A 72,089-nucleotide genomic window follows, 5' to 3' on the forward strand; every position below is an offset into this window, starting at 1 on the left:
GGATTAAGCGCAGAATGAGTTTATTCAGGGTTTTAACATGTATTATAGAGTTTAAACAAAAAGGCCCAGGATCCGGGAAAAAGGATTTTGAGTAGGGTTTTATAGTGTTTACACGATAAGAGAGATGGGCTGGGGTAAAGATGGAATGAGAAGGGGAATATGAAGAAGTTTCAGGAGGAAAACAGAGAACGAGAGGTTAAGAGGGTATAAGGAAACTTGAAGGAGCAGGAGGGGAACGACTGCTGCGGACTGCTTTCTCGGCACAAATCCACCATCAAACCTGAAAATGACCCGCAATCACTGAAAATTGTAGCAAAGCTAACAGTATGAAAAAAATCCCTTTGGATTAATGAATGTTGGGGTGACCTTTTAGCGAGATATGGATATATATTTTTCTAATGAAAATGATCATTTTATTGCAAATATTTGGATTATATCACTGTTTTCTTTAAATCGGATCAATAACACCAGAAAAATCTTAGAGAAATATTTAATAAGGGTGTCACTACTACATATAGGACTAAATTCCAATGACATAGTCTGATGGTATGGTCTGTACTGATGTAAATTACAAGAAAAATGTCATTTTCAATTTTTTTTTTGTAAAAGTACCCGTGTTAGTTGGAATTACGATGATCGATGAATAGGTCATCAATATTTTGACACTATATTTATATGGCATCTGCCTTCTGATGCAAGCAATGCAAACATTATGTTATCATTTGTTTGAATGGCCGTCTTTCAATTTGGCCAGTTAACTAACATCAGAATACCAACAATCAATAAATATATAAATATCCCGCATGTAAGAGGTGTTGCAACATCTTTGCTATAAGTACAATAATTCTAAAAGGTTATAAGGTGTTTTGCACGAGCGGAAACCATATTTTGTTTTATATATTAATGGCATAGGGAAAACATATTTTGTTTTATAAAATAATATTAATGGTGAATAAACATTGATATTAGATTACATAATATATATTAGAAATTCCCTCTTAATATCCTATAATATACATTAATAGGGCATAGGGAAAATATATTTTGTTTTATATACATCAATTGCATTATAAAAATACAATATTAGATCTAGTTACATGACCACTTAGTTTTATAACATAATCACCACATAATTTTTTTGTGTCTGTGAAGAATGTAAAAAAAAAATAGATGGGGATCTAATTGGCTAGGGGTCAATGATGGGAAATGTTATTGCCTTTGCACTCTTTGCAGGTGCACAAGTACGCGAAGAGTTTCATATGTTACAATTGATAGACATTGTAGGAAGAATGGGCACATTGAAGGGGAGAAGGAATATCATCATGTGGTAAGAAATTTATGAATCAAGATATATATTTCCTTTATATTAATCGTATTTTTAATTTTCTTTATTATTATTATAATTATTATTTTATTTTATTTTTACAGACTAATTTCACGTGATTTTTTATAATGATTATAAAGTCAAGATGGCTCCTTGGGTACTGTGATCTGAATGCACCAAGTAGTAGTACTAGAAATGATGTTCTACAAATTGAGGAACATGGAGTGAATATTGAAGATCAAGATAATGATCATATGGAAAAATATGACAATAATAACATAATTCAAGATGATGGGAAAAATGAATTGATCCAAGACTTATTCGACGATGAGAACGATGATGTTATTTTTGATGAACCTATGCTAGAGAAGGTAGGGACACCACTTTATGAAGGCTCAAGAGTAAATATTCTCTCTGCTACATTATTGTTGGTGAACTTAAAGGTTTTGAATGGTTTATCAAACATTTGCATGAAAAAGATCCCAAGGTATAATATAATATGTTTCATCACATGGAAGGTTGATTCTTTTCCTTTTTTTTAGTGTTAATTAATGTGTACAATAAGAATGCAATATTTATGATTAATATTCTTTACAATAACTAGTGATTTTTTATGTTGTACTAGATTGTTAGGTGAATTTATGTTACCATCATCAAATAAGTTACCTCGCACATACGAGATTTATATGCCATTATGAAAGAAATTGGAATGGAGTATAAAGATATATATGCATGTCCTAATGATCATCATATATATTTTGGACAACATGCATAAAAAATAAATAATTCACAATGTTACAGTAGTATATATCGAAGCAATCAACTAACAAAAAGAGTACCTCAAAAGGTTCTTCGTCATATTCCCATAATTCCACGTTTATAGTGATTGTTCAAGTGTGAAAGCATAGCACAATTTATGGATTACCATGCATGGAAGAGAAGTGGAGATGGTTTTCTTTGAATGCCTGTAGATGGTTATGCATTTAGGGAAATTGAGGAAAAATGGCTGCATTTTAAAGATGAACCTTATAGTGTTAGAATTTCATTGGCAGCTGACGATGTTAATCCATTTGGAGAGCTTAGGTATGTTTACTCAGTGTGGCCAATTTTTGTTATCAACAATAACCTTCCTCCTTCGATGTCAATAAAGAGGGAGCACATTATGTTGATAATGTTTGTTCCAGGTATTTGTTTACACTAATTTTTCGAATATTGTAACATTTTCAATTGCCTTGTTTGTTGCATATTATGTTATATTTATTTATTTACTTATATGTACATTATGTGATCATTTTTTAAAGACATGAATGTATATATCGAGCCTCTTATCAACGAGTTAATGAAATTATGGGCCAAAATCACTATGTATGACCTCTGTAAACCAATAGGAGAGAGACAAATTCAATTCCATGGAATACTTGTATGGACAATTCATGATGCCCCAGGACTAACACATTTTTATGGCATGCAAAGTTCCATTGCACTTTAATAGTATAAAATTATTTCAATTATATCATATCATGCATGTTTTTTAAATAATCCCTTTGTTTATAATTGACATTAATCCATCTCTTGCAATCCTTCAAACAAAGGGTAAATTTGCATGTCCAATTTGTGGTCCTAAGATGAAATATCATCGTTCAACAAGTTTAGGAAAGGAGGTGTTTGATGAGTATAGGCACTTCCTCTCTAAGAACCATAGGTATTGTGCTACTAAAGATCATATTTTCAATGGGAAAGAAGAGACTGGATTAAAACCACGAAGAATGACACCTCACCTATGGAAGTTGGAATATAACAAAAATCGTCATGAAGGACATGATGGGCTTCCACGAGGAATGAAAAGTTATCTCACTCAATTCATGAGGTTTCCCTACTATGAGAACCTAAGAATAACTCATTTATTTGATACAATTCATATCGGGAAGAATGTGACAAATTTTGTATGGAAGATCATAGATGGTAGGAAGGATAAAGAAAAAATCCTCAAAATTTGTAATGACATTGTGGAAGCCAATCATGCAATGAAAAGTGGGATACAATCAAATAACGATGGAGACTGAAACAACCTTCCATGGTTATTAATAGAGAATCAAAGCAATTATCTAAAAGAGGTCATTCGAAGAATTGAATTTCCCACAGGCTTTTCTTCAATCATAAATAATATCTTAACATAGAAAGGTGAATTGGTGGGGTAAAAACACATGATTGACAAACCTTCATTAAGGTAATTATTTTGGTATATATACATAGATATGGTTTCTTTCCCCTACTTTGGAATAAACAAATAATGATTCATTTTAATTATTACAATATGTTCTACCTCTATCTCTCCTAGATGACATCGACGACAATGTCAAACAAGTTATATATGATCTTGGAAAATACATGAGGTAAGTAGCGATTTATATGCCGAATGTTTTTTCAATTAATTGTTCAACTTAATGACATGTGTTTTACTTGTAATGTAATATATTATGTTTTGTTGAAACATGTTATTTTCTTGCATCATTTGTAGATAGTTTTCATTAAAAGAAATACATAAAGAAGATATAAAACATTGGAAGAGAGAAATTCATTGGCTAATGTGTGAAATGAAAAATTATCTACCTCTGGCATTTTTCAATGCACAAGAACACTACCTCATACACCAAGTTGAGGAGATTGAATTATGTGGACCTGTATAGACAAGGTCAATGTGGATGGTGGAGAGGCACTTGAAATCATTGAAGCCTTTGGTTAGACAAAGAGCATGTCTTGAGGGTTCTATCAATGGAGGGATATATGGCATATTAATCTATGGTGTATATTAGTTAGTATCTTCCTATATTAACAACAAATATATGCATGGATCACATTTGGGATGTGAACTCCATAAAATTTTTTGAAGGGGAGCACTTATTGGGGAAAGGTAGAATGACCAAAGTGAGAGGTAATTAAATATTTAATGTGGAGATTTATAGTACATACATACATGCATGCATTCATGCATGCATACATACATACAATACACACACACACATATTCATTTTTGTGTATTTCATACTTATTTAGTTTTTGTTCTTTCATCAATTATTAATATTGACCATGGTAACTAATATTTATTGGTGAATTATGATTTTCAGATACAATTGCTCGAGATTGGGATGCACTACATTTATATATCGCAAACAATATTGATTGGATGAAGCCATGGATTGAAATATGTGAACAATGTTATGGTACATTATCATGGGGAGGGGTGTTTGCATTGGTTGAAGAAGCTCATCATGCCAGAGATGAAAATCTTACGCAGGTGGAAATTGAATTAGCAAATGGTTTGAAAGATAGACATGTAAGCACGCATTTTCACCCTGCAATAATTTATTAAGTTATTTTGTAAATATATAATGTGAATGCACGTGCATTTTTTTCTAGATATTTTCCATGTTATATGATTATGTTTATTAATTGATAATGCCTTTTTTTTATGTGTTTGGCATATTGCAGTTGAAACACCACAAGTCTATGTGGTGTAATGGATGTAAATTTCACATCAAAAAGTTGGATGAAAAGAGGAAAACCTCTGATTGTGGGATAACTGCAACATTCCAAGTCAATAACGTTTTCTCCAGAAGTGACACACATCCACAAGTCTCTAAAAATCAATATTATGGGTCTTTGGATGACATAATTGAGTGTGACTTGAATTCCTTCAAATTGGTTCTATTTGAGGTGAAATGGTATAGGCTACAAATAAATGAACATGATCTTGATAGAACTATTATTCAACATGATAATGGATTTACCATGGTTAATACAAGGTCATTTGAGCCATTATTGGATCACCATGTTCTTCCAATCCAATGCGATTAGGTCTTTTACTTAGAGGTTCCAGGTAGAGCGGGTTGGTCATATGTTGTTAGATATGATCCAAGAGGAAGGAAAATAGCGTATAATGTAGCGGAAGAATATGATAATGTTGAAGAGGATGATGATGTAGAGGAGTAGTTACTTTATTGTGTCAGATCACGAAGATGCCGAAGAAGTTCAAGGATATGTTTGAGACACTGTCCTTGATAAATATGATATGGATGATGTACTGTCAGATAAAGAACTTGAAGAAGTTGAACCAAATGATGACATTGATGATGATACTGAAATGGCTAATTATTTCAACACCATTTTTGAACCGGATGACATAAATGTTGAGTTTGATGAAGAAGAATATTAATGGCATTGAAATGTACAAGGTATGCATTTATATGTTTTCAATTGATTTTATCTCCTACATTTAACTTAAATTTTTGTTTTCTTAGTAATTTCTATATATGCTTTATTCTTACTATGTTTCTTTCAAAAAAATTATAGTAGATAAATTAGGTATTGGGAATATTAAGAGCGATGTTGGTGGGGGGGGGGGGGGGTGGGCAAGGGGGGAGGGGCCATATGAGCTTCCACCTTCATGTGGTTGGACTTGTTCTATATAGAATATTATATTATTCTTGAAACCAAGAGAAACTCATTATTTGCACCGATCTCAAGCTTGTTGTCATGGCCAATACATGACATAATTTATTATATCTTTCTTACACTCCCGCTTCCAATATCAAAGTATATGAGTCCCCATGAATGAAAAAATGATGGTTAGGAACCAATTATATAAACCTATCTCAATCTTATTGTTACCAATTGTCGAACTACCCCATTTGAGGACCAATCCACTGCTTGAAATTTACTAATAATTAGTGGCCAAAATGATGCTCTAATTAATTGACTCTGCACATAGTGACTTGTGAATGGGGCCAACATTGATTTTTTTTTCAATTTGTGTTCGTACACATTGAAATATGACATGTATATTGTAGATGCATGCATTAATGGTATATGAGTGTTACAATACTCAAATACAACTCAAAAAAATAATTTGACAATCAAGTGAGATCACCTAGATTTAGGGAAATTTTGATTTGTTGTGTTTCGTAATCTAAGCATTTTGAATCCTCCTATGTGAACCAAAATTGATAGTTCATTTGGCTTCCTTTGGCTAGGCTACCTCTTCACCTAGGCTATATTATATATAATATATATGACTAATTATATATAATATATTATATTTTATCTTCCATCGAGGCTTCTTTCGTGCCATAATTTTCTTTCACCCTCTGTTCTCATTCCCTCATGACAAAACCATCGATCCACGATTTGAACCACCACAAAGTCATGGCCAAACTTCCCCTACAGTTCTTCATCAGTGTAAATCCCACCCGTTTGAGCATTGATACATTGATTTCCTAGGGTTGCATCAGAGGAGACATTGACCTGATAGGATCACATCAGAGGAGAAATTGATCTGCTAGGGAAATAATGAAAGGCTAAGAAACAAAGTAAAACAATGGTAATGTGGTTTCATCATGCTTCAAAATTATTTAGTTTGGCTTCGAAAATCCTATTCAGGTCCTCCTTCTCGTGTAACCAGTTTATGTTCTTATTTCATTATTTTTATTAGCTTTTATGTTTCACATTTCATGTCTCTTTTATAATGATTGTTGGTGATATTTTTTGAGTTCTTTAGATATATAGAAATAGGGTTGTTTTAGCTTGAGAGGTACATCTAGAGCACCTTCATTTTAGTACAACAATTCCCTTCTTTTCGCACCTTGGACTCCATGCACCCAAGACACAAAACAAGGCACTTGTATGCTTTCTCTTCAGCCACAAGTTTAACCTTTTAACTCTAAATTTGGTAGGAAACGGGGCTGAGTTTCACCCTTGAAATATATAAATATATTCAAAGGGTCTACTACTACCCAAGACAATGCCTAGCCATTAGAGCCAACATACTCATGAGCGCTAATTTGTTTTGTCTTTGAGTTGCCATGCAATTTTGTTGGTTAGATTTACAGTTGTAGATATATTAAGCCACAAATTTGTATGAAGGAGTCTTTCCCAAGGTTGCACAATGTAAATATTACATTTGAGACCATTCATTGGGTGGCTGTAACACAAACCTTGGAAATTAATGAGGTTGCTCACTAATTGTTTTTCTAAATGCCTATACTAAGATCTCTTTGTTTTATGCCACAACCTTACTTAAGTTTAATGTTGTTGTCTTGTATTCACATTAGCAAGTAGGGTATGCTTTGAAATAATAATTTTTTGGTTTGTAAACATTATGGGTTGATGTATAATTGCTTCATTTGCTACTAGCATTTATTTGATATAGTTTGGCTACGTGCAAAATGTTTGAAGAAACTATTGACTAAATTTCTACACATATGTAACAACCTTCACTTCTTGTCATGGCATGTTAGTTACAAGCTCATATATGAAGATTGGAGGTATTATTTGTGACCTAGAAAAAGAAGGAAAACAAGATACATGCATCTATTTCAGATCTGCCTTGTAACTCTGAATTTGAGTTCTATTTGAGTATGTCACCAAAGTGAATTTTTTGAGTGAACTCTATCATAGGGATGCCAAGGTTGATGGTATTTATTGTCACAAGGATTCACTGCCTTTCCATAGGGTTAATGTCATAGAATTTTTCTCCAATATTATTATCATAGAGATGTGCTATTGTGTATACGTCAAAACTCAGATCTGCTTCTAAATGATCTTTACCATGGACAAAGAACTTAGGTTTGAGACCTATGGAGCTTTAACCTTTACAATTTTTTTTAGTTGCATCATAAGTATTCTTGTGACCCTAACTAGGGAAAGATATTTGGCTGCCCTATAGCCTAGCTTTGAAGCCATGTTGGAAATTCAATTGCAAGAATGAAATTATAATACAAGATAATTACTTGTGAGGATTCTTATCCTTTTAGCCTTTATTCAATCTTCATCAAGAAATTATACTTCAACATTTCAATCATCCAAGTACAAGAACATAACGCACAAGATGCCACATGTCTGTCCTTAAGGCTACCCACATGATGCCATATTTATGCTCACAATACTTTCCATAAGATTCTACTTGTCTGTTCTCAAAAGGACCTAAATTTGGCCTATAATATAGCCTCAGAACCATAGGAAAGGAGTGCCTTAGACCTTCATTTTAGCCTTAGAAACATTGTGCCTCAGATCTTCGATTTTTTCTCCAAACTTCACATCTTTTATAGAGATAGAGTGCCTCAGATTCGTATTAGCCTCAAAAGTATTATTCTCAGATCTTCGCTTGGATCAAATTATTGATTGGCTCTTTGGAGGAGGACTAATATTATATATATATATATATATATTCTATCCATGCAAAAGGGTGCCTTTCTTGGGCAGGAAAACTTGACAGTTAGGGTTTGACCAAAAAGAGGGAAGGTCATGAAGAACATGCCTTTTAAAACTTTATTTTGACTAGAAATAAAGGGCAGGCAATCCATTCTTTTAATAAAATTATTTTTAACCAACAATAATTTTACAAATGACATAAATACATTATGAAGATTGATACTAGTTACAATTTCAATAGTTTACCCCTAGCACTAGTTTCCAATATCATACATAGCAGAAGAGGAGTATAAGAGAGTGTTGGAAATAATACTGAGAGGGGGGGTGAATCAGTATTATCAAGTTCTTTTAATAAATCTTCCTTATTTATACTTTGAATTATTTTTGCATGTCAGTACCATAAAATAATGAGCATGAACAAAGAAAACAGATAGTCACACCAAAGAACACCGGATGTAAGGTGGAAACCCAATGTGGGTGAAAACCACCTGCTGCAATATGTCTCTATCTTCTTTCAAATTAGAAACTCCTTTTACAATGGTTTTGTACTGGTGTAGTCCTTTACCAGTACGCAGGCTGCAACCTGCAGAGAGCTACAACTCTCTCTCGTTTTCCAGTCTCTCCTGGAAGGGAGCTACAACCCCCTACTTCTTTCAAGGACCACTTTTCATAAATTTTCAAACTGGATCCAAGAATATCAAATAATCATCAAGTACAAGTAAATCACCCAGTCAACTGCAGTAACTAGATCAATAGTAACAGTAAACTAAACCCAGAACACCTTATCAACAGAGGAAAGTCAGTCAAATAAATGCCTTAATACAGATACGCAGTTTTTCTTTCTCTGGCCTGCGTGGCTCCGCACTTCACCTTTTGCTCCCCTGCGTATACCCGCAGAGAGCCTTCTGCTGCACCGCGTACCCACGCACTGTTTCTTCAATCACGCCGCGTACTGCTACTGTAGCCACGCACCCACAGATGCTATCGCGCCGCGTACTTCTACTGTAGCCACGCACCCACAGATGCTATCGCGCTGCGTACTTACGCACCTGCGACTTCTGAAGCGCCGCGTACTTTCACTGTGCCTACGCACCTAAACTTCTGTCGTGCTGCGTACCCACGCACTGCGCCTTCTTCTGCTCTGCGTACCCACGCACTGCTCCTTCTTCTGCTCTGCGTACCCACACACTTGCACCGTTAATCACCTACGTACCTCTGATTAGGGCCGAATTGGCAGTCCACCAGTGTGCCACAGATAGTCAGATGCCCAGATCTGATCATGCACCCAAGAGATCACGCTTCATAGATTCACTTTCAACCTCACTTTTATATAGATCAAGCTTTTAAACCGATAACCCAATATTTCAGATCTTAAGATGTTCAATTTGCAAAAGATACCTTGGCCAAGTGATCTCCTTCCCTATTTATAGTTAAATTAGATCCTATACCATGGGCCAAAACCATAGAAACAAGAACGGCGGGCTTAATACCACGGGCCAAACATAAGAAACCCCACATGAGCGCGCTTCTCTACCTTGAAGTGAGTGAACTGGGGGTACGCACTTTCTGAACGGGTGACCTGCGTGTGTGGCCGCAGTCCCTTCACGGCGTACCTGCGTGTACACACCTTTTGAACTATTCTCCTGCGTACCTCTTAATTTCCAACATTTTGAGAGCCTGATCAGAGCATTGCCACTTGAGGGTGTTGCCATCAAGTACAACATCTGTATCATAGAGCCATACCAGAATCATAATGCCAACAACTGTATCATAGAGCCATACCAGAATCATAATGCCAACAATCTCCCCCTTTGGACTTGATGGTGTTACACTAAAAAATGTCACCATGACCACTTACAGTTAGTATGGCTCAAATCAACAGTCATGCTACCCTCTTAGGCAAGTCTTATGCCTCTGTTATCCATCTCAAACTCAAAGAAGAGAGAAAGTCTTGTCAAAATGTGTTTATCTCTGGGGTCGCAGGTTCTCTCTAGCCTTACCTGCGGGGACGCTCACAATGTTCACAAAAGTTGCGTCCATGGACGCTCTGTATGTTAAGGGACAGGTGCATCCTTCTGTAAAAGGAAAAATGCGCGAGTTTCATCTTAAAAAAGTTACTTGTGGTTACTTCTAGAACTTTCTAGAGGTCGGTTTGATGAATTGGATGCGCCTCCAGTTGGTTCATGTATCTCTATTAAGGAGGAACTTATCCCATCAATAAGGGAGCTATCCCACCCAAAGAGGGGGATTATCCCATTGATGGTGGACCTGAATAACCTCTTTACAGCACTATAAATAAAGACATTGAGCCAGAGGGAGGAGAGGTTGGAGCTATACATTTTCTTTGGGTAAATGCTGCAGGAATTAGGACTCCCATTTAGAACCTTGTGAGGAGAGATTGTCTTTTCTTGATTCTACTTGGAAGTGGGTGAGCTTTGTCAAAGTAGAGGAAAACCCTTGATGGACCCTGGGAGGAACTTGCACAACACCAAGGCCAGGTTGTAAGAGTTTCTTTGTTTCGTTATTAATACAAACTGGTTTATTTTTCTCAATAGCTTGTGTTAATGAGTTATTTCATGTGTTCCTTGGTCTGCATGTTGAATATATGTTTTATTATATGAAATGCAAGTGCTTGGTAATTGTTTGATTGTTTGTGGTTGCAGGAATTGACTTGAAGGAGGAGCTCATCCGGATCGGCAAGGACGGACTACAACAACAGCGTTTTGGAATAAGGTAAGCCTAAACACTTGTAGTTTTCATGTTTTAAAAGGTATATTTAGAGAAAGATCACTCCATTTTGTCTTGTTTGTCGCTAGAGAGTTTAGACTCCTAGGGAGGTCAGTTGTGTCCGCACAAACGACTTTTTCCGCCACGACAAATTGGCGACTCCGCTGGGGAATCCATTAATGAGAAAGTCTTTTCCTTTGTGTGAACTTTGCTCTGAGAAAATCATTTTTATTTTCTGGTTTTTGACTGTGAGAATTAGTATTTGGGTGGCTTAGCTTTAGATTTAGTTAGATTTGGTTTTTCTTAACTTTTCCAGAAGGACGCACCCTCTGAGTACTGCACAGTGCGTCTTTGGACGCGCTGTTGCCGTTTGCACAGAGCGGGCCCGCACCTGTTATAACGGGTTGCCTGCGTCTTCCTGTAAAATTTAGGAAAATTCCATTTTTTGCTTTAATTGCTTTTAGATTTTGATTTTTCTTAGTGTTTTCTGCCCAGATCCTTTAGTACCCTGTCAAGAATTTTCACCTGAACTTGTTTTGTGAGCTTTGAGTGTTTTAGTGGATTTCAACGAAGTTTAGGCCTAGGGTTTGATTTTTCAATAGGTCCTGTAGTGACTTTGACGGTAGAAAGTTGTCCAGCCTTAGATCTCTCTGGTTAGTCAGCCTTCTTAGAAGTCGGGCCTGTCGTAAAGTCTCCTTGTGTGAGCAGCTTGCCATTTAAGTTGTTTTGGGTCAAATTTCGAATTACTTGTTTATAAAGTGTTGATTTCCATTTTACAAAAGAACAAAAAGATTAGAGTTTTGTTTTGACTAGTTTTTGGTTCTGCAATAAGCTAGTCCTTGATTTGATTGTGATCAAGTAAAACACCTTAGAATAATCATTGTTGGTTTTGGCCTCGTTAAGATTGCTTAGAGTAAATTTATCTTTTAGTTTGCTTATGAGTGAATTTTCATAGATTTTAATAGTTGTTAAGATTGATTTTTGGTTATATTAGATTTATTTGCTTTAATAAAAGAAAAATACAAAAACATCTTCTTTAAAAAGTCTTGTTTCAAGTAGCTTTTTGTTTTTAAAGAGGAAAAGAGTTTTTTCGTGCATGTAAAGAGCGGTCATGTTTTTTATGCTTGGAAAAGACAAACGAATTGTTTCTTTGATTGTCTTCAATTAAGAAGTTGCTTTTATAAAGATTGCATTCTCTCAACTTTTTAGTTAAGCAATTCATCGAAAAAGTAAAGTAGTGGGTAAATCATCCTAGGTGCATTTTGTAGTGGTTTCGAGTCGAGTCAACACACCACTGGTTTCACTTCCATCACCTTTTGACTTAAGAAACAACCTTAAAAGTAACGCTTAAATTAAAATCAATCTAGTAATTTTTATTTTTCTAGGGCTCTGAAACACCAACATAGCTTAGGCTAGGGTCTTGGAGTAGGTGAGTACTTAACTCTCCAAGACTACAAAACCAAACAGATAGTTTATCTTGAGTAGATTAAATCCAATTGTTTCAGTTATACTCTGGGAAAGCTCCTCTTAAAGGAGAAGCACGAGCTCGTGTCCGAACCAGTGAGGGGATCATTCCTCCCTCGTTGGGAACGACGCCAGACAGTACGTATTACAAACGGTAAACCTCGGATTAACCATTGTCGAGGAGCCAGGGGTCACTTATCGGTAAACCTTGGATTATTGTCAAGGAGCCGGTAAGGGGATTGAGCTTGTTACTCTGCCCTTGCGTGCTGTCGGAGTTTAGACTGTTCCCCCAGGTGTAATTGTTGTGATTGGTAACTTTAGTGACCATAATATTTAGGGTTCTACCGAGGTGACGGTGGAGGGAAGGTCCCACTGTACCTGGAGCAGACGTCGGTTATACTCACTTGGATTTTCCGGGGGGTTCACTTCACTTCGAGACGGTTAAAGTGGAGGAACTTGTGCCAGTCTATTCATTAAGCAGGTTGCCGGGGTAACTGTTCCACCCGCCATTTCTGTACTGAATCCTGCGAGGTTGGGCCTAATCACCAACTAGCGCTTTTGGTCCGGAAGACTACTGTTTGTGTTTGGTTTGACGCTCTAGATTCTTTAGGCGTGTGCTTCAAATTTGTTTGCTTCTTTAGAAGACTTTAGGTGGTTTGATTTGAAATTTTTACTTTGTTTTCGTGTGTTGTAGTTAAAAATCTTTAATTGTGGCGGAATTACCGAGACAGTCCCGTAGACTTCGGGGCCAGTCTCCTGAAGTTGTTTCTGTGGCCGAATTGTTGAGAAGATCCCGTAGACTTAGGGGGTCACCTCCTCGAGACGACCCGGGTAATTTAGAAGGGTTAAAGGTCCTTGTAACTCCTCCTAGTGACAGTAGAGTAGGTTCACCTGAAGAAGGAGAATCTTCCTTGGTAGTCCATCCAGATTACCAAAGTTTAGAAACAGGTTACAATCCCGAAACTGTTACAGTTTCCGAGCTTGCTGGTAGTTTTTCATCTGCCAGTGAAACAGGCGAAGAACCTGAAATTTCCGAACCTGTTACTCCAACTTCTAGTGTCCCTGATTCACCGAGAATAGAAAGAATTATCACCGAAAATCTACCTTCTGGTTTGATTGCTATAGAAGAACTTGCTCCAGAAGAAGATATAGGTGTCTCTCACCTTGAAGGTCAACTTACTATTGATCTAAGGGAGCGTGAATCCATCTTTTACAGTCCTCCTAGAAGTACTTCTTGGTACCTTGCGTTAACCAATTTTTTAGACAACTCAGTCGGTTTTTCTACACCTCGTACTCCTTTTCCACCTAGAGGTATTCATACTCCTGTAAATATGTCTGGTCAGTCGTCCGTGTTTACACAAAGTCCTGAATCTTTTTTACACGGCGGTCCTTCTGTTCCCACTGGGTATCAGTCACTTTCTGGTACCTTTGCGGGGGCATCTCCTCAACCCATTGATCATGGGTTATTTGCTGGAAACAGTGGTAATATACCATTGGGTGTAGGAGACATTTACATGATGTCAGGTTCAGTTCCCGTTTCCCAACCTCAAGGTGGCCAATTACCGCCTGGGGGGCAACCGCAGTTAACGCCTGGGGGGCAACCTCAAGGTACACAAATCGTGTCTGGGGGGCAACCTCAAAGTCAGTATGTACCTATGGTGCAATACTTGCCTCAAGGTCAACCTCAGCCTCAATATGTACCCCAAGGTCAACCTCAGTATCAATATCAACCTCAAGGATGGCAACCCCAAGGATGGCAACCTCAAGGGTATCAACCCCAAGGTTATCAACCTCAAGGGTACCAACCTCAAGGTCAAGGTCAACCCCAGTATCAGTATTTACCTCAAGGTTATCAACCTCAAGGTCAATACTCAAGTCAAGGTTATCAACCACCTCAAGGTCAGTCATATGTTCCAAGTATGGGAACTGCACCTTACAATTATCAATCCTACCCTCAATCTGGTTATGGATCTCAGTATCCTCAACCTGTTACGGGTCAGTACCCTGGAATGTTAGTGTGGGATCCCTCACAGGGTCAACAGGTGTTGCAGCCAAGTGTACAGATGGTTCCTCAAGCTGGACAACCTGTAGTTTCTGGTCCAACCCAGCAACCGCAACCTGTCCAGCCAAATGTTCAAACTTCTGTAGCTTCGGTAGTTACTCAGCCGTCAATTGCACCTAGTACTCCATCTCAAACGGCTGCTGCAACTACCGCTACATCTACCATACTTACTTCTGGAGTATCGACGGCTCCAGTTTCTACTGTCCCTGTTACCACACCTCAGACATCTTTACCGTTGTCTGGATCTACGATTCAAACCACGGTCCAGATGCCTGTAGGTCAGCCTGGTACAAGTACGGTTGTGACTACTCAACCTCAATTTGTTCAACCTCCGTACCAGGGACAGTACCAACCTGGGCAAGCTGTCCAACAACCGGTTTACCAGTATCAACCGTATCCTGGGTACACTTATCAACAACCTCAACAACCCCAGTACGGTCCGGTTAATCCTGGTTTTCCAGGAGGATATAATATCCCAAATGCGACTCCTGTTCCTAGTTATCCTGGATATCCTCCTCCTGGGGCTGGTATTGTGACCCAGAGTTTTAGAGATCCTAACCGGCAGTTACCGTTTATTGCAACTTTGGATTTACCCGACTTGACGCGCCTAACGAACGATCCAATTCAATATCTTCAGTTCTGGCCGCCAATGCCAAATAAGTTGCCCAGCGATATACCCAAGTTCGAAGGTAAGTCTGGAGAGGATCCGTCCAATCATGTGATGACTTACCACCTCTGGTGTGCTTCGAATTCTATCTCAGATGATTCCATCCGCTTACGTCTTTTCCAGCGTACACTCATTGGTCTCGCGGCCAAGTGGTACATTGAGTTACCACGGGCCTCTTTTTACAACTTTAGCCAGTTAGCTACCTCGTTCTTAACTCACTTTCAGTTGCCGGTCAGATACGATAACGGCACGGAGTTATTAACTTCACTAAAACAATCGACGTCCACGTATATTTCTGATCACATTCATGAGTGGAGACGTCGAAGGAGATTAGTGAAAGTTTTTATCCCGGACCAAATCTTAGCTGAATGGTTTGTCAAATCATTATTACCGAAGATTACTGAAGATGTAGCTAAGGCCGGAGTAGTTACTGAGGAGCAAGTCATTGCTCAGGCACAATACCTTGACTTAGTTTACACTCAGTCGGGTACGTTACACGAGAAGATTCCGGATCTTCCAAAGTCGAATCAAATCGCTGCTGCTCCTTCGGGATCTCATGCCGCTGATGGTATGATTGGTATCGTGACTACGAAGAGCAAGAAGAAGTCTTCCAAGGCTTCAACTACTCCAATTATCACTTTGCCTGATTCTCCGACAGGAGAGTCTTCTCCTGAACTCACCGCCGACATTCACGCTGTAGAGTCATCTACGGCCAAACCAAAAAACGGTGGAAAGAAGAAAGGAAAGAAGAAGGCTAAAGCAGACAAGGCTCCAAAGGAGAAAACTGAAAAGTCGGAAACCAATGACGAAAAACGCAAACCTCGATATCCTTGTCTTATTTGTGAAGAGGATCATTTTACGAGAGATTGCCCTCATCGGGCCGAGGTTGTAAAAATAGTCAAAGGTTCTCCCACTCCTGCTGTGTTAAAGAATCCATTTCCAGAGCAGGAGAATAAGATGATAGGTTCTTCTTCGAATGCCAGTGAAGAACCCATTTTGATGATGTCTCATGTGAGGATTGCGACTCGATCGCAAGATTATGGTAGTAAGGCTCCTGTTGATGGCAAGGAAGCAGAATCTTCTCACTCTAACCCATCAACCTCAGCTCCTGGTTCCGATCCACTACAGATCGAAAAACCTAACCCAGACTTAGTGATTAAGCCGCCCGCCAAGGGTGTACTTCGAAGGTCTGCTTTCAATCCACATGCGAGAGCAGCCCAGAATTACAACATTGTTGAGGACTTAGCTGTTTCACCTTCAGCAATGTCGGCACTCGAAGTGCTGCAATCATGCCCAGCACAACGAAAATTGCTTTTGTCGGCTATCGGAGCTGTCGATGTTCAGGACCCGAACCTAATGATCTTTGATCTAGAAAATAGTACGCCACGTCTCCCCCATCAAATGGCTTTCCAAATTCCAGTGATAGTCAAAAACAGGCCTATTCATCGGACTGTGATTGATGAGGGAGCTTCTACGTGTATTATGTCGATTCAATGTTGGAGATCGCTTGGTTCTCCTTCGTTGAACCAATCCCCCACCATCCTTAAGGCCTTTGATGGCCGTGGGTTCCGTCCGTTTGGTATTCTACAAGAATTGCCTATAGGGGTTGAAGGTAAAACCGTTAGTCTGGATGTGGAAGTGGTTGATGCCCCTCTAGACTACAACCTTCTTTTGGGTCGAAGTTGGTCATATGCTATGACAGCGGTCGTTTCATCGGTCTTCAGAGTAATTAAGTTTCCACATAACGGTAAGATCGTGACTATTGATCAGCTGACATACTTTTCATCCGACCCAGCCTCTTCAGAGAGTATCCAGCATGTTGGTAAAACGACAATCCCTTATAGGGACGTTGGTGTAGGTTTAGTTAAGGATTCCGGTTTACTGGGAACTTTTCCTCTCCCTCCACTCAGCGCAGATCCTTCGTTTGCAACCATTCATATGATTACATCAGAAAACATTATTTATGATGATCCTTGGTTCGTCCCATCTGACTCTGAGATAGACTCACTCGGTGATGTTATGCCTTTGAGTCCATATGAAATTGCTTATGAAGCTCTCATGTCTTTTACTGACTTTCATTCAACCGAAGTCGACCAAATGAATGTGGTCAGTGAAGAGTCACTTTTCACCTCACCCTTAGAACGGATAACGTTTCCCGAAGTCGTGTCATCTGACGAACAACTTCGCGAAATCCTAAGTGTAGATGATCTACCATGGGAGGATCTCCATCACAGATCTTCGTTTTTACCTAAGGATGATGCATTTGAAAATGATTTTTCATCTATCTTTACCGCTGAATATGTCAAAGACGCTCAGGATCCAACGAAACATTCTGATTCAGAGTTGAATTTAGGGAATATTTCTCGTACTATTCCCATTGATATTTCAGTGAAGCCCGGAATCGAGGAAAACATTCATATAGGTGCCGCATGTACTGAAGAAGAAATCCAAACTTACAAGGCCCTATTCCAAGAATTCCGCGACGTGTTTGCCTGGTCTTACGAGGAAATGCCGGGAATTGATCCTGCCATTGTTGTTCATGAAATAAAGACCTACCCGGATGCTAAACCCGTCCGGCAACGGTTGCGTCAAATTCACCCTCGAAAAGCGGCTGCGATTAAAGCAGAAGTCGAAAAGCTGTTGAAAGCAGGTTTCATTTATCCGATCCCGTTAACGGATTGGGTATCGAATATTGTTCCGGTCAACAAGAAACAAGGAACAATAAGAATCTGTATCGACTATAGGGATATAAATCGAGCTTGTCCAAAAGACAACTATCCTACGCCTTATATCGATCAAATTATTGATGATTGTGCCGGAAGTGAAATGTTTTCCTTCATGGATGGTTTCTCGGGCTATAATCAAATCAATATTCTACCTGCCGACCAACCAAAAACGGCATTCATTTGTCCATGGGGGACATTTGCTTATTGCAAGTTACCTTTTGGGCTTAAGAATGCCGGGGCCACTTTTCAACGGGCGATGTCTTATGCATTTCATGACATCAAGCACATTGTGCAACCCTATCTCGATGATTTGCCTGCTCATTCTTTACATCGAGCTGATCACCTTGTCCACCTACGAGCAATCTTTATGAGGTGTAGGCATTATCGAATTCGGTTGAATCCCCACAAGTGTGTTTTCTGTATAGAAACAGGTCGATTGCTGGGATTTGTTGTTTCAAAAGCCGGCATTCGCGTCGATCCCTCGAAAGTCGAGGCTATCATCAAATTGCCTCCTCCTTCGAGTTTGCGCCAACTCCAAAGTTTGCAAGGGAAAGCGAACTTTTTACGCCGATTCATCCCAAACTACGCCGAGGTCACTAAAGGTTTTACACGGTTGTTGAAACAGAATGCACAATTCTTTTGGGACGAGATTGCCCAACAATCTTTTGATGCACTTAAACACGCGTTGACCCATGCACCGTTATTGCATCCTCCCAACTACAACCAAGACTACTTCTTATACCTCGCAGCTTCGCATTCCACCATTGGAATGGTGTTAGTTCAAGAAGATGAATTCGGAGCAGAGCATGTGATATATTATCTTAGTAGGACCTTGAATCCCACTGAGCTAAAATATTCGCATGTGGAGAAATTGGCCCTGGCAGCCGTTCAAGCTGTCCAGCGTTTCCGTCACTACATTCTTCTCCGCAAAACTACAGTTATTTCGGATTGCAACCCTATGATTTATATTTTGACAAAACAACTGCTAGGGGGCAAGTACTCTAAATGGATTGTCATCCTGCAAGAGTTCGACTTGGAGTTCGAGAAGTCCAAGTCTAAGAAATCCTTAGTTTTTGCGGAATTGATGTGTGATTTCCCGAGTGCTGACACAGAGACTGTGGCAGAGGAGTCCATTGCGGACGAATCTTTGTTTCTTATCAGTACTGTAGATCCGTGGTACGGGGATATAATCATCTATCTCCAAACCCAAACCTTTCGGCCTGAAGCTTCCAAAGCAGAACGTCGAAAAATTCGGTTTCAATCCCAGCCATACAAAATTATTGGAGATACACTTTATCGCCGGGGGGCAGACTTAGTTTTTCGACGTTGTTTAACTCACGAAGAGGCTGAGAGGGTTTTGAATGATTGTCACTCTGGAGCATGTGGCGGTCATATGTCTGGGTATGCCACAGCTCAGAAGGTGTTGCGCGCTGGCTATTTCTGGCCGTCTATGTTTAAAGATTGTATCATTGCAGTCAGGAAGTGCCACAACTGTCAAGTGTTTGATCGCAAGATGCGCGCTCCACCTGCTCCTCTCCACCCTATAATTGCCGTTGGTCCATTCGCCAAATGGGGTATCGACTTTATTACTTGTAACCCTCACTCGGCCGGGGGGCATGCGTATATCATCCTTGCGGTTGATTATTTTACTAAGTGGGCCGAGGCGATGCCTACATTCGACGCAAGCGGCAAAACAGCTGCAGTTTTCGTATTCAATCATATCATAACTAGGTTTGGTGTCCCACAAGCAATCATTACTGACCATGGGAGCCATTTTCGAAACGTCATGATGACTGAGCTTACAAGCCAGCTTGGTTTGCGCCACGATAGCTCTACTCCTTATTATCCGCAAGCCAACGGTTTGGTTGAGTCTATCAACAAAGTTCTAGTTATCATGATCCGACGAACCATTGGTGTTCATCGGTCGAATTGGCACAACATGTTATTTTCAGCGCTATGGGCATACCGAACCTCAGTGAAAAATTCAACAGGGTTCACTCCTTTCCAGCTAGTTTATGGCTTAGAAGCTGTGTTACCCATTGAATGCGAAATCCCATCACTTCAAATGGCTGTCGAATTACTTCCAGCTACTTCCGAAGAGGAGAAACGTTTATTGTACTTGGCTAAATTAGATGAGACTCGACGTGACGCTACATTGGCAATCGAGACTCACGCGAAACGAATGAAAGCTCAGTATGATAGAAATGTAACCCCTCGAAGTTTTTCGGAAGGAGACCTAGTACTATTATATGATCAAGCTAACGATAAGCTAGGTGCCGGAAAATTCGTTCCCATGTGGCATGGGCCCTACATTGTAAAGCGAAAGCTAGCAAAAGGGGCTTATGAGCTAGTTGACTTTGATGGGGACTCTTTGGGTAAACCCAGAAATGGACTTTACCTAAAGAGGTATTATGCTTAAATGATGGGTATGGAGAAATTTTTAGATAGGTTAGATTTTCTTTCTAGCTAGCAAGTGTGTTAGTTTAGTCAGTGTGCTTAGCTTAGAGAGTGTGGTTTTTCGTCGTTATTCTGGCTTATCTTGGTTTTACTCTTGATATTGCAGATGTCGACGCCTCTCCAAACATACATTGGATTTGCTGATGGTGCTTGTCGTAGTACACGGAACATCTCTTCCGCAGCTTGGGTTATCTATTCGCCCTCTGACGAGTTAGTTTCTATGCATGGGGTAAGCCTCGGTCAAACAACGAACAACATTGCAGAATACAGTGCAGTGATTGAATTATTATCCGAATCTATTTCATTTGGAATTCGACGTTTGATAGTGAGGTTAGATTCTGAACTTGTTGTATTACAGCTTAATAGAGTTTATGCCATTAGGAATCCTGTGTTATTAAGGTTGTTTTTGAGAGTGCGTCTCTTGGAACGTGAATTTGATTACATTGAATATCAACATATTCCAAGGTCTTTGAATACATTAGCAGATGCAATTGCTTCTCGAATGTTGGACAGACATTTACGATAATCATGCAAGTAAATTTAAAAACATTTCATCACATATGTTAAACAAGATAAGCCGGTAATAGTGATATATATAGATAGAAGTGTGTCAAAAAATATATACATCGTCTTCGATCATAGGTTGAAAACACCTTATGATCGGCAAAATGATAGTACAAAAAGTCAAAATGTCACATGTGACTACAAAAGTGACTAGTCAATCACTGGTGGTGCTCTCTGTATGACACCACTGCGCGGGCTACCTTACGCAAAAATCTCCTAAACGGTCCAGGGACCGCGACTACGAAGCGCTGAAGCCTGATAGGAATGTCATCCATAGTAGTCTCAGGTATATCTGCCGTGAGACGCTCTAGATCATGCTCCAACTCAGCTAGTACTTCTGCAGCCGCGTCCTGTGGGGCCGGTACCGGTGCAGCTGGATGTAGTCTATCAAAAGGCCGGAGGTTGGCTGGACGCTGTGGACCAACATCTGCATTTTGAAAATTTTACTGTTAGTTTTGAGACGATATATATGAAAAATAAAAAATACATAATTAGAGAACTTGTGAAAATAAAAGTACCTCTGTCATCCCATTGTTCTCCCGGTGGAAGAACCATGTCCGGATCACCTCTAAAATCCACTCCGGCATACGGAAAGTCCTGTATCGAAAAAACCTGGTCCTCTAACCAGTGAAAGTAACTATCTGAGAATCGAACCACTGTCGCACCCTCGTCAGGATGCCGGGCCATCACCGCAACCCATCGTATCAGCTTTGGCTCCCGAGGACCCAAGATATCAACAGTGAGTTGCTGAGGGATCAGCATTGGAACTCTCTCCAAGGCAAAGCTCACGACTAGAGGCCCATATCCAAAAGTCTTTAGTCGTCCGTTCTTTGCCTTGGTCAGTTGGCTCTTCATATGAGCCGACACAGCTTCACACCAGTTGAAAATGGTGCCTTGGTAACAGTCAATTGCCATCCGCATTTGGGATCCGGAAGCAATGTGTAAAGCGGCCGCGCCGCAAATTCTGGTAACCGTGAACGCTATGACTTTGAGTTCCGGCAGAGTGATGTGTTTTATCTCTATGCCTTTTGAATGGTGAGCCCAGGTGTGCACCACTCGTCGCGGAGACTATCAAGGGATTGGCCACCCGGCCTAGTCCCCGCAAGACTGAGTTGCTCACCTCTGTTCGGCAAGCCAGTGAGAAAGTATACATCCGAGGGCTCTATCTCGAGCTGGTGCCCTCCTATGTAAAAGCATTGTTCTTGAACGTTCCATCGCTCAACCAGCCATTCCAAGAATCTTACCTGGCCCCTCATGCCCGGTATGGTCCAATATTTGTATAATCCGCATGCTCTTAGGGCATCCAGGGAAGGTTGATGATTTATTGCAACTTCATCATCCTCTACATGCTCTCTTTCTCTCCAATCTAACATGGTTAATACCCTGCACATCAAAAATAGCAATTAGAAATTGATTTGGGAATTTTTGGTAGTTTTTTGAGGGAGTTGGGGTTTTGAAATGCGCACTTCTCGGAAGACGCACCCCGGCTTTGTAGCACAGGGCGCCCGGACGCGGCTGGCCTGAAGGCGGGCCGCGTCTTCCGACCATTTTCCCGTATGAGAAAAAGTCGGGGGACGCGGGTCACCCGAAGGGCACCCGCGTCCGCCGAGAGGCGCATTCCAAAACCAAAACCCCCCCAAAAAATGAAACTAAGACCTAAAAATTAATTCTAAACGGATAGAAATGCAGAGTAGGATGTGTAAAATACCTGGATAAGACGGCGTTCGATTCCGACGGTCAGATTTTCCGCAGCGACCACGGGAAGTTTCTTGTCAAAAGCTCCTTTTTCAACCTCAACAGTGAAACGGTAAAAATGACATGGTAAAAGGTCTTTTTATAGGTTTTTTGGATGAATTAGTTCATTTTTTACCATGAAAAGATGTTTTTCGATGTATTTTTGCCTATTTTAAACAGGTATGAGTAATGTGTTGCTTTTGTGCAGGACAAAGGGATTTCGAGGGAAATTGTAATTTTTCACAAACAAAAATATCAGAGTCATCTTTTAAGCCCTTTTCTGACTCCTAAAACATGAAAAGATCGCCGAGCGTTTCTTTTACACTCGTTAAAACGGAATTAAAAGACGGTCCCCTTTTAGCTCTTTTCTGACCGCAAAATCAGGAAAAGATTGCCGGGTTTTTGTCGTTTCAAACTCGATAAGGAAATAAAACGACGTGTCCTTGATCGCTTTTTACTTTTCAGGTCAACGACACTATTATGAAAGTACTCCTTGGTCGCAAGATCAAGCGGTTCCCCCAGGTATTATTTTATACTTTTTCGGGCTTGAGGGACACAAATATACGAAAAAGTTCAACGTGGAGTCTCCTTTTGTTTTTTCAGACTCTCTAAAAATGAAAAACGCCGAGTTTCTCCTATACTGGGCTCGTTAAACTTTTACAGTAAAGGACCTGTTCAATTACAAACAGGAACGAACCACTCCTTCCTAGGGTTCGAATTTAAACTAGGTTGGACTCGTCCGAAGGATGAGCTTATAATCAAGCATATGTTATCCTCCTCAAGCTTGTTAAAAATAAAGAGGTACTTGCCAGAAATGGTGGGGGAAAAGAGAGAAGAATGAACCTGTTTGTTACCTTTTGTCTCAAAAGAAACTTTATTACCACTCTTGAACACGACACTTTTCATTCACCTGGGTTGGGAAATCTTTTACCTCACAGTTGACCAAACCACTTTGAAAGTCTTTAACCGGGTTCCGGGGATTAACTTTGAGTTATTCGTCACCAAGCCATCTGTTGTGTCGTTATGTGTTCAAGAGGTCTGCAAGCAAAACTTTCATCTGCAAAATACTTGTCATCCATTTGACCATCCCTGAGTCAGTCCTTACAGCAACATTTCTTCAACTTGAACAATGATTTCGTGTTGCGGGCTTGCCTGCAACGGGTCGCTTTCTATCGACATCGACACATTATCTAGAAAGATGACTTAGGAATCGACAGTACCTTGAAGTCTGCATGCATCAATGGCAGGTTTCTCGCCTTTGACGTCAGTTTACATCATTGACTTTCGATCAAAGGATTCCGTGAAGTGTTCGACATCAAAACATCTATTCACATTTCACGGGTTGTGCTTGGTACTTTGAGAACCATTGACATTACTGGTGGTCTCTCTCACGCTTGTTAACAGTTTACATCATCGACTGGTAATCAAGTGGTTTCTAACATGTTCGACATCAAATCATTTAATCACATGGCTAGAATCGTACCAATTCGGGAAGTAGAAGTGAAGACCCTGGATCTAGTTTCTACCATCCAGGCTGCGAGGAGTTTTGTATTCATTATCTATGTAGACTAATCATAAACAGATGGCTGCGTCCATACTGTGTCTACAAAAGTCTATAAAAATGATGTACTGCAAGATCATTCCTGTATCAGAATAGTTAGTCCATTAGTTAAAGTTTTGAATCTGAGTATGGGAATGCCTACCTCAGTGATGATATAATCTTATACATGTATTTTGTGTTGAAAATTGCAGGTTCCAACCAGGTCATCCACAAGACAATCCTTGAAATGATAAAGCGCTTCACCCTTCCTAGAATTACAAAACCCTAATCTATTCCAGGCTTCGCACTTTAGGGGGCAATCTGTTACACTAAAAAATGTCACCATGACTACTTACAGTTAGTATGGCTCAAATCAACAGTCATGCTACCCTCTTAGGCAAGTCTTATGCCTCTGTTATCCATCTCAAACTCAAAGAAGAGAGAAAGTCTTGTAAAAATGTGTTTATCTCTGGGGTCGCAGGTTCTCTCTAGCCTTACCTGCGGGGACGCTCACAATGTTCACAAAAGTTGCGTCCATGGACGCTCTGTATGTTAAGGGACAGGTGCGTCCTTCTGTAAAAGGCAAAATGCGCGAGTTTCATCTTAAAAAAGTTACTTGTGGTTACTTCTAGAACTTTCTAGAGGTCGGTTTGATGAATTGGATGCGCCTCCAGTTGGTTCATGTATCTCTATTAAGGAGGAACTTATCCCATCAATAAGGGAGCTATCCCACCCAAAGAGGGGGATTATCCCATTGATGGTGGACCTGAATAACCTCTTTACAGCACTATAAATAAAGACATTGAGCCAGAGGGAGGAGAGGTTGGAGCTATACATTTTCTTTGGGTAAATGCTGCAGGAATTAGGACTCCCATTTAGAACCTTGTGAGGAGAGATTGTCTTTGCTTGATTCTACTTGGAAGTGGGTGAGCTTTGTCAAAGTAGAGGAAAACCCTTGATGGACCCTGGGAGGAACTTGCACAACACCAAGGCCAGGTTGTAAGAGTTTCTTTGTTTCGTTATTAATACAAACTGGTTTATTTTTCTCAATAGCTTGTGTTAATGAGTTATTTCATGTGTTCCTTGGTCTGCATGTTGAATATATGTTTTATTATATGAAATGCAAGTGCTTGGTAATTGTTTGATTGTTTGTGGTTGCAGGAATTGACTTGAAGGAGGAGCTCATCCGGATCGGCAAGGACGGACTACAACAACAGCGTTTTGGAATAAGGTAAGCCTAAACACTTGTAGTTTTCATGTTTTAAAAGATATATTTAGAGAAAGATCACTCCATTTTGTCTTGTTTGTCGCTAGAGAGTTTAGACTCCTAGGGAGGTCAGTTGTGTCCGCACAAACGACTTTTTCCGCCACGACAGATGGCAACCTTAAGATCCTCAAGATCCTCAACATCATTCTCCCCCTTTGACATCAAGGGCAAAGGGTTATGCTCCCCCTAAGATCATGCTCCCCCTGACTATAAACCAGATCTACAAATAAGAACCATAAGCCATCAAAACACCATAAATGACCATGAAAGAGATAGAGACATATTGCAGCAATATTCAGACCAGCATCCATGATCTCCTTCTGTACGTCCTCCATAATGCCAACAATGCATTATATGCTCCCCCTGAACCTGTGCCATTCGATCTTCAACCAATCCGCAACCCAGCACATGTACGCATATACCCCAGATGAGCCTTGCGTACAACCAACCATCAGAAGAGATTCAACAAGATGATGCATCAACAACCCCTAGCTTTTGCCTGAGGTATTCAAAGGTCTCCCTGGGCAATGGTTTGGTGAGTATACCAGCAACTTGTTCCTTAGAAGGAACATACTCCAACTTGACCTTTTGTTCAAGTACTTGTTCCCGGAGAAAATGATACTTGATCGGTATGTGCTTGGTCTTTGAATGCATGACTGGGTTCTTTGAAATGCTGATTGCACTTGTATTATCACATAAGATGGAGATGGGTGGTATACAAGTGATTTGAAAATCCTACAAGGTCTGCATCATCCAAAGGAGTTGAGTGCAGCAAGATGTAGCAGCAACATATTCTGCTTCAGCTGTAGACAAGGCAATCGAACTCTGTTTCTTGCTGAACCAAGATACTAATCTGGAACCCATAAAGAATGCACCACCACTTGTGCTCTTCCTGTCATCCACACTTCCGGCCCAATCTGCATCTGTATAAGCATGAAGTGTGAGATCTGTATCTCTAGGATACCATAAGCCATAGTTTTGAGTTCCTTGAAGATATTTGAAGATTCTCTTTACTGCCTGAAGATGAGTTTCCTTTGGATTTGCCTGAAATCTTCCAACTATTCCTACTGCATGCATTATGTCTGGTTGGGTACCTGTCAAATAAAGTAGACTTCCAATCATAGATCTGTAGGTTGGTTGATGCACTACTGCTGATTCATCATTTGCACTAAGGCTACATCCTGTGACCATGGGTGTACATACTGGTTTTGCATCTTCCATGCCATATTTCTTCAAAATCTGCTTGAGATACTTGGTTTGAGACAAAAAGATCCCTTCTTATTTTTGTTGGATTTGCAAACCAAGAAAATATGTTAGTTCTCCCAGAAAGGACATTTCAAATTCTTTCTGCATTACCAAGGCAAAGCTTTGACTCATAGCTTCTTCATTGCTCCCAAAGATAATGTCATCTACATACACAACAAGTATTAGCAATTTGTCGTTTTCAACTTTTATATAAAGATTGCTATCTGCCGATCCTTTTGAAAAACCTTGTTGATGAAGATATTTGTCCAAGCGATAGTACCAAGCCCTTGGAGCTTGTTTGAGACCATAGAGAGCCTTTTTCAATCTGCATACAAGATTTGGATCATTTCCAAGAATGAAACCATCTGGCTGCTCAATGTATACTTCTTCTTCCAAGTCTCCATTCAGAAAGGCTGATTTCACATCCATTTGAAATACTTTGAAGTTTTGAAAGCTTGAGAGAGCAAGGAACATTCGGATGGCCTCAAGTCTTGCAACAGGAGCAAAGGTTTCTTCAAAATCTATTCCTTCTTGCTGCGCATACCTTTTACAAACAAGTCTGGCCTTGTTTCTAATTACTTCTCCATTTTCATTCAATTTATTTTTGAAGACCCATTTTGTCCCTATAACATTCTTATCCTTTGGTCTAGGAACCAGCTCCCAAGTGTTGTTCTTTTCGATCTGCTCAAGTTCTTCATCCATTGCTTTGACCCAACATTCATCTTTGCACGCCTCTTTCACATTTTGTGGTTCAGTGGAAGAGAGTAATGCCAAATAGCTTGAAGCTTCTGCAACTGTTCTTCTTGTTTGTACACCTGCTTCTTTCTGCCCCAAAATATGAGATTCTGGATGATTCTTCTGAACATATCTGGATGGAGTCTTCTCTTCTATCCTTATCTGCTCCTCTGGTTATTCTTGAGGTTCTTCTTCTTCATCATTCTGTCTTTGAGGGTAGTCTTCATCTTCTTCGATATCTTCATGATTTACTTGCCTAGGAATGTATCCCTTCTCATCAACCACTACATCAATGCTGTCAACAATTCTTCCAAGTCTTTTATTGTAGCACTTGTATGCTTTGCTGTGTGGAGAATAACCAAGAAGAATGCCTTCATCTGCTCTAGGTTCAAGTTTTCCAAGTTTCTCATCAATATTCTTAATATAGCATTTGCTCCCAAAGATTTTGAAGTGCTTTACCGAAGGAGTCTCACCATACCAAAGCTCATGAGGAGTTTGAGTGCTGTTCACCCGGACATTAGTTTTGTTGAGAATAACAACCGCAGCATATGCAGCTTCACCCCAGAAAGTTGCGGGAGTTCCAAACTCATCAAGCATAGCACGAGCCATTTGTTGGACTGTTCTGTTCATTCTTTCCACTACTCCATTTTTTTGAGGAGTTCTAGCTATAGAGAATTCTCTTCTTATCCCATGTTCTTCACAGAAATCGAAAAATTCATTTGAGGTAAACTCCCCACCTCTGTCGGATCTGAGGCACTTAATTTTGTATCCTGATTCATTTTCAACCAAGGCTTTAAAGGATTTGAATTTTTCGAATGCTTCATCTTTGTGCTTCATAAGTCCTAACCAGACAAACCTGGAGAAATCGTCAATGAATAATATCAAGTATTCTTCTCCTCGAGGTGTCCTTTTCCTGAATGGTCCACATACAGCTGTATGTACAAGCTCAAGAGGCATGCTAGCTGATCCTTCCTTCTCTGGAAAGTTAGTTCTGGTTTGCTTTCCAAACTGACATGATTTGCATATGGTGTTGTCTGGAATTTTGATATTTGGAAGACCGCGAACTGCCTGATATTTGCATGCTTTCCTTATTTGTGAAAATCTTAGATGCCCCAACCTCTGGTGCCATAACCAGTGTTCATCATCCTTGCTTAGATAGCATTGTTGTTGTCCTTCTTCAAATATGTATAGATTATTTGGAGTTCTTTTACCTTTGATCACCGTTTTACCTGTATCAAGATCACGAACAAGACATCCATTTGATCTAAATATCACCTTGGTTCCTTGATCACACATCTTGCTGACACTCAAAAGATTATGCTTCAATCCATCAACATACAAAACATTTCCAGCTTTGACCTTTTCTTTTAACTGAGTAGTGCCTTTTCCTTTTATAGCTGCAGGAGTATCATTTCCAGAAGAAACTTTCTTTCCCTTTTCTAAGGCAGAATATGATTCAAGTTTTTCTTTATCACCTGTCATATGCTTCGAACATCCACTGTTAATGTACCATAGATTTTCCTGTCCCTCTGCATAAAATGCTATCCCACATCTTTCTGTTTGTGGTTCCTTTATTCTCCATGTTTTGGTGCTTGAGGCTTGTTCCTTTGTCTGCTGAAACCTGCTCCTGCATTCAGAATCTTCATGACCAAAGTTATTGCAAATATAACATTCAACTTCATTTTCAAGAACCAAAAAGTTGTTATAGGTCCTTTTTGTAATCCCGGTCATACTTCTTTGTTTTTGAGCTTCTCTAGTCATGATCGTTTTATATGCAACACATTGAGCTGCTTTGTGACCAAAGTTATGGCAAGAGAAGCATTGTCCATTGAAGAAACTTCTGCGGTTATCAAATCTTCCGGCCAAACGATTGTAATTTCTATTGTCATTCATTCTTGAAGCAAATTGAGAGGATTTTACCTGTGGCTGGTTGTAGCTTTTGTTCATCCTTAAGACGGATTTCCCCTGGTTTACCTGATAGTCTTTGTTTGTAATTGGTCCCTGCTTTACCTGGTGATCTCCATTGTGCTTTTGCTCATTCCTTCTTGCTGCATCAAGATAACTCTTTGAGGTGGATGCTTGAGAAGTTTCTCCATTATACCCCAGACCTGTCTTATTTAGTGGAGAACACTGTACATTGATGACCTCATCCAGAGTTTCAGATCCTTTGACAAACTTAAGATTAATAGCCTTTGTTTTCTCAATCTCTTTTCTAAGACCAACAATTTCACCTTCTAACTTTTCAAGATATTTTTCTTTTTCATCAATCTGAAATTGTAGAGTATCAATGATCATATTCTTTTCTTCTATACATGTCTTGAGTCTAGAAATTTCTTCATGAAAGCTATCCACATCTATAGCATCCATGTAATCATCATCTTCAAATGCCATTAAAAGTTTATAGTCATTACCTCGTTCATCTTCATCACTATTTGATAGACCATCACTATCTTCATGAGTGTAGTAGCTTTTCTTATTTGCATTCTGTTTCTTGCTCCATCTAGCAGGTTCCTTTCCTTTGTCAATCTTATCCTTATGAGGACATTTCGCAGCATAATGACCTACTCTTCCACAAGAAAAACATTTAAAAGGTAACTTACCTCTGAACCTTCCAGTACCCCGTTGAAGATTTCTGACAAAATTTGATTCTTCTTCTTCTTCTGGCATGTGACTTGCTTCATAGTAGTCTCCTTTGCCTGAAGCCTTGAAAGCAGCTTCTCTCCTGTCTGAAGGACCGCCCTTTCTCATTTCATAAGCAGTTAGAATTCCGTGTAGCTAAGACATAGTAAGAATTCGTAGATTTTCCTTTTCTTCTATTGCAGACACTTTAGATTCAAACTTGGGGGACAATGATCTTAAAACTTTTTCAACCACAATAGCCTCTTTTATTTCTTCACCCAAGTTTTTCATGCAATAAACAATCTTGTCTACCCGAAGAAAATAGTTAGCCACACTTTCATCATTATACATTCTGAGATTCTCATACTGAATCCTGAGGGTTTGAAGTTTAGCACGCTTTACCTGTTCATCTCCTTCATAGCTCAAGACAATCTTGTCCCATATTTCCTTTGCGGATTTATATTGCATAACCTTTACGAATTCTGTTTGAGATAAGCATCCTAGCAGAGTATTGACTGCTTTAGCATTTGTTTCATATTTCTTCTTCTCGGCCGAATCTGTAGGAGTAGCTGAAGGAAAAGTGTAGCCTGTATCTATGATATCCCAAACTTCTGTACCAAGAGATTGCAGATAGGCAGTAACTCTTACCTTCCAATAATTGAAGTTTGTCCCATCAAAGATTGGTGGCCTGATTAATGCTTCCCTCTCGTAGTTGCTCATGATGAATGATCTTCCTTCAAGCGATCAAGCTTCTCTGAAGGACCTGCTCTGATACCAATTGTTGGAAATAATACTGAGAGGGGGGGTGAATCAGCATTATCAAGTTCTCTTAATAAATCTTCCTTATTTATACTTTGAATTATTTTTGCATGTCAGTACCATAAAATAATGAGCATGAACAAAGAAAACAGATAGTCACACCAAAGAACACCAGATGTATGGTGGAAACCCAATGTGGGTGAAAATCACCTGCTGCAATATGTCTCTATCTTCTTTCAAATTAGAAACTCCTTTTACAATGGTTTTGTACTGGTGCAGTCCTTTACCAGTACGCAGGCTGCAACCTGCAGAGAGCTACAACTCTCTCTCGTTTTCCAGTCTCTCCTAGAAGGGAGCTACAACCCCCTACTTCTTTCAAGGACCACTTTTCATAAATTTTCAAACTGGATCCAAGAATATCAAATGATCATCAAGTACAAGTAAATCACCCAGTCAACTGCAGTAACCAGATCAATAGTAACAGTAAACTAAACCCAGAACACCTTATCAATAGAGGAAAGTCAGTCAAATAAATGCCTTAATACAGATACGCAGTTTTTCTTTCTCTGGCCTGCGTGGCTCCACACTTCACCTTCTGCTCCCCTGCGTATACCCGCAGAGAGCCTTCTGCTGCACCGCGTACCCACGCACTGTTTCTTCAATCACGCCGCGTACTGCTACTGTAGCCACGCACCCACAGATGCTATCGCGCCGCGTACTTCTACTGTAGCCACGCACCCACAGATGCTATCGCGCTGCGTACTTACGCACCTGCGGCTTCTGAAGCGCCGCGTACTTTCACTGTGCCTACGCACCTGAACCTCTGTCGCGCTGCGTACCCATGCACTTGCACCGTTAATCACCTGCGTACCTCTGATTAGGGCCGAATTGGCAGTCCACCAGTGTGCCACAGATAGTCAGATGCCCAGATCTGATCATGCGCCCGAGAGATCATGCTTCATAGATTCACTTTCAACCTCACTTTTATATAGATCAAGCTTTTAAACCGATAACCCAATATTTCAGATCTTAAGATGTTCAATTTGCAAAAGATACCTTGGCTAAGTGATCTCCTTCCCTATTTATAGTCAAATTAGATCCTATACCACGGGCCAAAACCATAGAAACAAGAACGGCGGGCTTAATACCACAAGCCAAACATAAGAAACCCCACGTGAGCGCGCTTCTCTGCCTTGAAGTGAGTGAACTGGGGGTACGCACTTTCTGAACGGGTGACCTGCGTGTGTGGCCGTTGTCCCTTCATGACGTACCTGCGTGTACGCACATTTTGAACTATTCTCCTGCGTACCTCTTAATTTCCAACATTTTGAGAGCCTGATCAGAGCATTGCCACTTGAGGGTGTTGCCATCAAGTACAACATCTGTATCATAGAGCCATACCAGAATCATAATGCCAACAACTGTATCATAGAGCCATACCAGAATCATAATGCCAACAGAGAATAAAAAAGAGGAAACATTGTAGTGTTCATGTTTATGTGATTAAAGTTGTTTGTTTGTGCAGTAAGATTCACATATATGAGTTTTATTGTCAACGTTTTAAAGCTACTATCCCGGTCTATTGTCAAGACTTTAGAAAATTATATGAAGAGTGAAAGTGAATAAAAGTGAATAGGTATGTTTAAGAAGATGTTTAGAGCTGGCTAAGGAGAATGTGAATAATAATATAAGTATATAAATGATTAGGATTTTAAATATAATTAATTAATTAATTAAATGTAAATATGTAGAATTAGATTATAAATATTAGTAAGGTTTTTAGTAAATGAAAAATATTAATTAATTAATAAAGTATATATAGTCTAGTGTTCTAAGGTAATTGAATATATAATATTAAAGAAAACCTAAGGAAAAAGAGATGAAAAAATACAAAGGGTACGGATGAAGGGAAGGATGAGGGAGTGAAACAAGGGAAAAAAAAGAAGGGGGAACATAAAGGGAAACATCAAGGTTAATAAGAGGTAAGAAAATGAAAATAAATAAATAAATAATAATAATAATAAAATGGTCATATTATCTTTATTTATGGTTCAAAGTGAGCAAGGGAAATTACTATTGATATCCGTGCCATTGTCTCTATTCAAGTTGTTAGGATGTTTTTTTTATAACTAATAAAAGTAAGGAGCCTCTATGCTAACTAGAATTACAATCTATGTGCATATAACTTGAAACAAATGTGTGCATGCAACCAAAACACAATGTACACATATAACTTGGAATTATATATATGTTGATAGTCTAATCTTATAAGGTAATTGAATATATAATATTAAAGAAAACCTAAGGAGAAATAGATGAAAAAATAGAAAGGGTACACAGGAAGGGAAGGACAAGGAAGGGAGCGAAACAAGGGAAAAAAAGAAGGGAAAGGGAAACATCAAGGTTAATAAGAGGTAAGAAAATGAAAATAAATAAATAAATACTAATAATAATAATAATAAAATGGCCATATTATCTTTATTTATGTTTCAAATTGAGCAAGGGAAACCAACTACTATTGATATCCATGCCATTGTCTCTATTCAAGTTGTTAGGATTCTTTTTTTCTAACTAATAAAAAGAAAGGAGCATCTATGCTAACTAGAATTGTAGCCTATGTGCATATAACTTGAAACAAATGTGTGCATGCAACCAAACCACAATGTATGCATATAACTTGGAAGAATATTATGCATATAACCATTAATTAATTATAGGGAAGTATAACCATTACTCCATACTAAACAACCATCAACATCATTGTATTTGGTCAAGTCACAGGTTGAAACAAGGGGTATGTTCTTCAAATGTATCTTTGGATCTAAAATAAATAAAAATGCACATTAGTTGACTTACCCTATAAGTGGCCTAGGAACCTAGAGACTTTGACCACATTTTTCCTTCCAATTTTCATTTGTAGAATTATTTAGAATTTAATGCTCTAGAAAATCAATTTTTGAAGGAAACCCGAAGTGCATGGCGATATTTCACCTGCCCATTTCATCCTTTATAAAATAAAGGAGGAGGACTAATGAATGGGGAGAAATAGAAAGCATGTACAACTCTTGTTCTATTTATACTTCATGAAAATTTTCATTTTCTTAGCCTTTTCATATCAAAAAAATATTAAAAAATCTCCCTAAAATGGATGTGGATATCCAATGAAATCAGGAACATTAGGAGAATCATGGTGTTGAGAATCAATCTCATATGTGGAGTATGCTATCACAAAATCATAGAACCATAATTATGAATTTTCAATCCAAGATCCACATCATCAGGGCTTCAAGTCAACATCAAGGAACTACTACATTCCAAAGATTGATATGAGGAAGTTTGATGGTAACTAATCATAAGACAAACTTCATACACATAACTAATCATAAGACAAGCTTGGATAAGCAAGATATCTTTACTCTAAAATAACATATTGTTTCTAGAGAGCCATATGGGCCACACTATTGTGCATGGAATGGCTATATATGACCAACAAATTTGTATTATGGAAATCCAAGAGAAATGGTTCAAGGCCATAACAATGTTTATTTACTTGCAAATATTTTCCATATCCAATTTTTCCTTCAGCTAGCATCCTTTAATTTCTCTTAGTGGCATTTCCTATTGCTTTATTCACTTCATCTCAATGTTAAAAAGGGACAAATTGGATGGATTGCATGTACAACCAAACTTGTATCTATCAGATCCATCTTTATTGAGCGAGGGAAGTTCAGGTAGTGTGGATGAAGGTCAAATATCTAGTACATCTAACATACAAAGATCAATTAGGGGTGAGAAGATCATAAGAAAATTTTGTAGACACATGGAATTTTTTATTGCTTTAGGGGGGTCATGTTCTTATGATGTTGAGAGCATATATGACGTCGAGGTTCCCTTGAGGTGCCAACATCTAGTGAAAATATGGGTACCCAAGGACCTTCCTTAAGTAAACATAAATTTTTGTCTCAACGAGAGGATATATCACATTGTTCCATCATTGCTACATGGTTTGGGGCTATTTTCCATGGATGACATAAAGATTCCTTGCGATGGATTAATTGAATTAATGGAGTATGTTGGACCCTGTTGCAATTACATAGATTGGTTGCAATTGGTCCGATATATGCGAGGTATGCAAAGATATAGATTAGTTGCAAATTATATACAACTAATAGGCAACGATAAAAACAAAGGAGCATCTATCTATATTGATGGAAGGCCAAAAGCATTGGGGAATATTGCAAGGTTTATAAATAGTACATAACCCGGGACAACAAATAAGCAACCTAATTGCATATTTGAGGGACGTGAAGGAAACCATGTATTCATATGCACAATAAGATCAATAGCTGTAGGAGAATATTTATTGATCAATTACAACTTGAATCAAATAGATAGAGAAATTTCCATAATGGGGGTGGTACACAACCTCTCATTAATGATTCTTGTATGCTATTTTTATCATTCATAAATCAAGAACGTGTAATTATATATATATATATATATATATATATATCTAGATATATATATATATATATATATATATATATATATATATTATATATATATATATATATATATATATATATATATATATATATATATATATATATATATATATATATATATATGATTGCATTTAAAAATGAAAAATTGATCTTAAATATGTGTAGTTTACAATGATTCTCATCATGACATTAACCATTACCCTTCTGCTAACCACAACCATCTTTTAGAGTACGATGCTTCGATCGAGTATGATCCTCAACATGAGTACAAATGTTGGAATAAGAAATACCATCAGAATTGAGTCGGGTCCCATAATCAAGCTAAAATACATGGCCATGTCATTAAGGGTGATCAAAGGTGAAGTTAGGAAGTTGAAGGGAAAGTAGTGGATCCTTTATCCACCCCCCACTCCATGTCACCCTTCTTCCTAGTTTAGCTTTGAGCAATATTATTTTTGTGTTTGAAGTCAAAACAAGTTTATCCTTGTGATCTTGTAGAAAAATAGAGCCATGTGAAAGAAGCTTAATTTACCATCTCCATTCCTCTCTCCAAGGCCTTTGAATATTAATGTCATCCATTGATTTCCAAGATAAATACCTATTGATCACTCGTTAGGCCTTAACCAAAAAGTTACATGAGTTTATTACTCCAATTATCGATATGAATACAATCATGCATCAATAAGAAGAAGTAGCATGGTAACCTAAGAAATTAACTACTAAAATGATTTCTTCATTTTTCCCTTATCACTCAAGTGTGCTTTATTGTGTCCAAGAGTTGTTTCCCATAATGGGCCAAAATAAATGCCCAATAAGAATGGCTAGATGTTCTTCAATGTAGTTACTTAGGACTAGACCATGCTTATGTTCCAAATTTTTTCTCCCCTCACGTAATCTAAATTTTCTTTCTTGTGGGTGAACAATACAACCTTACTAGTTGATCTATGATTGTTATTGAGAGTCTTAATAGTCTACTTCGTGGTTGTTCTTACTTGGGTTATCGAAATGAAATGCCATAACTTCCTTGTTTTAGATCTATTTAGCTAAATCTACCAAAGGTTGACTCAAATTTGTGCTAATTTTTCTTGTCTCATAGTCCCATTTATGCGGGTATTTTGCCATACAAAGGTTGGGTTTGAAAATTCCATAAGTACTCACATGCATTCTATAAGACTAGTCTTTTATTCCTCATGTTTGTATGCATTTATATGTCCATTAATTAAATGTTTATGTTGACCTATTCTTTAACATTTTTTAAAAGTATTTCACAACTCTAATTATATTTTTATGTGGCAGGTTGATCTATGTGGAAAAGCATCTGCATAGCCATAAGTAAACAATTAACAATTTCTATTTACATTTAGTGTGAAATTTTTATTATTTGTTTATATAATCAAAATAATAACTGTTCTTTTGTTTAAATGTTTTGTCCAAGCCCCATGTTGACGATGATGTTCTTGATGAGGAAGACTTGTGGTCATCCCCCAACCTTGAGGTCACAATATCAAAGTATGTGAAGAAAACAAACAAATAAATTATGGAGTTGATTCACAGTAGGGATCAAAGTCCTACGACTAAGGCTAGTATCTAAGAATTCAGAAAAGATGTTAAGATGTACAAGGTAATAACCATATTTTAAAGTGATTTTTTTTTATGTGATAAGTTCAATTGTGAAAGCTTGTTTTTTAAATTTTACATTATCTAATTGAAAAAAAAAAATTATTTCTTATGTAGACTAATTTGGAGACATTTTTCTGCCGACATCAGTTAGCTAATCCTCAGCTCGCTGTTGGTACTAGTGGAATTGTTGAGACACAACATGAGCGTCCAACGAACACTAACACCCCACATATATTAGCAAGGAAACTATTTGCTTCTCCACCTTCGAGTGGTCATACTCCCAGTAGTGACACTGGGTTCACATCATTGGCTATGACCCACGAGAAAATGCCCCCCAATCCAAACATACAACTAGGCTTTGGACATATGTGACATAGGTGACTCTAGTACATATGACACTTTGGGTTGATTTCCTAGAGCATCATGTGTTAAGAGCAAGAGGAAAATTATGTACACATTTTTGGTGAATGACAAAGAAATTCCAATAAAAACACCAAAAATTCCTGGTATATTTGTTGTTTTAACTGTTTCATGTTGTCTATCTCAAACATAAGTCATCTATATTATTATTTTCAAACTATTTATCATATATTTTTTCTTGTAGGTAACAAAATGTTTTATAAAAAATTGGATGACAAAGTGTTAAATATTTTTGGGCCCACCATACGTGGAAGGTGGAACTTCCAAAATTCCAACCTTGAAAAAAAGCTTATGGACTACCTTGAAGATCTATTTGGGGTAGATACCTTTAATTAAAATTAAGGTGATCAACGTAGTTGGAAAACATTTAAAATATGTATGGGACTAGTATAGGGTTTACTTGAGAGATAACCCTAGGTATGAGCACCCTCTCATGATTCCTAAGATGTAATGGAAGGGCCTTATCAAGGATGTAGAGTGGAATAAATTGAAAAAAGAAGGGAAAACACCAATTCATGAAGTAAGGTATAAATTACATCTTGAATTCAATAATTTTAATTTTCTTTAGTTCTAATAAAATTGCGGTATATAATATACTTGAACTTTTCATAGGCTCCCTGACACTTCGAAGAAACCAAGGCAAGGCTTGAGAAGCATGAGCAACGCAAACTGGGCCAAAGCGACTATTTGAAGCTAAAGGCACAATTTGTAGGTACTTAGACATCTTAACGATGTTATCTATTATATCGCCTTCCAACTTGCAATTGCACTAGCCAAAAAAAAAACAATACTCTTATGCAATTCATGGTGATGAATTCAAAACTAAAGCCACAAAGTAAGACTGCCATATTGGTTTCAAGTTCCTATTTAAATTTGTAGTCCATCACTAAAAAAACGTGGGGCAAACCCCAAGATCAAGTTTGAAGGATAAGGGAAATAAAAATCAGTCTACATTAACCTTTCATTACTTATAAAAGATAATCATGTTTTATATCCTCCATAAATCTAATGTGTTTCTTTTCTTTAATTAGCAAAGTAGTAGTACAAATATAAACAATCCCATGACTACTAAGCAACACTCCTTTGATAATGTGCACCATCTAGAACATTTTGGTGCTCCCGAGGAAGCACATGATAGTCGGGAGCAATCCCAAGCTATTGCATCGACATATGAGGCCCACAACAAAAATAAGCTTGTATATCAATCATATACTTAATAATTTCATACTTATAAAGTATGTACTTCTAATTTTTGACTTATTCATTTATGTTTTCCTACTTATAAATTTTGTGGTTTCAATGGCAGAGCATGCCATACAGGAGGATCCTCAACTAGAAGAGGACCACAAGGCAGTCATTGTGATGGTGTTGACTAGTGCACCAAGTAAATAATTACATTACAAAAGTATTTTCTATTATTTGATAACTACTTCAATTATATTCAATAGTTAGCCATATAAATTTAATATTTTTTGTAGGCGATGCTCCCCTAGAACATCCTTAACTCCGTGAAAACATCATGAATAGGGGTGTAATGCATTAGAGGAGCCAATTACAATCATCATCTAAATGGCCCCAACCATAAGATGAAAATGCATAAATGGATGAAAAACTTGAGAATTTTTTAGGTCATAATAAGAAGAGGCAAAAAGCAAATTGATGTTGTAATGTTATAATGTATTGTATAAGACAGATCGTTGAATAATATTTTTATGTATAAAAGACATATAATTTGATGTATTAATATAATATTTGAATGAGTTCTTGCATACTTTCTTTTGGACATATGACTTTGAATGAGATGTTGCATATTTTTTTGTACTTATGTTAGAAAAATATGAAATATACTTGCTTAGAAGTTTCTAGAGGATGAATGTGAACAAATATGCTTCTTTATCAATTTTCTATTTTGCTATTGTGTATGCATGAATCTTAGTGTTGCTATCAACTTTTTTATAGTAGATAGATTAGGTATTGGGGAATGGAGAGTGATGTGGGGGGTGAGAGGGGTGCATAAGAGCTTTCACCTTCACATAGTTGGCCTTGTTTAGTAGAAAATAATTTAGGTTTTGGATAGTCTTTGAGCAAACCTCCCTCATTCTAACATATGAACAACAAATTCAATGTTGACTTTGTTTCTACTCAGTCAAATCAAGGAACATTTGCTCCAAGATTAGACTACTCCAATAAATTATTATTGAAACCAAGTGGATCTCATTTAGGTATTCATGCACTTGAGTCTTTCTAATTTTTATTTAGTCATAATTTTATTTTTATTTTTTATTTTTTATCTACCTTTAACAGAATTTATGTGCATTGCAGGTATTCTTATTCTAGAAAGTTGTTGTCCACAAATGTAATATGGCTAGAAAGCAAGTGGAAAAATCACTAGGTATTTGTTATCATATTTGAATAACATGATCTATCATTAAATGGGTGGTATTGAGATTAAATGGTAGATATGTGATAAAAAATATAATTTGAGAGTTGTCGTCGCAATTAGGTTACTCTGAGAACTATTTTACTGTCCTCTGGGAACTTGTTTTAACGTAAATATAGTGTCTACCTTTAATTAACTTTATGTGAATTTCATGTATTTTTATTCTCAATTTATCTACTATCCTCTTCTTGATAAATACAACATTCAACCATTTTAAATGTGCAATATGCTACTGGTGAAGACGAGAGGCAATATTGGCTGCCTTGACCAATATCGATGCTCTGTTTGAGAATTATTTATAGAATTGTTCCTTTTTGTTTTGATAATGTGGTAATTTCTTCCTTTTTAAAAGTTTTGAAGATTAGTTCCAAGTTTTACTAACGTCTGCCATTTAAAAAAAAATAGGAATCACTAATGCAATGTGGAGATGCTACAATGGCTAAATGTTGTATTTTTCAGGAACATGACAGCAAATTAAATATGGATATTCGCTATGCACGGTCTGCCATTTTGAAGGTATAGGGTTTAGGGGAATATATAATAGGGGTTTGTATAAAAGATTTAGGATTTTTTAATTTAATGTGTTGATTTCAAATATTTTCTAGTAGATATATTGTATCGGGGAATTGAGAGTGATGTGAGGGGGAAGGGGAGGGGTGTGGGGGTGGGACTTGTTTTCGATGCTATAATACCCTTCAAAAACTTCAATACATTCAAATTTTGGATCCTACTATCACCGTTGTATCTAATGTGTCACCTTGATCATCAAATTCCATCTTATGCTATTCTATGTGTTTCAAGTGTTCTTGAGTGGTCTCAAGTGTCATTGCATTGATTAGAACATCTTTAGGCGAATTTCATAGTCATAACATTTTTGTTCTTGTAAAATAACAATTTTTTGTCAAAGTCGCACACACTTCACTCATTGTACTTGGCTTATGCATGCAAAGAAGTGTTTTGATGTATAATTATCATTGTTCAAGCTTGCCTAATTCTTCTTGATGAGTTGGTATGTGTCGCACATGGTTGTATGTCTAAAAATCATCATATTCACCCTTTTTCTTATATCCCAAAATTAGAAAAATTGCAAACCCAATGAGGCCGAGAGAACATGACCGCACTCTAAAGCCTTGATTGAGGATCCTTTGTTGTTCAGAAGTGCGCCATGTGCCCTCCAAGAGCATAAAGCGCACTTCTTAATCAATATTTCCCCTTCCTTGTTCTAAACTGTGCCCTTAAAAAACCAAATCTTACTTTGAGCACACTCCTTTTACCTGATGAAATTCTCCATCCTTGACAACACTCCCTTTACTTGAAGGAATGTACCATCCTTGAGAGCAATTCTTTGATCTAAAGGAATGTTTCCTCCTTGAGTGCACTCCTTCGACCTAAAGGAATGCTCCCTCCTTGAGAGCACTCCTTCGACCCAAAGGAATGCACCCTTCTTGAGCGCATGAGTGCACTCTAAAGTCATGAAGTTTCCTCCTTCAACTTTGGACTTGCACTATGTTCCCTCCTTAGCCTCTTGAGCACATGAGCACACTCCAAAGGCATGAAGCCTCACCCTTCAACCGTCAGGAGTGTTCCATGTGCCCCCATTGGTTTGTTGAGTGAACGAGCACACTCTAAAGGTGCAAAGTTTCATCCTTCAACCTTCAAGTCTGTGCCCTACACCCTCCATCTCTCCTTTGAGTGCACATTGTACTTGGGAAACTTGAAGCCTTCCCCTTCATCATTCAGAATTGTGACATGCCCTACCTTCATTTCCTCCCTCCCTTGAGAGCATGATCACATGCTGAATCCTTGAAGCATCCTCCTCTCAACCCTTCAGACTTTCAAAGTGTGCCTATGTGCCCATAAGTTCCTTTTGCCCCTTTTGAGCGCACTAAAAAAGGAATGAACAAAAAATATACATTAAACATGGTAGGATAAGAGATTTTCAGGTCGATAGTTGTTTATAGTGAGTGATTGCAGATACATGTATTCTAGAAACAACATGGAAAGCACACATGAGGAATATTGAGCAAAGAGAACAAACAAAGGAAGCATGGAAAGAATGAAGAACGCAATAGAATCTTGATGATCAAATCACCCCAAAGACTCCATTTGATCAAAGACCTTTTGGAGGGTAGAGACATCAATAATCAAAGTTGCTTGAAAAATGAAGACACAAGTGACAACCAAGTCACCACTAGAAAAAGTCCATGTCATCAGTCACTATTAGTCCTAGTCATCAAAGATAGTGACATCTCACGTTCTCATCACATGATTATGTGGAAGTCATGATGTATTGCTGTAATCATTGTAAAGACAAATAAGTAGAAGAATAAGAGCCATGTATGAGCTAAAGATTCATGGAAGTCCAAAGGTTACTAGAAGTTGGAAAGTCAATAGTCATGAGAATGTGAAAGGTCGTGCCTCAAGCTATAAATAGATCCTCATTTCTCATGTAAAGGACTTTAAACCTTGGCCTCTCCCACAAGGCATTCACTACAACAAAACAAGGAATTTACGCCAGATTTAGCACCAGATTTTAGTGTATTTTTCTCTCCATTGGGATGAGCAGCCTAGCACTAAATCTAGCTCTATTGTACAATTTTTAAAGCATCATTTTTTGCGCCAAATTTTGCATCTTTTTTTACGCCAAATTTTGCACCATATTTTGCACCAAGATTTGCATTTGGTTTTACAACAAGTTTTGCTTCTAGTTTTGTGGCATTTTTTGCATCTATTTTTGCATCATTTTTTTCTTCCTATTTTGTGCCATTCTTTGCTTCTATTTTTGTGTCGTAATTTGCATCGAGTTTTACACTATCTTTTGCATCTGATTTAGTGCCTTTTTTTGCATCGAGTTTGTGCCAGTTTTTGCATGTAGTCTTATGCCATTTTTTGCTTCTAATTTTGTACTTATTTTTACATCTATTTTTGCACCAATTTTTCTGCCTTTTTTTACACCATTTTTTGCATCTAATTTTGCACCATATGTTGAATCTGATTTAGTGCCAAATTTTTCATCCATTTTTGTACCATTTTTTCATCCACTTTTTCATTTCATTTGTCTCCCTTTTTTGCATCCTATTTTGCACCTAATTTTGCATCATTTGTTGCATCCAATTTAGCATCATTTTTAACAACATTTCTTGCATCCAATTTTGCATCCTTTTGAGCATCTAAATTTTCACCCTATGTTGGACCATGTGTTGCTTTGAATCCCATTTTGTGTCTAATGTTACGTTCAATTTTGAGCCATTTTTTCCGTCTACTTTTGCATTTGTTTTTGCACCAAGTTTTGAATCATTTTTTGCACCTCATTTTGCATCCAAATTTGAGCCATTTTTATGCCCATTTCCGCACTATTGTTTCTACTTTTGTGTCCAATTTTCACCATTTTTTATGTCCAATTTTGCATCATTTTTGGTGTCTAATTTTGCATCCTTTTTGGCATCCAAATTTGCATCCTTTTTTCTGCCACGTTCTGTGTCCACATTTGCATCTCATTTTGCACCTAGATTTTAGTTCGAATTTTCATCTAGTTATGCATCATTTTTGGCATCCTTAGTTTCACCCTTTTTTAGTCCCATTTTGCTTCTTGTTTTGTGTCTTTTCTTACATCCTTTTTGCACCAAACTTTACATCCTAATTTTACACCATTCTTTGCATCGTCATTTTGGTGTCCATTTTTGCATCATTGTTTGCGCCCAATTTGGTATCTTTTTGTATGCCCTATTTTGTTCCCTTCTTTGTGTCTAGTTTTGCACCTTTTTTAAACTCTAATTTAAAACCCTTTTTGTCTCATTGTTTGCATCTTGTTTTGATGGCTAGTTTAACATCCAATTCTACTCCCAATTTTGCATCGATGGTTACATCCACTTTTGGCTTCTTGTTTAGAGTTTTACTTTTACTTCCATTTTACTAATTTTATTACATAGTGAAATATATTACAATTTCTAAATATCATTTCACTGTAGGATTTAATGCACAATTAGATGAACATAAAACCCTCTCAGTTTATCCCAAAAACCTAAGATAGATTGATTAAGATAAAGGTTTTTCTAAGGCTCAGGATTCTTAGTAGATCAAGATGTAGAGTATAGATTAAGAAAAGAAAAATGAATTCATGTGAGTCCTTGCATGCAGTTCTTGTTGGAGTTTTTAGTGTAGCTAGGAAGCGCTCCTAGATATCTCCAAATCTTGGTCCTACACACAAGAGAGATAACAAAGAAAACTTCACAACATAATATCTTGATAATTGAAACTATCATAAACATATAAATATTACTGAATAAATAAATATAAACCAAAATACCATACATTCATTAGTTAATTAGGATAAGTAAAGAATGAATAGTAGCATATGGAAGGAAGAACAACTAATCTATATTAATAAAGGAGTTGGAGGAAAGTTACAACCATCAGATGCAGTTGCAACAACACCTCCCCCAACTCCTAGCTCCAAAACTCTCCCTCTCAAGATAGATCTCAACAGCGTGACAATACACGAATTCCCATCATTTCCTCAATGGCCAAGCCTCCAATATATAGGAAAGTGAAGGCTATGAAGATTTCCCAAATTCCTCATTAGTTCAATTTTGGCAAAATCTATTGGGTGAATAATGTTTCCTCATATAAAAATGGCATTTTCCACTTTTTAGATGCTTTTATGCTCAGGAAAAAGCTTCCCCATGCTTTATGGCACTTTCCCACTTTTGTATGCTTTTATTTTTTAGGAAAAATCTAAAGATGAAGATAAAGAGATCACATTCCACCATATGAGTTTCTGAAAGTGAACAAGAGTGTCAAATTCTAGTTAACTCGAGCTTTTTCACTTGTATTAGAAGAATTTTCATTTTAAAATGTTAACATTGAATTTCCATGTCATAATGTGTAAGCCAATCAAAATCCTTTAAAATTTAAAAGACATACAGGTGTGACTAGGCAATGGATTTTTTTTTAATAATATAACTTACATAATTAACTATGAATAGTGCCCAAGTGACCCAAAACTATATTAAATATTAAAAATAAAATTAATATCTTCATCTATAAAAGTTAGAATATTGAGAATATTTTTAATGAAGGGTAAATCATTGTGTGTTAAATAATTAAATTTAAATATAAAATCCTAAATCCTAAATTTAATTTAAATTTTAAATTTACTTTCTTAATTTAAAATTTATTAAATCTTATATTGATAAATTAATTTAAATATAAAATATAAATATTATGGTTATTTTGATAAAAGTGCATTTATTTTAGAACTTAAATTTAAATTTAACTTAAATCTATATTTTAAATTTTCCTTCTAAATTTAAATTTTTTTAATTCTTGTGTTAACAAATTAATTTCAATATAAAATACATGTAGACGTTATTTTTTATAAAAGTGATGTTTATTTGGGTAATTTAAATTTCCTTTAAATTTTGAATTTTCTTTTTAATTTACATTTTATTAAATCTTGTGCTAATATATTAATTTAAATATAAAATACGTATATTATTTTGATAAATGTGACATTTATTTGGGTAATTTTTGTAAAAGAATAATAAAAATGGTATATTAAAAAATTGTCTACATAGCATTATTTCATTAGTTTCTTAATTTTTTCTTCGGTGGTTATTTTTTGAGTTGAAAGTTCCTCTAATGCAAGAATTTTGGTAACAAAAGTTAGATGAAGGGGACAACTCGTTATAGACTAGGATACCGTGGTCCTCATGGTACATAACTTGTATTATAGGCTTATATAGTTTAGGAGAAAGGGGTATTTCAACTAACAGCATAGTATTCTCCTCCAAGATGATGAGGAGATATTTTCATGTATAACACATTTAAGAATATATCACAATTCAAATTCATAACTTAGTATTTGTAAACAAATTCAAGGGCAATTGACAACATTCATAAAAAATATAGTAGTATCCTCATATATAACAATTCTCCATCAAAAAATCATTGACGATTTTCAATATACATATATTACTACTAAATCAACATTTATCGCATATATCATTATTCCAAGGTAAATTCACAACATTACATCCAAAAATAGTAATATCATCATACATAATCATTCTCCATAAAAAAGCATTGACAGGTTTCAACACATATATAAAGTAACAAGATAATACTAATAGTATCCTCATCATCTTTAATCAAATCAACTAAGATTGAAATGTGTGATTATCATATCAAAATATTTCATGAACACCATTATTCTAAGGTAAATTCACAACATCCATCAAAAGATAGTAATATCATCATACATAATAATTCTCCATCAAAACAATGTCGATAATTTTCAATATATACATAAAGTAACAAGATAAAAATGATAATATCATCATCAGATTTATGAAATCAACTAAAAGTCAATGTAATATTACCAAATAAAAATGTTTCATAGATATCATTATGCTAAGGTAAATTCACAACATCCATAAAAAAAATAGGAATCTCATCATACACAATAATTCTTCATAAAAAAATTGTAAACAATTTTCAACATATTCATAAGGTAACAAGATAGCACCGATAGTATCATCATCATTATTCAAATAAACTAAAATTCAAATGTATGATTACCATATTAAGACATCCAACTAAATATAAAAAATAATGCATGGCTAGCTAGCACCACAAAAATCATAGTCAAGCTCATCCTCATGATCATTTCCATGATCATCATCCCGACCATCCTGATAATATCATCCACATAATCATCACCAATGCCATTGTCATCCTCATCATCATCATCTCTGATATATGATCTAATCTAAACATAGTCTATATCATCATCTTCGTGGTCATTACCTATAGCGTTCTGGAAAAAAAATCAATATTACATGTTAGTACTAATTCTATAGAAAAATGCATATTTTTATTACAATGCTAACAGTGATTCACATTTTTATTACACTTGTAATTCACATTAAGTAGTAGAAGCATTTTTTAATCCATATGAAGTAGGTACCCATTTGTTCTTCATATTATATTGTGAATGTTTCTTATGATTTCCATGCAGAATTCGTAAATTAATATTTATTGGAAGCTTTATTTCAAATTACAATTGTAATTCAGATTAGAAATAGAAGAAATTTTAACAAAAAAATAATGTCACATGAAAAAGTAAATTGTTTTTAATGAAAAATAAGTCGCATAAAATATGAATGTCACATGAAATATTGAGTTTTTTTTAATGCATGTAATTTTATCTATAATAAGATGGATCCTAATGTTCATTCAAGAAAAAATGCTCACAAATAATTACTTCATTTTATCCATTATCACACTTAATCCATTATACCTAGTGACGAAAATGATTCCATTCAAATTGCTTTGAACTCCCTAAATATAATGTAAAAGAGAAAACTCCACGACCACGACGATGACCGCAACCCCCTCCCTTGCCTCGTCCACCATCAGAGACAATGAACTTGGAGTTATGACCACGATAGCAACCCCTCCCTTGCCTTGTGTCCACCATTAGAGGCATTGAACTTGGAATTAAGAGTACTCATGTTTTCTTTGCTCTAATTAGTCTCCAAGGAATCAAAACTTCATCAATATATCAAGGAATCCATCAAGGAATAGATATATCATAAGAGAAGCTCAATAGGCTTTGCCAAAAGAGTATGAAAAAACACTTATCTCTATTTTATGAAATACCTCGAGTGAGTGGAATGAATGGTGGGAAACACTTACCAAGGAAAGGAATATTTTTGGTCCATCCTTATTTCTATTATTATTTTTGCTTCTTAGAATGGAGGGAAGTGTTTAAAAAAATTCTAAAAAATATTTTAAATTAAAAAAGAATAAATTTATTTGCTTAAGTTTAGTTTTTTTTTTTTTTTTTTTTTTAAATATATATTCAGTTTAGTATTTTTTTATTTTCTAAAATAATATATTTAGTTTCTGGTTTTTTTTTTATAGCAAAAATTATATATATATATTTTATAAAAATGGATTTTAAACATCCATTCATGCTAAATTTTTGATTTTATGATATAAGTTTAAATTATATAAAAAAGTAACTTAATGCCATGCATTGTGTCACTGAGATGGGTATTATAAATATCTTCCTTGCTAAGTTATAGAATATGCTTGGGTTTTCTTAATGCAATAAAATTAATTCTTCTCTTCATTATATCTTGAGATGTTCAACTTGCACCTAATAAAACAATAAACTTAAAATAGGTTTGCCTTTGTCCTTTGTAGATTTCTTTCCCCATTAATCCTTGTCTTAATAGATTAATTATCTTATGGTGGCCTTGAGTGGTCACTCGCATTAGTTGCATGCTTTTTAGTTTTATGTTAGTGACATTTCTTAGGATTGATAACATGCTATTTAATTTATGAAAATGTGTTATTTTCCATATTATTGTTAAATATTAATATTAAATATGTTGGTTTTGAACATGGTTTAGCAAAAAGTTCCCAAAAAGTTTATAGATTGTAATTTATAATGTAATGCTTCATTGCTTGATGAAATTGTTTTGGATAATTTTTTTAAAGATTCATTGATTGATGAAATTTTTATGGATATTTTTTTTAGTAAATTAACTTGTATGTGATAAAGTCAAAAGTCACCTCTTTTTGAGATTTTGATTGGTTAATTTCCCTTAAGGCTATCAAGTTCACCATTCAATCCTAGGTTAAGGAAATATAGGAGTCATGAAGTGGCATTGTCCAATAACTTAAATCTTGGAACATGTTTTTTTTAGTCACATTATACTTGCTTTCTGTGTAAATTCTCCATGAAAATAGTCTCATGGAACATGAGGGACCTCAATATTTAATGAAAACAAATACTACTAAATGAAAAATGGTATGCAAAGCACCTATCAATAATGTTGATATAAGAAATAAAAATATTAAGTGAGGTTCTACCTGATATAATTAGAAAATGGGGGAGGAATTTCCAAGTAGTAGTGATTGATGATTAGATATACTTGGGTGGAATGGTTATTATTTGGAATGATTAGGACATCAAGGTTACCAATATGTTTACCTCTTTTCACATTATGACAATATAGTTTTAGTTAATTGACATCGAGGACTACTACCATGTATCCAATGTCTATGACTCCAATATCACAAATGGAAAACATCTATTTCTCAATTCTTTTTCCAGCACAAGTAATTTATACTCCCCATATCCGTGGATTATTGGGAGTGACTTCAATATTATCAAGTGTCTCGAAGAAAAGAAAGGAAGAATCACAATGTTTACCAAGAGATTTTGTAAGATATACCATCAAGGCCCTAAAGTAGTAACCATTAAAGTTCTCAAGTAATGAGTTTCCAACCCACACATGTGGATCAATGACATGTAATACATGTGTGTGTGGTGACTAACTTAATACACTGTTCTAATAACTCCACAAACTTAAGTATTTCACTCCATCACATGATTGACCATAGTGTGACATAAGTAAACCAAGAATAGAAATGAAACCCTTAGGCAAGAAAATTTCCCTAGATCCTCAATTAGGTGCTTAAATGATGAAGTGAAAATGAAAGGGGAAAAGAGGACTTCATGATTTAACCATCACAAAAATGTTATCAAGTGTGACTAGGAGTGTATATATTCATATGTTTTCCAAAGAGGGTGTGAATACATGAGTTACTATTCATTGGGCCTTATTTTTCTTTCTTTAGATTTTTCTTATATATAGGACTTAGGGAATAAGGTTTTCATAAGTTTTGAACAACTCATAGATACAATATTTACATAAATTTTCACTTTGACCTTAGAGTTTAGACTTAGATAAATCCTTATAGTGTATCTTTAATGATTTTGGCTTTACATAAATTTTCACTTTGACCTTAGAGTCTAGACTTAGATAAATCCTTATAGTGTATCTTTAATGATTTTGGCTTTCACTTTTTGATTTTCTTTCATCACAAATGACAAAAGGGGAAATATTTTGCCACAAATCTATGAATGCTTAATCATAAAGGCGTCATGCGATGAAAACAAATTAATTATATTATTCCCTATGGAAATGATGGGTATTCTTGAGAAACGGTATTGCTTGTGGATGTCTCCTCCCTGGTTGAGAGGGAGTGGGGGAAACAAGAGATGTAAAATTAGATGAAGAGTGGACACAACGTAAGTAGATGCACAACAATGTAGAAAAATTGACACAAAAGTGGATGAAAAAGTAGATGCAATAGTTGATGCAAACTTGGACACAAAATAGGAGGCAAACATGGATGAAATAGTGGAGGAAAACATGGGTGTAATAGTAGACATAAAACTTAGCATGAATTGTTGTGAAATAAATGTGGATACAAAAATGAACAAAAAAAAAAAAGACACAAACTTGGATGCAAAAAGGAGGCAAAATTGGATTAAAAAATGGATGTAAACATGGACCAAACATGGGTGCAATAGTGGACACAAAATTAGATTCAAAATTGGATGCATTAGAAGTGGATGTAAAAGTAGATGCAAAATGGGATGCAAAAAACATAAAAATTATTTGATGCAAAATTAGACACAAAAGAGGATGCAAATGTGGATGCAAAATTGGAAGAAAATGTGGGTTTCAATGATAGGCACAAGATATGGCACAACAAAAGTGGACGATAAAGTGGATGTAATAAAAAACACAAAAAAAGATGCAAACTTGGATGCAAGACAAGATGCAATAAGGGATGCAAAAGTGGCTGCAAACATGGGTGCAACAACAGAAACAAAACTGGATGAAAAATATGGATGCAATGGAAGTATATGCAAAAGAAGATACAAAATGAGATGCAAAACCCAACACAAAAGTGGATACAAAGATAGATTCAGTATTTTGATGCAAAAGTGGATGCGAAGATGGATGCAAAATTGGAAGCAAACATGGGTACAACATTAAGTACAAAATATGGTACAAATAGTGTCACAACAAAAGTGTATGTAATGATAGATGCAAAAAAGAAGAAGAAAATGAAGATGAAAAATAAGATGCAAAAAGGGATGCAAAAGTGGACGTAAACATGGGTGCAACAATGGATGAAAAATATGATGCAAAAGTTGATGCAACAAAATTAGATGCAAAAGTAGATGCAATATGAGACACAAAACCTTATGCAAGTCTTGATGCAAAGGTGATGCAAAAAATGATGTAAAAATGGATGCAAAAAATGATTTAAAAAATGATGCAAAAGAGGATGCAAGAGATGATGAAAAATTTGATGCAAGTGTAGGCGCTAAAAGTGGATGCAATAAATGACACAAAAGTTTGTGAAACAAAATTAGGTGCAAAAATTGATGCAAAACATGGTGCAAAGGATGGCACAAAACTTGGCATAAAACCTGGCGCAAAACCTGGTGTAAAACCTGATGCAAAACCTATTACAATATCTGGTGCTAAACTTGGTGTAAGACTTGGTGAAAAACTCGATGCAAACTTTGCATCAATTTTTGCACCATATTTGATAAATGGACACAAATAGCACCAAAAATGGGATCTAGACGCAAAAAAGGAAGGGAAAAGGAACGCTAATCACAGGGTTTTGTTGTAGTGATTAGAGAGACAAAGTTAGTTCTTTTCGGGAGTAAGTAGTGGCTCTAACGCTCCACTATTGGAGATAGTGTTGTTCATTGTCTTTATGTATCTTCGGGATTTTTCTTAATACTCAAAGCCTTTTAGCCAACACATTTTCACACATGGATTGTGGATGTTTCTAAGAATATTCTTTGAATTTTTATGATTCATGTTCACTTTCACATGTATTGAATTAACTAAACTGTTGTAGGTTTTAACCCCGTACAGAAATTACTTGCATACGAATTATAAAACACATAAAATAAACAATGTGAGAGCATAACACATAAAACACATATAAACAAAGATTTTCCCCTGGATCCCAAAACCGGGACTACCAGCTTGATTTTTCATTATGTTCCTTTCAATGTTACAATACATATTTATACATGCCGAAGCATCCAATACCATGGACTAAAAACCATCACATCCAATAACATGGACCGAAAACCATCGCGTCCAATACCATGGACCGAAAACCATCGCGTGCAAAAAACATGTGCGAAAATCATGCACAAAACCATAGGTGGGTCCGCCCAAAACCATAGGTGGGGCGCTGCCCCGGACCTCATAAAGTGGGGTTACGGGTGCCCCTCAAACCCCCTGTTAACTACTTGGAAAGAATATAACACAACCCAACATTCTCCCACTTGTTTTTTTCTTTCCACAGGGGGCCACAAGAAAGCTTAGTCATTTTTCCAGCCCTGAAATTCCCATTGTCTCTCTACACCAAGAGAACTTCTCAAAGCTCACTGATTTTGTCAATGGATATGCAATATTCTTCAAAGTGTCCATCTTTACTAGCAACACCTTTTTGTCTTCTATCATATCCCTCACAAAGTGATACTGAACATCAATGTGCTTTGTCTTTGAATGATATGGAGGGTTCTTTGCCAAGAAAATTGCACTTTGGCTGTCACAGTCTATCCTTATAGCTCCCTGTACTAACCCCATACTTGAACACAATCTCTGCAACCAAAATAGTTCCTTGCTTGCATGAGTGGCTGCCATGTATTCTGCCTCGGTAGTTGATAGTGCCACTACAGATTGTTTCTTACTCATCCAACTGACTGCACCTCCAAATACGTTAAACACATACCCACTTGTAGATCTTCTCTGATCCAGATCTCCAGCCTGGTCTGCATCAACAAAACCACGAATATCCAACACTCTGTCCAATCCTGGTCTTCTTTGTTAGCACAAACCATAATCACTAGTGCCACGCAAATACCTGAAAACCCGCTTCACTGTTGTCCAATGCTCCTTTCCTAGTTTTGACATAAACCTACTCAATACTCCCACTGCATGTGCAATGTCTGGTCTAGTACAAACCATTGCATACATCAGGCTATTGACTGCACTTTCATATGGAACACGGGACATGTCCTCTTCCTCTTCTTGTGTCTTGAGACACTGTTCAGCAGATAACCCCACACCTACAAGAATAGGAACCTTCACCAGTTTACTCTCCTGCATATTAAACCTCTGCAATATTGTCTCAACATACTTCCTCTAGTTTAACCAGAGCTTCCTATTTTCTCAATCTCTTTTAATTTCCATGCCCAAAATATAGTTTGCAGCACCAAGATCTTTCATGTTGAATTTGGAGGACAATTGAGTCTTCAAATCCTGGATAAATTATTTGTCATTTGCAACCAACAACATATCATCCACATACAAGACCAGATAAATCACACGGTCACCAATTAATTTAAAATACACATAGTGATTTGCTTTGCTTCTGGTGAAGCCAAGTCCCCGTAGAAATGTATCAAATTTCTAATACCACATCCTTGGTGACTTTTTTAACCCATATAAAGACTTCTTTAACTTACATACCAATTCTTTATTACCCTTCACCGCAAAGCCTTCAGGTTGCTTCATGTAGATCTCCTCTTCTAGATCCCCGTGAAGAAATGTTGTCTTCACATCCATCTATTCTACCTCAAAATCAAAAGCAGCAACAACAGATAAAAGTAATGTAATAGAAGTTACCTTGGCAACAGGAGAAAAAATATCACCAAAATCAATTCTCGGCATCTGGGAATAACCTTTTGCTACCAACCGAGCTTTGTATTTCTCCACCTTTCCTTTTGCATTTGTCTTCTTCTTGAATACCCATTTGCTGCCTATGGGTTTCCTTCCAGCCGGTAACTCCACCAGATCCCAAGCCTCATTTTTGTGCAAAGATGCCATTTCATCAACCATGGCCTCTTTCCAGAGTTTTCCATCCTCTGAATCCACTGCTTCCTTCACAATTATGGGATTTTCATCAGTAATAGACAAAGAAAAATTTGAATAGAAAGCAGATGGACTATACCTTTTTGGTTGCCTTCTTTCTCGAACTGATGTTCTCACAGCCGAAGTTTGTGGCTCTTCATCTTCTGATTCCTCCTCTGTTGTAGAGTCCAATTCTTCCTCCTTTAGCTCAAACTCTATCTTCTCAGGTTCCTTTGGTTGGACTTCATGTTTAATAACATCTTTTACCTCTCTGAACACCACATCTCGACTATACACAACCTTCCATGTGACTGGGTTCCAAAGCTTATAACCCTTTAAACCATCCTTATACCCAATAAAGATGCACTTTTCAGATTTACTATCCAACTTGGTTTGTTTATCCTTTGGAACATGTACATATGCATCACATCCAAATACCCTCAGATGTGAAAGAGAGGGTTTCTTACCAGTCCATACCTCTTGTGGAGTCTTATCCTCCAACATTGATGAAGGTGACTTGTTGACCAGGTAACATGCAGTATCCATCACCTCTACCCAGAATTCCTGTCCTAACCCGGCACCACTGAGCATGCTTCTTGCCCTTTCCATCAATGTCTTATTCATTCTTTCTACAAATCCATTTTGCTGAGGTGCATATGGAGTAGTTTTCTGCTGTGATATACCACACTTCTTACATAATTCTTAAAATTCCTTGCTGCAAAACTCTCCACCATTATCTGTCCTCAGCACCTTTATCTTCTTCTTTGTCTGATTTTCCACGAGAGCCTTAAATTCTTTAAACCTGTCAAAGACTTCAGATTTCTTCTTAAGGAAATATATCCATGTATTCCTTGAGAAGTCATCTATAAATGATACATAGTACACAGACTTACCCAGTGATGGAACCTTCACATGTCCAAACACATCATTGTGCATAAGCTCTAATATATGTTTCGCCCTCTTACCACTAGAGGGGAAACTCACCCGATTCTGCTTCCCATATACACAATTTTCACAGAAATCAAAATCCAAAGAGCTATTACTCATACCTTCTACCATACCTTTACCATGAAGTATTCGAAGGCCCCTCTCTCCAATATGTCCAAGCCTTTGATGCCACAACATGGTCTTCTCTCTAGAGACCACTAGATTTTCTGCTCCACTTTTAGGAACCATAGAACTATTGCACCCATCAATAACAGTGCTACCTTGCAGCTTGTACAGAGTTCTAATCCGAAATCCCTGCATCAATACCAGTGCTCCCCGAACCATTTTGCAGGTATCCTTCTCGAACACTGTTTTTACACCTGCGTCATCCAGCTTACTAATAGAAATCAGATTTCTGGCTAATGCAAGAATATGCAGAACACCCGGAAGTGTTCTAACTCTTCCACCTTGCAGCTTCAACTTTACTTTTCCATGACCAATGATTCTAGCCTTCTTGTCATCCCCCAAGAAGACATCACCACCATCATATTTCTCATACTCACAAAACCACTCTCTATGGGGAGTGAAGTGAAAGGATGCACCTGAGTCAATCAACCATGCCTCATGATCTACATGTGTACTTGAAGAAGCCAAGTACACATCCCCGCCTTCATCTGAGGTCGTTTTTGCCTCTACAGAAGGAGCCTCATCAGATCCCTTTCCTTTGTCAGGAGCTTTAGATTTATAGTCCCTTTTGAAGTGGCCTTCCTTTCTGCATTTCCAACACACCACCTTTACAGGTTTTCTTGGAGATTTAGATCTCCCTCTAGATTTAGATCTCCCACTCGATGACTTATTTTTGTTTCTGTTCTGGGACTGTCCTCGTATAGACAAGGCATCACCATTTTTTCTCTCCGTATTTCTCCGTTTCATCTCCTCCATCAGTAGGGCTGAGACTATTTCATCAAACTGCAAGGCAGTTGCATTGCTACCTATTGCAATAACCAGACTATCCCACGAATCTGGTAGAGAACACAAAAAACTGATGCACTTATATTCATATGAAATTTTAATATCAACAGATGCTAACTGACTTACCACAATATTAAATGCATTCAGATGCTCTGTCACTGAGTCTCCATCTTTCATCCTCAGGTTATACAGCTTTTTCCGCAGGAACATTTTATTCACCAGAGACTTAGATTGGTACAAAGTCCCTAACTTGTCCCACAAAGCCTTTGTTGTAGCTTCCCCTGATACATTCAACAATACTGAATCTGAGACACACAATCGTATTGTGCTCTTTGCCTTCCGATCCAACTTCTTCCATTCTTCATCGGACACTCCCGTTGGTTTAGTACCCGGATCTACCGCGATCCACTGATCTTTATCCACCAACAAATCCTCCATCTTGAGTTTCCACAACTCAAAACTCTGACCATTAAATTTCTCGATCTCTATCTTTCCACTGCTCGCCATCTTCTTTCACCACCAGAATCGATCTCGCAGATCTCCCACTGAACAGGGTCTACCACAGGCCCGAGCAAAACCCCTCAGCAACAAAGGCGTCCCCTTAAAGCCAAATCTGCTCTGATACCAAATGTAGGTTTTACCCTGTACAAAAATTACCTGCATATGAATTCTAAAACACATAAAATAAACAATGCGAGATCATAACACATAAAACACATATACACAAAGATTTTCCCCTAGATCCCAAAACCGGGACTACCAGCTTGATTTTTCATTATGTTCCTTTCAGTGTTACAATACATATTTATACATGCTGAAGCATCCAATACCATGGATTGAAAACCATCACGTTCAATACCATGGACCGAAAACCATCGCGTCCAATACCATGGACCGAAAACCATCGCGTCCAAAAGAAATGTGCGAAAATCATGCACAAAACCATAGGTGGGTCCACCTAGCCTAACATAGGGTCCAAAACCAAAATTTTCCGAGGTGCTGCCCCGAACCCCATAAAGTGGGGTTACGGGTGCCCATCAAACCCCCTGTTAACTACGTGGAAAGAATATAACACAACCCAACAACTATTTTAGTGACTTTGATGCTTAACTTATTGGAAATGTGTTGTAATGGTTGTAACAATCGTCACATCTATGTGAACTATTTCGCTTGATGTCAGACAAGTCTTTCTATTATTTGTGTGTCTCCATTAGGGTAGTATTATTACTTCTCTCTTAGAGGCTCACTTTATTTCCCCCTAGCAGTAAAATAACCTTGATACATCTGTAATCGAACATTTACAAGGCACACTCGCTGGCTCATTCAAAAGCACATGTGCGCTTCTCTCTTGTGCAAACATCTAAATACAAGGCATATCTTTAAGAAAATGACATCTGAGTCGTATTCCAGATGGGGCTCCTACTCCAAACGGTGTGATGTATAATTAGGACTTCACATCGGGAGATCCCCTTGGTTGATAAATTTCCAACACCATCAATAGTTGGCACTAGAAGGAGGGACAAATAACAAGTTGTGCCTGTTGAGTCTGTTTGAATCTCTTATCTTAAATGGCTCTTTCCCAAATCATAATCCAATTGTTTTTCTAACCTACCTCCTGGTAATTTTTCAATCTCCGCAAAATTTGTTATTTCCTTGTCTTAATTCAAGTTTGATGGTGAGGGTGGTACATTTCTATCCAAGCACATAAATGATTTTCTTGGGTTTTGCAAATCTCTTGAATTTGATGATGAATATGTTATGTTTATTCTGTTCACCCTCACTCTTGAAGGTCATGTTAATCAATGGTATCATACCTTACCATCCGCTTCCATTCATTCTTTTCGTCAATTTCTTAAGGAGCTTCATCAAGCGTTTGATTGGTATGATTACCAAGATGTTTATAAAAGAATCAATCAACTTAGAATGGATCCTGATGAATCAATTGAGGATTTTTCTAACAAATTCCTTCACCTATGTTATGATTTTCTTGAAGAAGATATGGATTGGGATTTCTTTAAACAAAAGTTTGAACATTTGGTTCAAACTTCTTTGAATCAGTTTGAATATAAACCTCCAGATGTTCTTGTTCTCCCAACTTTTGGAAATTGTGAGACACCCCCAATCTCAGAGGAGGAGCCTACTATTCCTTTTGTTCCTTATCCTCCCCCTTTTCCAGTATCGATTTGGGTGCCCCCTTGTGATAATGTTGAAGATGGGAAATATGCAAATCAAATTCCTAATCCATCTTCTTAACCATCATCTATTTCCCATGATCTTGATGTGACTGAGGATAATTTGGAATGGTTCATGAAGCCTATGGTGAATATTAATCCCTCCATTCCACCAAATGGTATTAACAATTATAACTCTAGTCTTGAATATGATTTTGATTCTTGTCATCCTCTATCACCTCTTTCTCATGATCCCTGGCCCCATGATCCAATTGATCAATCTCTTCCAAATCTAAACAATGATTAGGTGCAAGGTAGTCATTATTCACAATTAGAGGAGCAGGAAGGTGAGGATTCTCTTGACCTTTCTTTTCTTTTTAAAAATCCTCCATGTCAAGATAATGTTCTTCCATCCTTGGTTGATTATGAATCTAAGAATCTCGGTGATGGATTAAATAAAGTTAACTTTCTTAATCAGTCTGAAGTCTTGGAAAACCTTCATTCTATTGATTTTGACTCCATTATTGTATGTAATGATGGTTTCCCAAGTGCACCTACTTATCTTTCATTTTCTCAAGAAAAAATTGTTTTGAAAGATTTATATCTTGAATCTAATTTGGTTAATGAAGGTGTTTTTATTGAAACTACCTCTTCACCTCACTATCCCTTGTGTTCCACCTTTTGTAAGGCATTAACTTGTGATGGGGATACTTCATCTAATGAGTTGGATTTTGAATTGACACATGGTGGTGAGATCATTCATGATGAAGAGGAAAGTACTGAAATCATCAAGTATTCATTCCATTCTTGCATGGGAAGAATTCCTTAGTACAGGTTACTCATTGAATTCATTCAATCTATTCATCCTCAGAGGTGCAATTAGAAGAAATTATAACCTCGGTAATATGTTTGTTAAATATGTAAATTATGATCAAATTAGTAATGTATCATGGCTTCCAACTTGATATTAGTGATCTTGTTGAAATTATTGATGGTAGTTATCCACATACCATGCATGATTTGACTCAATCTTCAAAACATAATTCTACAATTCTTGAAATTTTAGGGATTCATCAAGGAGTTGAGGCACTTCAACTTTAGTTGATGCTTATGTCAGGTTCTCATAACTCTGGTAAGGCCCATGAACTAAATCAGGTTTGGATATCCTCGCAAAATTATTTCCTTTGCATGGTTTCATTCGATGTAAATTCCTTCTTGAAAGAATTATGGTATTGTGGACATAACTCTTATGACTTTCAAGATTCAGTTTCTGATCACATTTTTTTTAGTTTATTAATTATATATATATATATATATATATATATTTATTTATTTCCAGTCAACTTATCTTTATGCAAATCTCTTGAATCTGACTTGGGTTTGGAGTATATACCTTCCATGAATATACATAGCCATGAAGCTGGTCATTTTAAATATTATAGTCGACCGAAATATCCATACCTATCAGATACTTTTGAATATAAGCAACTCCTAGTTCTTCTTATGAATGTTATAATGCTACTATATCTTCTCTTGAGTGTTAGTGAATGCTTATGTTATTTTCTGAATCAAGTTCCTATTTTTCACCCATTGTTTCTTGACTAGTTTTAGGTGTTTGCCATACTTACATTCCTTTTTGCTTCTTTCAATGATTATGATGTCTGTCTAGTTTGTCACCAATTAGAAGAAAACAATTTGCCACATTCCACATATGAGGAAGATGATTCCTTTATTTGAAGCATTCACCAAGATATTCAAATTGATTTATCCTTGTTGCTTACTGATCAAGAGTCTTGTGTTTTAATTAGTCTATCTGATCATGGTTCGTGTTCTAACAATTGTCATCCAATTGATCAATTTCCCACTAATATATCTCATGATAGTTATTTTACATCGAGATATCCTCATAGTCTATCTTCTCAATTTTCAGATGCTTGTCAAGAAGTTTAGGCCCTTTAGCCTCCACTGATGGTTATGTCACACCCTCACTATCTTGATAGGTTTTCTAGACCTGGTCGGATTCATTTTCCCTTACAAGACTCCCATCTTAATTCTATGACATTAGTTGAAAATTTATCTTTACAAATGTCTCAGGATCATCAGAAGTTTTGAATCTCATGATCCAATCTATCATCAACTGGAAGCATCTTACTTAGCAATTCCATTTCCTCAAATCAGGTTCTGATCTCTCTTGATGTTTGCTAAGGAAGATAATACAAGTGAAGGTACATTCACATGGAGCCATCAAGATTTGTTTTCTTATGTTTTTCATCGAAAAGGTAAGGTGGAAGGTTGGGTAAAGTTAGGTGACATGACACATCTCTCTACATCTAGCAAAGACCTTTTATCTTTTGTGCAAGATATTAAAGTTCTTATCTTTTCTAATTCACATTGTATTATGTTGGTTTTCATTGCTCATATCTTTGTGATTGCAAGTCAGAGCAATTACGTTAGCTTCATTGGAAATATCATTACACTTAGCCCTAACCTTTTATATAGTTAGGTTAGGATTAGGCTTAGTTGCATTAATTTACTCTTGCATTGCATCTACCTTTTTTACTACTCTCCATCTAGTATCTGCATCTGTTTTGTTTTTGTATAATGTTTTTTGCTTCAGTCTCCATTTTCTTTGTCTCTTCTTTCTGCTTTTGGTTTTGTATGTATTTTATTGCATGTTTGCTTAATGAGACCTTGTGTGAAAGAGTGCATAATCCAAAATACTTTATGGTGTAATAAAAGAGAAGTGTGACAACCATAACACTTGGATTTTTGTTGTTCTCCTTCTTTTTTTAGGAAAATTCCATAGGTTGAGCTAAGTCCACATGAAAATTATGATTCTTCCAATAGGAGAACGATGAGGGAACCTATCAATTCCGTGCATGTGCTATTATCTAATCTACTAAACTTGGAATAAATCTACTTGTTTGTTAACGCTTGTCCAATATAGTAGAGAGGGGATAAGGGGAAAATCTAAAGCAAGAAAACCAATATCAGAGGTCTTAAAATACTTCTCTGAAGGGGAAACTTCATTTTCTCTCAATAAGAAGGGATCCCTCTTCCACACGTTGAAAATAATAAGTGTTGATGCATAGTTCTAATAAATAAATAAATAAAAGGGTAAAATAAGAGAATGGCTTCCTGTGTAGGTAGGTGGAGCAAGAGACTTTGCCGAGGTATTGAAGAGGCTCGCTGGTAGTGAAGCAACAATTGTGCTCCTGAAGTGACTCCGTAGGGTTACTGTCTAGGCTTGCTAGCAGCGAATCAACACCAGAGATGAAAAATCATACTATGAATATCATAAAATCACCATGTATATTACCCTTTCCCAGGTTGAAACAATTGTGATATGGTGTATCTTCTTGTGTGTGTCCAACCAAGTAGAGGAAAGTAAGATGCTATGTATAAAGCCAGGTCGAAAGGGGGAAATCAAAGCAATTAATACTTCCTAAAGGTTTGACCCTTAACCAAAAGCTATTCCCAGATAGAGAAGCTGAATTTTGCTAGTGTGTCACAAAGTGTTGTTGTTGCTATAACACCCTCCAAAAATTTCACTATATTCATATTTTGGATCCTACTGTCACTGTCGTATCTAATGTGTCGTGTTGATCATCGAATGTTGTCTCATGCTATTCTATGTGTTTCAAGTGTTCTTGAGTGGTCTCAAGTGTTGTTGCATTGATTAGAACATATTTAGGTGCATTTCATGGTTGTAACATCTTTGTTGTTGTAAAATGACACTTTTGGGTCGCAGTCGCACACACTTCACTCGTACTTGGGGAATGCATGAAAAGTGGTGTTTTGATGTATAATTATCATTTTTCAAGCTTGTCTAAGTTTTCTTGATGAGTTGGTATGTGTCGCACATGGTTGTATGTCTAAAACTCATGTTCGCCCCTTTTCCTATATCCCAAACTTAGACAAATATTTTGTTACAAAGCAAAACCATTTAGGCCAAGAGCGCATAAGCACACTTTGAAGCCTTGATAGTGGATCCCTTGTTGTTCAAAAGTGCACCATCCGCCCTTCAAAAGTAAAAATTGCACTCCTTAATCCATCATTCCCCTTCCTTGTTCTGAATTATGCCCTTCAAAAACCAATCCTTCCTTTGAGCGCACTCCTTTGACCTGAAGGAATGCACCCTCCTTGAGAGCACTCCTTCAGCTTGAAGGAATTCGCCCTCCTTGAGAGCACTCCTTTGACTTGAAGGAATGTGCCCTCCTTGAACACACTCCTTCGACCTGAAGTAATGTGCCCTCCTCGAGAGCACTCCTTTGACTCAAAGGAATGCACCCTCCTTGAGTGCATGAGCACACATTGAAGGCTCGAAGCTTCCTTCTTAAACCTTCAAACTTGTGCCATATGCCCTCTTTGGCCTATTGAGTGTATGAGTGCACTCCAAAGGCATGAAGCCTCACCCTTCAAACTTCAGGAGTGCGCCATGCACACCCCTTGGTTTCTTGAGCACACGAGTGCACTCCAAAGGCACAAAGCCTCATCTTTCAACCTTTAGGAGTGTGCCCTATGCCCTCCATCTCTCCCTTGAGATAATATCACACTTGGGAAGCTTGAATCCTTCCCCTTCTTCCTTTAGACTTGCACCATGTGCTCTACCTTGATTTCCTCCCTCCCTTGAGCACATGAGCGCATGTTGGAGCCCTGAATCTTCCTCCTCTCGACCCTTTAGCTTTCAAAGTGTGCCTATGCACTAAAAAGCTCATTTTCCCCCTTTTGAGTGCACTGAAAAGGTGTGAACATAAAATATACAATAAACATGGTAGGAGAGGAGATTTTCAGGCCAATAGTTGCTTGTCATGAGTGATTTCAGATATAGGTATTCCAAAAACAACATGGAAAGAACACACAAGGAAGATCGAGAAAAGAGAAAAAACAAAGGAAGCATGGAAAGAATGAAGAACACACTGTAATCTTGATGATCAAAGCACCCTGAAGATTCCATTTGATAAAAGACCCTTTGGAGGGTAGAGACATAAACAATCGAAGTTGCTTGAATAACGAAGATACAAGTGGTAGCCATGTCACCATTGGAAAAAGTCCATGTCATCAGTCACTATTAGTCCTAGTCATCAAAGATAGTGACATGTCACGTTCTCATCACATGACAATGTGGAATTCATGATGTATTATTATAATAATTGTAAATACAAATAAGTAGAATACCAAGAGCCATGTATGAACTAAAGATTCATGGAAGTCCAAAGGACATGTAATACCAAAAGTCATATGTAATTCCAAAAGTCATTTGGAATTCCAAAGGTTGTAGAAGTCCAAAGGTCACTAGAAGTTGGAAAGTCAAGAGTCATGAGGATGTGAAAGGTCATGCCTCAAGTTATAAATAGATCCCCATTTCTCATGTAAAGGAATTTCAACCTTGGCCTCTCCCATAAGGCATTAGAAATATAGAGTTAGTACTTTTGGGGAGCAAGTAGTGGCTCTAATGCTCCAGTATTGGAGCTAGTGTTGTTGATTGTATTTATGTATCTTGGGACTTTTTCTTGATACTTGAAGCCTTTTGGCCAACACATTTTCACACATGGATTGTGGATGTTTCTAAGAATATTCTTTTAATGTTTATGATTAATGTTCACTTTCACATGTATTGAATTAATTGAACTATTTCAATGACTTTGGTGCTTAACTTTTTTGGAAAAGTGTTGTAATTTTTGTAAAGATCATCACATCTATGTGAAATATTTTGCTTGATGTCACATGAGTCTTTCTCATCTCTATGTGTCTCCATTAGGGTAGTACTATTACTTATCTCTTAGAGGCTCACTTTATTTCCCCCTTTTTGGTAAAATAACCTTGATACATCTGTAATCAAACATTCACAAGGAACACTTTCTGGCTCATTCAAAAGCACATGTGTGCTTCTCTCTCGTGCTAACAACTAAAGCCAAGACATATCTTTAAGAAAAAGACAGCTGGGCCATATTCTGGAAGGGGCTCCTACTCCAAAGAGTGTGAGGTCTAATTGGGACTTCACATCGGGGAGACCCCCTTGGTTGACGAATTTAAAGCACCGTCAATAGGGCCATAAGAGCTTCTGCAATCACATGGTTGGCCCTGTTTAATAGAGATTAGTTTAGGATTTGGATAGTTTTGGAGAAAAACTCCCTAGTTCCAATAGATGAACAACAAAGTCAATGTTGACTTTCCTGGTGCTCTGTAAAATCGAGGAACCTTTGCTCCAAGATTAGAATTCTCCAATAATTTATTATTGAAACCAAGATAAGCTCATCTAGGTATTCATGCGCTTGTGTCTCTCTAAATTTTATTTAGTCATAAAAATGTTTCTTAATTTATTTTATTATTTTGTTGATTTTTTATCTATATTTAACACAATTTATGTGCATTGTAGGAATTTTCATTCTAGAAAGCTACCATCTACAAATATAACATGGCTAGAAAGTGTGATATCCCTTAGCTGAATGATGTGTTTGTACATAAGCGTGCAAGAGTTTATTTCTTCTTTTAATTATCAATAATTTATTATTGATAATAACTGCTTCTAAAAGTTGTAATTATGTTTTAGTTTATAAATAAAGATAAATTGGGAAATCAATGGCTAGGTACAGATGGATGAAAGAGGAAAAATGATGCAATTTACTTATGAGAAGTTATTATTTTATCCATCATCAAGTCCTAGGCATCTAATATAGGTGATTAACTTTATTTATAAATTATGATATGGGCCAATTAAATGTCTCCTAAAATACTGGGAGTTGTCCTCAAAAGTGTGAGACAAGAGCTCATTAATGAGCAGTTAACTACCTACCACCTATTGGTGAGGTGGAGGCAGTTAGTAACCACCCAAAGAGTGGTAGATGGATATTATTTGAGAATTCTCTTGCTTTTGTCTCAATTATTCTGAATATAGAATTGGAGAGACTGAAGATAAGAAAGGAGAATAGACAAAAATAAATTGCAAGCTTGGTTGACTGGGGGAGACAAGCATTATTTTTTGTGTCAAGGTTGGGAGGAGCCAAGTAATTTGTTGAAAATGCAGCAAGAAAGTCACAATTTTTATTTTTCCTTAATCAAATTGAGGAAATTCAAAATTCCACATCAACAGGCAACTTGGAGGAGTTAACTGAGGTGACATAGCACTTTCCACTCAGTTAAGAACAATCATTTCAAGTTAATGAGTTGAAGTTTAGTTTACTCGAGTTGATTCCTAAAAAATAGGTGTCTAGCTTAGTGAATTCGAGTTAGTGACATGAAGTTCAGTTGCGTGTAGTGGGTTCCTAAATTTTCGGATCCTAGGTTGAGTTAATTTTAGTTGTAGCAATTTAATTAAGTTAAATTGAGTTATGGTCAGTTAAACTAGTTCTAATTATTAGAGGAACTAATGGAAGGTCAAGTTGTGGAAGTGTAACTTCAACCACACTCAGTGATCATCTAGATAACTAATCAATCAACCTAAATTAGCTCATGCATGCAGATAATTCGAGTTACCCAGTTGAGATGGAGTTTCCAAGGCAGTGTACAATTAATTATATACTAGATTGAGTGTATAGCTATTGTATTGGTCAGGTGATCAACCCAGAGGAATTGCATAAGAAAATAGGGGGAAATTCATAAATAAGAAGAACCTATTTCCTTAGGAATTGCGCAAGGAATTAGGAGCTTGTAGGGCTTGAAAATTGGCTAAGTGTTCGCTAGATTCACTCAGTTAAGTAGAGGATAGAAGATACAGGTGTAGGTTGTGCTAAAGCTTGAGCAATCATATTGTATTCATCCATATTCTTTGATTAATGCAATATAGATAGTAAGGGGTTTTGAGCAGTTTCTTTCCCCTAGATAAATCTTTGTGCATGTGTGATGTTTCCTTTTGCATGTCTATGATTCTTGTTTTAGATGGTGAATTAACTTCCGCAGATGAGTAGAGTAGCTTCAAGTCTTATGATTTAGTAAATTTCATGAGTAGTATTGAATATACACATTAATTTCCTCATGGTATCAGAGCTAGATTTGTAGAAATTTCTACATGGTATACTAAGAGCTGGAATTTCGAAGTTTTCATTGCAAGAGGTTTGAATTTGAAGATTAGTGTTGAAGGTTTTCATTAGGAATGAGAAGATGGATTTTAATGGAATCAGGCTCGAGTATGCCTTGGAAGGTACCTCAAACTTTGTTGCATGGAAGGACCGCATGGAGGTAGTATTGGATGACAATGGGCTGCTAGAATACATAAAGACAAATGTAGAAAAACCCCAAGCATTTGATGCCTAGAATCTTGCTTAGTGGAAGAAAGATGTAGCTAAAGCCAAGAGGATCATCCTGTAGGGTGTGAGAGACCACATAGTCTCGAAATTACATGGCAAATAGACTCCCTTTTCTATGTGGAAGACCCTTAATGAGATATTCAGAAATAGCAATGAAGCTAAGAAACTTGATTTGATGAGAAAATTGAGGATTGAAGATAAACAATATGAGGTAGTCTTTAGAGATGGGAAGGCCTACATCAAGCATATTGCTTCATGTCAAATCAGTCAATTTGGTGTCATGATCGAGGGCCTCTACACATTATAGGAATATGCATGCACAACCTTGAGAAGCAAGAAATGGATTAGAGATGTTGTCATTGAAAGGGAGCGTGATTTAGCTCTCAAGAGGGAATCTCATCCAGTTGGTAGTTGGACTGACCAGGAGGATGATGATGAAGAGGACCAGTCAGAGACCTCCAGTAGGAGGAGAGTTAGAGCTAAGTGGGCAGGGGGAGCACATGCTTCCATACCTCTAGGTGTGAGGTGGGGCAATGTAAATCCCTAGTCCCAAGAGTTGTAGAAATTTGGGCAGGGTCCATTGAGGCGTTCTCCTCATGGATCATTACCTTGCTACGGGGACTCACAATATTCAGTAGTAGGAGGATCAGTGTCAGTCATATACTAAGGAGTGAAGAGAAGTGTTGACAACAGAGTAGGAGGCTCAGTAGCAGAGTCAATGGAAACATACCTTTCCCGATAAAAAGTTGCAGACACAGTTGATTCAATTTGTTTTTTGGATGCTTCTCAATTGTAGATGTTGCAGTTGCAACAACAACAACAAGAGGTGTTACATGCAGTAATTTCCACAGGTGCATAATATGAGTGGTTGATAATCCCTTTCTTGCTAAGAGAGAGTGTTGAAAATGTAGCAAGAAAGTCTCAGTTTTGATTTTTCCTTAATATAATTGGGGAGATTCGAAATTCCACATCAAAAAACAACTTGGAGGAGTTAACTGAGGTGACATAGCACTTATCACTTAGTTAAGAACAATCAATTCAAGTTAATGAGTTGAAGTTCAGTTTACTTGAGGTGATTCCTAAAAAATAAGAGTCTAGCTAAGTTAATTCGAGTTAGGGACATGAAGTTCATTTGTGTGGAGTGGGTTCCTAAATTTTAGGAGCTTAGGTTGCATTAATTTTAGTTGTAGAAATTTAATTAAGTTAAATTGAGTTATGGTCAGTTAAACTAGTTCTAACTGTTGGAGGAACTAGTGTAAGGTCAAGTTGTGGATGTGTAACTTCAACCACACTCAATGATCATCCAGATAACTAATCAATCAACCTAAATTAGCTCATGCATGCAGAGAATTCGAGTTACCCAGTTGAGATGGAGTTTCCAAGGTAGTGTACAATTAATTATATACTAGATTGAGTGTATAACTATTGTATTGGGTAGGTGATCAACCTATAGGAATTGTGCAAGCAAATAGGGGGGAATTCATAAAGAATATGAGCCTATTTCCATAAGAATTATGCAAGGAATTAGGGTCTTGAAGGGCTTGAAAATGGATAAGTATTGGCTATAGTCAATTAGTCAAAGACAGGATAGAAGATATAGGGGCAGGTTGTGCTCAAGCTTGAGCAAGAATATTGTATTCATCTAGATTATTTGATTAAGGAAATATAGATAGTAATGGGTTTTGAGCAGTTTCTTTCCCCTAGATAAATCTCTTTGCATTTGTGATGTTTCCTTTTGCATGTCTATGATTCTTGTTTTAGATGGTGAATTAACTTCCACATATGAGTAGAGTAGCTTCAAGTTTCATGATTTAGTAAATTTCATGAGCAATATTAAATCTACACGTTAATTTCTACATGGTATCAGAGCTAGATTTGTGGAAATTTCTACATGGTATTAGAGTTAGATTTATAGAAATTTCTACATGGTATCAGAGCTAGAATCACTGTAGAGCATAGATTTCGAAGTTGTCATTGCAGGAAATTTGAATTTGAAGATTAATGTTATAGGTTTTCTTCAAGATTGAGAAGATGGATTTCAGTGGACTCATATGCCTTGGAAGGAAACTCAAACTTTGTTGCATATAAGGACCACATGGAGGCAGTATTGGATGACAATGAGCTTCTAGAATACATCAATACAGATGTAGAAAAGCCCCAAGCATCTGCTGCCTAGAATCTTTCTTAGTGGAAGAAACATGTAGCTAGAGCCAGGAGGATCATCCTGGGGGGTGGGAGAGATCACATAGTCTTGAAATTACATGGAGAAGAGACTCCCTTTTCTATGTGGAAGACCATCAATGAGATATTCAAAAATAACAATGAAGCCAAGATACTTGATTTGATGAAAAAATTGAGGATTGAAGACAAAGGGTATGAGGTAATCTTCAGATATGGGAAGGTGTACCTCAAGGATCTTTCTTCATGTCAAATCAAGTAATTTGGTGTCATGATCGGAGGCCTCTACACATTATAGGAAGATGCATGCACAACCTTGAGGAGAAAGGTAGGGATTAGAGATGTTGTGGTTGAGAGGGAGCATGATTTATCTCTCAAGAGGGAGCCTTAGTTAGTTGGAAGTTGGAATGACCAGGAGGATGATGATGAAGAGGACCAATTAGAGACCTCCGATAGGAGGAGACTTCAAGCTAAGTGGGCAAAGGGAGCACATGCAACCATACCTCCCGGTGTGAGGTGGGGTGATGTAGAGCCCTAGTCCCAAGAGTTGCAGAAATTTGGGCAGGGTCCATTGAGGCGTTCTCCTCATGTATCATTACCTTGATACGAGGGCCCACAATATTCAGTAGCAGGAGGATTAGTTTCATTCAAATATTGAGGAATGAAAATGAGTTTAGATAGCAGAGCAGGAGGCTCAGTAGCAGAGTCATCAGCAACACATTTTTCCTAGTAGTTAATTACATACATAGTTGATTTAGTTTTTTTTTTTGGATGCTTCTAAGTTGCAGATGTTGCAGCTGCAACAACAACAATGAGAGGTGTTGTATGCAGTACATTCCAAAGGTGCATGATAGGGGTGGTTTATAATCCATTTCTTGCTAAGAGGGAGTGTTGAAAATGCAGCAAGAAAGTCTCAATTTTGATTTTTCCTTAACCAAATTGAGCAGATTCGAAATTCCACATCAATGAATAACTTGGAGGATTTAACTTAGGTGACATGCACTTGTCACTCAGTTAGGAACAATCAATTCAAGTTAATGAGTTGAAGTTCAGTTTACTTGATTTGATTCCTCAAAAATATGAGTCTAAATCAGTTAATTTGAGTTAGGGACATGAAGTTCAGTTGTGTGCAGTGGGTTCCTAAATTTTAGGAGCCTAGGTTGAGTTAATTTCAGTTGTAGAAATTTAATTCAGTTAAATTGAGTTATGGTTATTTAAACTAGTTCTAACTGTTGGAGGAACTAGTGGAAGGTCAAGTTGTGGAAGTGTAACTTCAACCACACTCAGTGATCATCGATATAACTAATCAATCAACCTAAATTAGCTCATACATGCAAAGAATTCAAGTTACCTAGTTGAGATGGAGTTTCCAAGGTAATGTACAATTAATTATATACTAGATTGAGTGTATATCTATTGTATTGGTTAGGTGATCAACCTAGAGGAATTACGCAAGTAAATAGGGGGGAATTCCTAAAGAATAGGAGCATATTTCCTCAAGAATTGTGCAAGGAATTAGGAGCTTGGAGGGCTTGAAAATTGGCTAAGTGTTGGCTAGAGTCAGTCAGTCATGCAGGGGATAGAAGATACATGTGCAGGTTGTGCTCAAGCTTGAGAAAGCATATTATATTCATCCAGATTCTTTGATTAATGCAATATAGATAGTAAGGGGTTTTGAGCAGTTTCTTTCCCCTATATAAATCTTTGTGCATGTGTGATGTTTCCTTTTGCATGTCTATAATTCTTGTTTTAGATGGTGAATTAACTTCCACAGATGAGTAGAGTAGCTTCAAGTCTTGTGATTTAGTAAATTTGATGAGCAATATTGAATCTACACATTAATTTCTACATAATTAGCCATATATTTCCCAAAATCAGTATAAAGTCTGTGTATTCTAACTTTAAACTCCTATTATGCAAAGAGAGAGAATTTGTTTCTATTTTCTACAATTTTATAATTCATTCTATGTTTGGAGAATTATTTAGACTATAATAATGTTTGGATGAATTCTATATTTTTTGAAGAAAAATAAATGCATTTTTTTTACAAAAGAACTAGAGATGAGTTGGAAAATGTATTTTTGTTTAGTATTCAACAAATAATAAATAAGTAAACAATAGGAAATTATAGCATGAAGAAGAATTAGACATAGAATAATTATGCTATGTTTTACCTTTACATATGAATATTATTAAACAAAACAAAACTAAGGAACAGAGTACTGAAAATTCAGTAGCTATAGATTATACCATATTTTACTTCCTTTGAATTAGATAATTTTGTTTTGTGTATGAAGGGAAATGATTATTCTGTAAAGAAAACTTTGTAGTTTTTTCACAATATTTTGAAACTTCAGGAAGAATTAGACTTTAAGTGTTTTATTCACAATATTAGAGAGCAAAAAAACAAATAAATGGAAGAGTTTAAATACTACATTAGAATTGGAACAATCTCTAAGTATCAATCATGAACAAGAATTTGCGTTCATTGAAAATAGTTTAACTTTTTACAATAGGCAAAAAAACATGTAAGATGATTTTTCCAAAATCTAGAAATATGAAATCCCTATTTTACAAACAGAGAATCCTTGAGATAAAACTGAGAAGGAACTTGGAATGGGTTCTCCAAAAATTAGTCAATAAATAGTTGTGTGTCTTAGAGAGTGTTGCAAACTCATGTGTAGGTTGAAGAAGACATATTTGAGTTCGATAAGCTAAAATAACTGGAGACATTAAGGGAAAATTTTCCATCTCTTAACATATTGGAAACAATTTACTAAGAAACAATAAAACAAATTATTTACTTTACAGTGAGAAAGAAATGATAATTAGTGTAGAGATATTTCTTAAATAGAGGACTATTAAGAATGAAATATGTTATAAATGGGTTATTGGAAGGATAAATAAATATTTGGGAAAGGTAGAAATGTAGTATCTACATTATAATGAACACTTTGCCAATGGGAAGACACCAAACATGAGGAGAGAAGAAGTGTATCCTTCTCCGAGCCTATCCTTCTTGAACTAGTTTAACTTGCTTGAGAAAGTAGCTGAGTCAACCGACTAGTTTTGGATAGATAAGTCACCAGAGAATTTGTAAGAAAGAAGGAAATTATATGAATACATGCAAAAGATATATGGATGTTATGTAAAGGATAACGAGAAAATAGATCCTTTATAAATTAAAATTATTTAAGCAAACTAACTTCCTACAGTTTGTGTAGTGAATAATGACCTATAATTATGTACAAGGCTTTGATGTTAAAATTATTGCAAAAATGAAGAAATGAATAGTTCATACAACAGAGAGAAATATTGGATAGAACATTATGTAAGAGTCTCTTACAAAATGAATGAGAACATTTACAAATTAGAATACATGTGCTCTATGAAAAATACATGCAGATAAAAGTGAACAATATATATTATGAAGTTACATAAAGTGAACAAAAATATAACACTATAAAGTCAGTGTAATTAAATAGTATTGAAACAAGAGTCTAGAACGAGTAACTATACATGTTTGGAACTAATAGATACAACATATTATGAAGCAAGTTTACAATCAATGGTATATAATCCTATATAAATAAATAGTAAAAGGCCTGATAAGAAATAATGAGAAAACATTATTTATTCAAACTCATTGAAGTCTTTCATAAGTTACACATATAACCTTTGTGAATATGAAGTATAGGGAAGAGAAAAGTAAAACCCTCGAAGGGAGTATTCAAGCTTTTAGAAGCTGGGGAGGTCT

Source organism: Pinus tabuliformis, chromosome 6, assembly GCF_031772625.1.
Source record: "Pinus tabuliformis cultivar Carrire ecotype Pingquan chromosome 6, CPIR1, whole genome shotgun sequence".
Taxonomy (NCBI): domain Eukaryota; kingdom Viridiplantae; phylum Streptophyta; class Pinopsida; order Pinales; family Pinaceae; genus Pinus; species Pinus tabuliformis.